Genomic DNA, 72,089 nt, shown 5'->3' with positions numbered 1-72,089 from the left:
AAACCAGATTTTTGGGGGGGGGGGGGGGGGGGGAAGAGAAACGAAACCAAATTTAAATAGGATTGATAAATATTAATAAATTCTCTTTTGGTTGCTAAGTCATCAACCGGATTTCTCAGGTGATAGAAAGCCAAGAACAACCACCCACAATCCCAAACCACAAAAGTGTAAATAGTGTGTCAAACATTACTTTAGTCTTTCTTTTTAAGGTCGAATGGAAAATAAAAATAGTTGAAATTTTTTTCAGTGATTTAAAAAGAAAAGGAAAATCACACACTGAGAGTTTGTTTGAGATCTACTTATTTTGCTGAAATTGAAATTTTTGTTGTTGAAAGTACTGTAAATAAAGGTAAAAGTTAGCTGAAATAATACAGTGAGACCTATAAATAGTACCAAAAAGTACAGTGGGGTCATGAATAGTAATAAAAAGAAGCTAAATAGTAAAATAAGTTGACAAAATATAAGTTATCCAAACGCAACCTAATAGAAAAGATCAACATGTGGAGTTCCAAAAAAGACGCAAACCTTTTCTTCGTTGAATCGCTGTGTTGAAGTGAGTGATGCTGTCTTTCTCACCACTTACTACAAGTTAGAACTATGGCCATAGAACGCCAACTTTGACTTCTTTTTGTCTCATTTTGGACTATTCGGCCGGTGCGTTGTGGGCAAGATGGCGACTGGGAGAGAGATGGGTCGGCGATGGGACTGGGATTGGCAATGGGGCTTGGGATTTTGGTCTACGATGGGGCTTGGGTTGATGAGAAGAAATGAAGATGGTTGATTGAAGAGAGAGCTTGGGTGAGGAAGAAGGAGGAATAGGAGCTGGGCTTGTGTCGGTGAGAGTGGAGAAAGAGAGGTGAGATTGTGAAGAGAATGAGAGGAACGGAGCAAAAAAAGAAATAAATATTATTTTAATGGGAGGGAGAATAAAAAAAAAATTTGCTTTTTACCTTTGAACTATAGTGCACAATCATCTTTGGCTGTGCTCTATAGCTAAGAAGCCAAAAATTTTGGTTAATCGTTAATAATTAATTTTAGCATAAAATATTATTTTTCTAAATCCATGTAAACAAAAAAAAAAAAAAAAATTTTAGATTCCACAATCATCACCATTATTTTTATTTGAAGAACGCTGGGAATCCATCTTAAAATCATTTTTCATCTCTAGACTATTGAAAAGTTAAACTATTAAAAACTCTTTACAATATTTAAGGATAAAAAATGAATTTTTTAAAATTAAGAAAAAAAAAATCTTAGTAAAGTTTAGAAACTAAAATAGTATTTTACCCTTAATTTCATGATAGCAACATAAGCATCCAAAATAAACAGGCAAGTTTCCAACATGTCACAAATGTGTTATCTATCTCAAGAACAATTAAATTTAACAATGTGGCTCATGGATTAATACAACCACTTCCAGAAGCTTGTTCATCATGTCACAAAGCCAATTTAACAGGGCATGAAGCAGCCAAATAGGTATAGAGAAAGCTCAAAAAGGGGCAACGTTGGTATTGCACGATTTGTGGTTGATTAAAAAGCTTTTACTTTCTTTTAGAAAATAAAAACAACGTAATACTAATACATGAAGCCCTTCTTTAACCTAGGCACTTTGTATCTTCATTAGCACTCTACCCTCACGGTGACTCCCTAGATTTTGGTTCAGCGTCTATTTTAGCTCTTGAATTTAAAAAGTTCTTTTTCAAATTCAAAATTTTTAAAATACACTCATTTAGTCCTTTGTGAACAAATAGTAACAAAATACCAAAGAGAAATGAAATGAGAAAAGAAAGAAGGCCAAAATACCTCAATATTCAATATTTTATTCATCACTACATCTATTCTTTCTAGTACATTGAGTAATATATATATATATATATATATATATATATATATATATATATAAAAGGGCCCTTTCTAGTACTGGCAGAAAGTTAATTCTAAAAGTTGGCAATTGGATTTGTTCCAAAGCAATTACGCAGCCTTCACTTGCAATATTAACTTTTCAAGCATGAAAAGGTACTTCCATAATCTTCTTGTTTTTGGAAAATATCTAAATCTATATTAAAAATAATTCTTTCAAGTATAGTGAACAAAAAATAGTAAGTGAAACTATTGTCTAAAAATAGTAAAAAATGACATTTCAATTATGAAAGTAATAGAGCGTACGACTTTAAATAGAATAAAATATTGAGATTCGACAATCATCACCATCAAGTTGAATTGAAGAACGCTGGGAATCCATCTTATGGCAAATACGATTATCCAAGAATGAGGAATTCGGAAATAATTGAAAAATAAAATAATGAGAAAAGAATTACAATATGAGAGAGAGAGAGAGAGAGAGAGAGAGAGAGAGAGAGAGAGAGAGAGAGAGAGAGAGAGAGAGAGAGAGAGAGAGAGAGAGAGAGAGTATTTTAGAGAGATTGCTGGGGAAAATAAATATATTGCCATAGTTCACTAGTCATAGTAAAACTAGTTTTCTCTAGCAATTTATCTTTGTTTTAATAATATCAAAGTCACCGTTTTGGTTATCTAATCAGGAAATTGCAATGTAATCATATATTAATATCTATATTTTTGTTAATACATTCCATAATTCTAAAACCATAAAATTATATATATATATATTTATATATATATATATATATTCATATACTAGTTTTCCATAAAATATATATCAAAATAAGCTTATACACTCTAAGAAAGTACATTAAGAAAAAGAAATTTTGTCAAAGAGTTAAATTCTAGCTTGAAAATAAGATTAATGATAGGAATCAATAGAAAATATATAAGTAAAGTAAGACTAACTCAAGAATCTGTCATTTGACATTTTGGGGATTTTAGTGCTTGCCATGAGGCAAGTTTGTCAAATTGCTCTAAACTGTGTGAATTTATAATTTCACATGGCAAGTCATATTTTGTACAGCTTATATGGTTTGTTTTACCTGCACATCTCTTTCTCTCTCATTCTGGGCTTTTTTTTTTTGGTTTCATTTAAACACTTTTTTAGTAACATCAGACTAGTAAAGCATCAACTTGCAAGTTATTTTTTAATCTTTGATATAATTATTTTAAAAAGCAGAAACATAAACAAGTATTTTAAACTTAATTCTAAACAGAAACATAAATATGTATTTTACCCATAAGAAAAAAATTAAATAATCTTTTATGTGCATTCTTGACGTGTTCCCTTTTGAATTACTTTACATACATAAAATAGAAAATATAGAACATTGTTATGTTGGAACCCAAGTGAGATACCATAGACTGTACAAAAATGAGAGAGTTATTGGAGTAAGTTTGAAGATTTGATATGGATGATGGAGATTTTCGTAGAAAAGGGCAAAAAATCTTGAAATAGGACAACACATGAGATATAAACATGGTCATTTTTTAATGTGAAAACATTTGTTACTTTTATGTTTTCGGCTATAACCAAGAAAAACACATTGAAAACTCACAAAAATTCCCTATATAAAAAAAAAAAAAAAAAAACTCACAAAATTTGGACGAACAAGCATAACCGAAAACTCACAAAAATGAATAATTAGTAAAAGTGTGAGAGAGTAATTCAAAAGAATATGTATTTTGAAGTGTGGGAATGAGAATGAAATTTATTAAATAACAATCAATTTTGAAAAGCATCATTCCAAAAATAAAGAGGAATATTAGCGTGGGTAAGTAAAGCAAAACTTGTTTATACTGAATGGTGATATTTATGCTAAACAACACCATTTTTTGTTTTTTTGAGAAACACACACACACATATAGGAGAAGGGAGATGAGATAAGAGAATACATTCACATGCCAACACCAAGGTAGTTAGTGTCGCGGAGATACGATTAGAAATACCACTTTATGTTTAAATTGAATTAATGCTCAACATATTCTTGAAATTGAATAAAAATGAAAAGAACATCATTTTTCCAAGTCATGTGAAAGAGTCAAGTTTATCTATTCTAATCATCCAAAAAATGAAATGAAAATATTTAAAAAAAATTTGAGAACAAAGAGGAAATGGTCCCTATACATATGTGTAAATCAACTTTAGTGGAAATATTATTTTAGTAGATGACAAGGAAAAAGGAAATTGTTTATTATAGACATGACCAAATAAAATTTTTGAAACCACCTGAGATAATTTTAAAAAACTGGATGACACCCAATTGAGAGTGTGATTGAGTGATAGTGGTGTGTTCGCCAAAGTGCGACAAGGAGGATGATGGTGGTTCAAAGTGGGAGGGAAGATGTACAGTCCATATGTTTCATAGATGTATTAGTATCCTTGTGTAATTATGTATGTGATGAACTAAATTAAATTATTGATAATGCGAAAAACGTGTTAAACATTGTGTAAGAGAAAGGAAGATGTAAAGGTAAAGAGATGGGTTGACCCAATATGTTTCGCAGATAAACCAAAACTGTTACCAATTTGGATTTGATATAAGACCGGATGTTCTTTACTTGTGTGTTTAAATTTACTATATTAAGTGGTGAGTGGTGCTACGGTTGGTGGGAGATGTGTTTGGGGAAGATGATCGAATTGGTGGTCGTGGTGGTTGTGGAGGCAAGGAAAAAAAAATATTGTAAAAAAAATAGGGCAATTATTAGATATGACACCATGAGCGAAACGAAAAATATATTGAAAAAAAAAATATATATTTGAGATATTGTTATGCCTTGCCAGAATCATGCTCAAGTCGTCGAGGCTTCTGAATTTATATTCGCTATAGTTTTGACATAAAATAGCAAATATATAAACAAGATACAGATCAACTAGATAAATGAAAGTGATTTCTCTCCTGAAAATTTTATTGAGGAAGATAGTTATACTATTGCTTCCACTAGTATATTGGAATTTAAAGCATACTTACAACTCGAACAATGGTAGTGATAACCCAAGACTCTAGGCTAATCACTTTATAACTTAGATATTGAAAGACTCATTGCCCCAAAATAGAAAAATAGAAAATCTCATATAACTTCATCTATCCCATTTGATAATTACCTACTTTGGTTTATCCACTAGTAGCCTTGCACTTGCATCATGCTCATAGATTTTACTTTTTTAAGGTACAATTTTCTAGTCATACTACAAACTCTATGATAAAATGTTAGAATTTTTATTTGAGAGAGAATAAAATGTCGGAGCATAGTTAACCTAAATGCAGATTTACTAACTTCTTAATTAATATGATTTTAAATGAAAGATAAAAATAATATGGGTCTTGAAATAATATTTGATATACCAAAATAATAGTTATGAATTTAATTATCTCATTTAAATAAATGAAAGAAAATACTAAATCCACTATCAATTTTAATACCAAAATACTTAGAAAGAAAGTAGTTGCGACTCCAATAATTTTTTTTTTTTTACAAAAGGGTCGTTAAGAAACTTAAATTAAATGAAATTAATAAAAAGAGAACTTGAATGTAATGAGTTAGTGACAAAAAAAATGCAAATACAAGAAATTTTACAATTTTCTTCTGCAAGTTTTCATATTTTGAAACCATTACATGATAGTTTATTTTCAGTTGTCATTGTCTATTATCAGTGTGGCTAGGTGTGGCTATTTTATTTTGTTAATTTTTATAACATTTTTATTTCTATGCAATTTTCATTATCTATTTGTCATTATTTTAATAAAAATATTTTAAACAAAATGACAAAATGCAACCCACACTATATTATATATTAGCTCACACAACCATACTCATCCATACATAAATATTACATTAAGTGTCTACTAAATCAATCAAATGCTTTAATATCACCAACTTTACTATTTATTTCGAATCACTAACAAAAATAATATACTAGATATCTAATTATTGTTTGGTTTTGGGCAAGATGTGGTCAGGGTGTGCAAAAATAATTTTAAGGATAAAATAAACTAGGGAAAAAAAATATTATACTTACGTGTGTGTGTACATATATATATATATATATATATATATATATATATATATATTTATATATATTGAATTCAGAGGTTCATTTTAACCCCGTAAACAACAAGTGCCACCACCCCTAGTTGCAAAAGGAAAGGAAAAGAGAGAGAGAAGAAATAAATAAACTAGAGGATCAAGCGTGGCATCACAAGAGAAAGGGTGAATTAATTAATTGTAGTTTGCATATGCTTCTATTTTTATATAACTTATAATTAATTTCAATTTATTTATGATTGTAAATTTTTTTATCAATTTTGTTGTGACCGTGTAGGCTTATTCTTAAAAAAAAAAAAAAAAAAAAAAAAAATTGAACTTACATGTGTGAAGAGCCCAGTCCAAATTTGTTATTCATAAATTTTATATGCTTTGTTTGAGCATGGAACTTGTGCTATGGATCAAAATTTTCAAATTTTTTGTGAGTGAAAATCTCTTTGAACTTACACAATCAGTGTGAAAATATAATCAAATCTACATATACTCAAACATTAAAAAATAAAAATAAAATAAGGTGCATACACTGTTTACTGCATCCAATTTTTTATTTTATTTTATTTTATTTTAGGCATCTAATTTTTTATTTTATTTTATATAAAATAAAATAATTTGGGTTGGGGCAGATCCAAGTTTGGTTATCCATGGGTAAAAAATCCAATAGGAATCAAGGACCGGCATTTATTGGGTTTTGGAGTTGGATATCCACCCAGCCTATTAACACCTGAAAATTTATAAATTAAAAAAAAATAAATAAAAAAATAAAAAAGAAGAAGAAGGCATTACAAGATTAAAGTCAACCTGCCACTGAAGAATTCTATCTTAGTCGAGATTTTGCCAGGTAGGCCGATTTTAATTTGTCTTTGGTCGTAACTCTTTTCCGAATCTGCTTAGTATTATGGAATCAGCTTGGGATACTTTTCCCACGTACACTGTTATTAGGGTAAGTTTGGTTTTAAAAGCGTGTGATATCTTTCTAAACCTTTAGAATACAATCTCTCAGACTTGACTCTCTCTACAAACCCGAACCTCCTGAGTCTCACAGGAATTTTTTCCAAGGAATGGATTCTAAGAGAGAAAAGTTCACAGTTGATGATGGTGATGTAGTAGTTGATCGTATATCTGAGTTGCCAGAAGATGTTTTGCAACACATTCTGTCCTTCCTTCCTACCAAACAAGTATTTCAATCTACTCTTTTGTCTACACGATGGAAACATGTGTGGACTACATTCCCCATTCTAAAATTCGATGAAACCTCCGTGTTGTGGAGTACAGAAAAGAAGAATAATCCGGAAGTCAAGATAAAGAGACGTAACTTTTACAAGTTCTTGAATAAATGTTTACGATTACGAAGCCGCCAAAGTCAGAGACCACATATAAAGAATTTTACATTAGAGGTTAGCGTGCAGAATCACAAATCCAAGTCTCGTGTTGACCGCTGGATAAGGTTTGCGGTTAAGAGTAATGTTGAAGAGCTGATTCTTTTCTTTGGTGGGTCTCGTATACGTTATCGCTTGCCTCATAGTGTTTTGGTTGCAAAATCTTTAACTGTGTTGACACTACACTATCTTAAGTTGGATTCAATTCGTAGTGATATAAACTTACCATCTTTGAAAAGATTGTCTTTATTAGGCGTTTATGCAGATAATCAAATTATTCAGAATCTGATTGTTGGGTGTCCTATGATAGAAGACATGGGAATTTCGTGCTGTCGGGGCATTAAGTGTTTAAAGATTTTTGGTCTCCCTAAAGTCATGAAAATTCTGGTACAAAACAATCACCTTGATATGCTTGAATTGGAGGCATCAAATCTTCGAGATCTATGTATAATCGAGGGTCGGCTATCTGAGCTCAACTTGCTTCCTTTAAAAAATCTAAAAATGTTATTTCTAAATACACCAAATGTAACGGAAAAGTGGTTTAATGATAATCTTTCTGGATTTCCACTCCTTGAGAACTTAGAGCTAGCTATAAGCTGGAAAGAATAAAGCTTTCAAGTCATCATCATCTTAAATCATTGGTATTGATGAATTGCCAAAATCTGGTTGAAGTAATGATTGATTCTTCTAATTAAATTATGTACTCTCATATTCTGGTAATACTGCTATATCTTTTTCGCTGAATGCTTTGGGTCCGTTAGATGCTGAGTACACAATGTGGACTTCCTATGGTCCTTGGGATGCTGAAAAGATTGAATTCCTCTCAAAGATGAGAAATTCAAAAGGATTCAAATTGAGTATTATTGCAATTCAGGTACTTCTGGTTTTATCTTTATTTCTTTCTTTGGATTGAAAGGGTCCATTAATTTATTTCATTTCACTTTTTATCTTGGATTTGCATTTCCGTATATAACATCTAATCAGATTTTTTTGTTTAATTTCTTTGTAAAGAATGTGATTATACCAAAAGAATTGAGAGAAACCTTACCATCATCATTATATAATGTCAAGCATTTAAAGCTATCAATACCTCTGCCATTTACAAGATGCAAAGTCAAGGAACTACTAGATGGCTTGCTTTGGATTTCTCCTCTTCCAGACATGTTAGTAATGGAATTATGCAGACAGTCAAATCCTGGTTTTGATAAAATAGCCTTTGAGCTAATACGCTTATTTATTTCTTAGAATCCTCAAACTTGCTCATTATCTTTTCATTAGTGATTAATGAGTGTGCTAAATAGTGCTTTTGTTTTTTCAAACAAACTTATTATCTTAGAAATTATTGTTGTTAAATTTTATTTTTTCGTGTGGTGCTACTTGAGGTTGCTTTTAATGTGATTGATATTTTTGTTATTACTTGTAAGTAATTTAGTAATAATATAAGATTGGAAATTCCTTATCTTTTTACTTTTTAGTATCTGGTGCCCATTGTGTTTACTACGTGCCCTCTTTATTTTATTTTTTTAAAGAAGCATCAATTACTTGAACATTTTGGTTTTTATTGGCTTCCCAATCTATTGTGTAAATCGAAATTATGCAACTATGTACTATGATCGGAGTAATAAATAACTATGTTCATAGTATTACATAAGAAGTTGATAAATTTGAATTATGTTTTAGCTGGACAAACAAATGACGTTGGTAAGTATAATCTTTTAAACTATCTTCTTTTAATTTTAGATATATACATTATTAGATATATATTTGAGTTTTTTTATAATTTATTTATATTGGACTTCTCATATTTTGCTTATCTTTGGCTATCTATCTATATATATATATAAATAAATGATTGCTGATGCGAGTTTTCTTGCTCTTTCTTTATTTACACTTTTCAAAATGAAAGGAGTCTTATATAGATCATAAATTCTATAGCAATCCATGCTTTTAGTGATCTGCTTTCTGGGTAGCATAGAATCAGATGCTATTGCTGCCATGTCATGGACAATTGCAATAAGGAAAAGGTTCCTGTACTAAATTTTCCATGATCCTAAAGCCAATCAGGAAATCTTTTTTATCACCACCTATGCTGGTGAAAACTGGAAGGGACTAACCAGTGGACTCCTAATATTTTAACTATTTTGGAGTCCACTAGATTGATGAGATCCTCAACTGAATTTTTCACACATAGTTATAGGTTTATGTAGAAGGAAAGAATTGCTTAATCTAATAGAAATTTAATTTACAAAAAACTTTGGTGCTAGGATACTTGTCCATCTCAATTCTTAAAAGGGGAGAGGACTTACCAATGGAGTCGTCATAATCTTCTTGTTGTTCCATAGGAGTAAATCCCCTCTCTTCAGCAGCTTAGGGATGTCCTTGAGAGATTTTTTCCCTTGAAAATCTCACATTGGAGGATTGTTCAGAAAGCAAGAAAGATGGATCTTGATAGCAAATACTAGAAATCTAAGTGCACCGTGAATGGAAAGTAATAATAGTTTTATGTTTCATATTGTAGAAAGTATGAAGTTCTTGGTGTTTTTTTTTTGGGTCCACCGATTGTCATCTTCAGTGGAGAAAACATGTTAATATGAGTTATTTAATAAACTTTATGCGTCTGGTTCTTTGTTTAGTCAAAGGATCGACTACATCAATAAGTTTTCTGCATTTTATAATTGCAAAGGAAAAAAAAAAAATTTTGGTTTACAAACTTTATGCTCGTTTATATCTGAAGCAAAATATGATTATAGGAATGAAAAATTCCTTTTGCTTTCTTTGGTCTTTGTTGAAAATTCTTACATTTTAATAATATCTAATTTATAGTTATTGTTATTTGATCATTGGTGGTTTCTTGTCAAGTGTGTTCAAGTGTGTACATTAAGGTGTGTTCAACAATATTTATCCTGTTATAATATTAGTACATTAATTAATGAAAATAATCACATTTGATTTTGATTAGACACTTTTTTCTCTTTTGGAATTCAAGTAATAGCTTAGGGGTAGTAGCATCTTTTGTGGTGTATGATGTAGTTTGAACTCTAACACCCCCCTCCCCTGGTATCTCTATTGACTAAAAAACACTCTTGTTTTGGGCCGATATTAGACTCATTCAAAGCCATTGAAACCTTTATGGTGCATTTGGATGATATGATTTGAGCATTTGGATTTGGGTTATTAAAATCAAAATATCTCGTTTGGAAAATCTAAAAAAGGTCAAGGATTTGGATTTGACAAATCCATCAAAGATTTTAAAGTTATAAAATTTTTGAATTTGAAATAACACCCAAGATCAATAGATTTGAAATCAAGGTATTTCAAATCTGTTTATTTAAAATCCATATCCAAATTAAAATACAAGTTTCCAAATGCAATCTTAAGTTTTGAGTCCTATTTTTTAGTTGGATGATAGAAACTAGGGAGTCTAAGTTGAATGCATTCACTACAAAAAAGTGGACCTGTTTCAACCCTTATTTTTCGAGGGTTTATTAAAATTTGTCCAAATAAACACTAAATATAACACGCGGGTGACTATTACTATGCTTACTGAGAAACCTCAAAATAAGTCAACATATAACCCTTGAAATAAGTGCTGAAAAAAATGGCAGGTGACTATTACTAGGCTTATTGATAACCTTCAAAATAAGTCAACATATAACCCTTGAAATAAGTACTGAAAAAATGGCTGGCACACCACTGTGGGTTTTCGCTCTAAAATTTGTAGATTTCCCAGTACCCCTCGAAAAAAGAATACAAAACATAAAGACTGATTTATTTCTAAGCAAGACTGAAAAGTTTTGTATGAAAATTTTAGAGTATTTAGGTCCTCCCTGTCTTATTCTCTTTCATTTATTTTTCCTCTTTTTCCTTTGATTGCTCTTTCTCTCTCTCGCGCTCGCTCTCGAAGTAGATCGCATTTTCTCTATGTGCAAAGATGAATCACCAGAATGTGAGGAATCTTTGATCGGAGGAAGAAATTTTCCGACGAGGACAGCAGCGCCGACGAGAACTGTCATACTCACTCCGTTACCACCTCCGGCGAATCTTCCGATGGTATTTTTTTTTTGTTGTAAAAATTAAGTTCGTATCTTGATCATACATAATGCAATCGTAGTGATTGAATGTTGTGCATTGCTCTGTGACTCAGTCTCTGTTTTTATTGATTGACTATGGAAATTAGGGTTCAATTTTGGTGTGTGATTTTAAACTTTGCTTTAGTAGCTGAGTATTTTTACAATTCAAATTTCAACCAGCTATAGATGGAGTACTGATGTTATTGTTACAATTCAATTCAACATTTCAATCATACATAACGCAATCGTAGTGATTGGATGTTGTGCATTGCTTTGTGACTCAGGCTTTGTTTTTATTGATTGACTATGGAAATTAGGGTTCAATTTTGGTGTGTGATTTACTGATTTAGGGTTCAATTTTGGTGTGTGATTTTAAACTTTGCTTTAGTAGTTGAGAATTTTAACAATTCAACATTTCAACCAGCTATAGATGAAGTACTGATGTTATGATTAGTAAAAATTCTAAGTCTTTTTCAATGGAACATTACCTATGCAGCTTGGAATGTTGACCTCCTTACAACAGCTGTAAGTTATATATATATATAGGCATAGTCACAATATTTTGCTTTGTAAGTTGAAAAGTAAAAACTGAAATGCCTTCCCCTTTCTGCCTTAAGAGTAATTTTCCTACTGGTATATTCATTTAGAAGTCTCTCTCTCTCTCTCTCTCTCTGTTGTTAGTTTGAAGGCCATACGTTTGAAAAAGTATCCTTTACTTTGACGAGGAAAATGCTTGTAGAGTGTGCACAAGTATGTGTGTGTATATATATATACTAAATAAATAAAATTGAACTTTAGGTTTGTATTGGATGTTTGTTCCTAACCTAGTTTATGACATATTTAGAATCAATGATCTATAAATCATTAAGATTGGATACTTAATGTTACTACAGTTATTTAGAATGCCTATTAAGTCGACTACTCAATGTTACTAACTGGAGTAATTCAAAATGCCCAGGTTAGATACTCAAGCACGCTTTGTCACTTTCTTTTGCTCTCTGCTATGTGTTACTGTGTTTTTTCTGTGTTTCTGGCTGTTCCAGCTGTGCTTCTGTAGTGTCTTTGTATTGATCTGATGTATTTCCTTGAAATAAAATTTGCATATTCATAAAAAAAGGGGGGGTTAGATACTCAAGCATGGCTTAGAACCCAGAGCAAAATTGTAAGATTTGTTTCTGGGAAGAATTTAATCTCTTAAACACACACATATGCATCCAATGAACAATCTAATTATGTTAAGCATTCTTCCCTTTGTCATGTCCTTAATAGAAACTTGTGCACGTTGTTTACACCTTGGAAAATAGGCAGAGTGCTTCCAAGACCCTCCATATTGGGGGTTACAGACATATAAATGCAATGGCCATCCTGTCATTGGCTGGTAGATGCTTTGCCATACTCATAGAGGTGGATTGTTAGTAAAGGGTCTGATACTTTTATCAAAGGTTGCAATTAGCAGTAGATCATGGACTAGTAAAATTTCCTTGTTTCTTGTGTACACCCTATGTACTAGGATAGTACTTTTATTTTTGCCCCCTTTTTTTTTTTAATGAAATTCTGTTACTTATAAAAAAAAAAAAAGAGTTCTTGTTTTTTTTTTATCAAGGATTGGTATGAGGAAGTGCATTACCATTAAAAGTTCATCATTTTTGTTCCTGCTGTCAGGGGAATGAAGATCTTATTCTTGTTCATGATGCTTATGGGGACTGCCATTTATCACTGGCTGTAAGTTGTTCTTGCAGATAGCCAACTGAAACTTACTGCTTATCTCATAAATTTTACTGTTAATAATCTTGGTATATCACCGATCATAACAATCTTGGTATATCCTTTGCCCTTTCAGATTCCCAAATATGGGATTTTTGAGAACATAAATTCTTTAAAAGAGCTAGCACAAATGCCTCAATGGACTGCTGAAAAGCCTCTGCAAGTCGCTATTGGATTCACCTACGTATGATCTATGTTTCATTTTATTATATTATGAAAATTTCAGTTTATTTTTTTTATTATTTTTGTAACAATTTCAGTTTTGGCCCTATCCTTCTGCGTAGCTAGGTCCTAAATTTATGAAAGAAAATGGACTAAAGTATGTGACTTTTTCAACTACTGATGGAGCACTGGAGGCAGCTCTTGCGGTGAGATATGCATTCTTTCTCTATGATTTGCATATTTCTTTGTTTCTTTTTGCTATTTTCATTTTCCTCTATTTAGAACTGACTTGTTGCTGTCCATTGAGATAGTTGATCTAGTCCCTTGTCATATATTAGCACAATGTAGGTTGTTCTCGGGGAAGAGGCTTACAATTTCTTTTGATCCAGAATATTGATCACCTTGCTACTCAGTTTATTTGTTATAAACATATTCTTAATATTCTTTTCCCCATTAAAGAAGATTGTTTATTTTGGTTATTTAATTATTTATATTCTCTACTGTTTTACCAGAATAATGGTTGATGAGATAAATTGTTTGATTGTCAGTTCTGTATACCGCACTAGACAATCTCTTTTCATTCCCCCCCCGCCCTTGCTTAGAGACAATTTTTTTGAGAGATGATAAGAATGGAAACCATAAATAAGTTGGTATGGATTTTTTTTTGGTGGGGGGAGGTTGGTCCAGTTCATGAAAAGGCACAACAAGAAATTGAGAGAATGAATAAAAAATGGATAGAAGCACAACTAAAATAGAAATAGAAGCTAAGATGGGTTTGAAGACTAAAATAGTTTGTGTGGTTTTGGTACAGTACTGAGAACTTCTACATCTTTTCCTCCTCCAGGATTATTCTGTATGCTATAGCAATGGCCGATTAAATCAGGACAACGTCGAGGTTTGTGAAGATGTACTTAAGACAAAAGATGGTATAGATCGTTTAGCTCTCTACAACTCATCGGTTGGTAGGTAGTTTATTTCTTCTTTGTTTTGTATCGACTTTATGTAGAACTGTTTTCTTGTTGCTACCCGCCTACTACTAGTGTAATGTTGATGATACCACTGCCGGTAACTGTGTTGCTTGTCTGGATTATGGATTGCTTGAGACTTTGTTAAAGTAAAATGGTGTGAATAGGTTCATCAAGTGAATGTAATCTTTTTCTGGATAATGGATGGTTTTGGGGCTTTAATGTCTTGACTGTATTACTAGAGCATTATGTTTCTTGTTTGCATCCTTGAATCAAGAATGTTTGGTTGGTTTTTATTTTAAGAAGCAAGGTATCACAAGTATGTGCTTTTATGTTTCTTGTCCCTCTCAGGTTTCCAAATGCACTTGGGGCTTTTAGGTATCCAATTTATGGTCACGGGGAACTACCACAGGCTTTTTGCCGTCGTGTTGCTGTCAAAGGTTGCATCCATGTAAGTTCTAGTCAAGGGATTTGTAGTTTAGTTTTCTAAAAGAATCATCATTTGATAATTCCTTACCATTTTTACATTCTGCTAAATACTTGTTAATGTCGTGTGCATTTTATTTATGAGGAAATAGGTATACGAATGTTCATACTTGTCTAATCTTATTTCAAATGTACTTCACTATTTGTATTATGCATTTTATAAGAGAGAACTTGACCTACTTGCATGATGCCTTTAAGAATTGGGAGTGAGTCAATTATTTGCTTTGATTTGGATTGAAATTGTTTGGCTAATAATTGAAAACCTAGAAACAGATTTCATAGGAAGGGATGAAACCCAAGAATAGTTAGAAAGGAAAACTTTATTTTTTTTTCAACTTCGAATAATATTTTTATTGATAAATACCATATAGATAATGTTGGCAGTACATTTTGGGTCAGGATATTTACCTGGTTGTAGAGATTTGATTATTGAACTTACATCTTGTTTTTGTCAATATGGACTTCATTGTATGACAATTTTTCAATCAAACACCTCAACCATTTAACAAGTGCATGATTAATTGGTTTGTCTATTTTCTTGCAGTTCTTAATGCAAGGGAGAGTTGGTGGCTATGCATCAGTCTTTGAGAAGTACCAGGAGAAGGCAGAATCCTTTACGTGAGACCCTTTAAACATTAGTACATCAGGTTGTTTTGCATTGAAATAAAATAATATTAAGATTAAGATTTTGATCATGCATGGTTCTTATACTGATTCATTTCTCTTCTTCTTCTTCCTTTTTTTTTTTCTCCTTTATCTAGTTAAAATACTAAGTTCCTTTATGTTAATATGAAAATGTCTACATAAACTTCAAGAATGAAGAATTTAGTAACTTGGAAAGCTAATTGAATTTTGTTTTGATATTTTTGTTTTGGTATAATATAGATTTTTTAATATGTGGTTCTTTAAAGTCTATGTGCATGGTTGTGGGTTTTTATTTATTATTATTTTTTAAAGAGAAAAACCTTATTTTGAGGGTTGGAAGACCCTCAAAAAAAGGTTTTTTTTGTTAATCCCTTTAAAATTTTTCAAAGGTTGCCAATCCTTGATAAAGATAAAACATTTGTTTCGAGGTTCATGTAGGCTGTTGAAATTTCAATTTCAAGGGTCACGAAGGCTGTAGAAATTTCCGTTTCGAGGGAATTTGTTTCAAAGGTCATCAAGGGTCAATTAAATCCTCAAAATAATATCTTTTGAGGGCTTTTAATACTTTTTTCAAGGGTTTTGACCCTCGAAAAAAATCAACTTTGTTGTAGTGATTCTGGAGTTTTTATATTGCTAAATACTCATCAAAAAACAAAATTTTCTATGTAGCTAACAGGTTGCTTGAATTTTCAATTCTCATATCGAAAACCTATTTATAAAGGGGAGAATCCTAGTTGTTGCAAGTTCCTACCTTTCCCATGTTGGCGGCATTGCTTGAAGACTGTCAAGATTTAAAGCCTTAAAGGATATGTAGATGGAGAGATTTTGTACAAGTATTTTTCTGAATATGCAAAAACTTTTGGAGAACTTCAGTTTCATGTTGGTGGCATTCCTTGAAGAGTGTCCAAATTGTGACCTTGAGAGGATATGCATGCATATACAATGATCTCTCTTAGCTACGTTTTAGAGAAGTAGAACTCTTGGAAATAGCCTCTTAGATGAATTTTGTAAAACTGAATGATTTATAAGATTACTTTAGACATCTTAAATTATTTTTAAGGAACGGATTGTCTCGTGTTTGGCACTAAAGCTATTATGATAGAGTTAAATTTGTACGTTTTTAGACCCTTTAAACACAACTGGATTAACCTAGTTATTTAGCTAAGTGATTAGCTTAGGTAAATTATGTAGATCTAGATTAACACATATAAATCATATCATTGAAACAGTGTGGAAAAATAAATAACAAAACTATATGATAACTTAGGAAAACCAAACCGGTAAAAAACCTGGGGAGGATTTAACCTAGTTATCCTCAAGGTAAATCGATTCCACTATAAAAGAATTGAAATTTACACAATAGCAACTTAGACCATTAACACCTAATTGCTATCTCGAGTAGGAAACTTACTACCATGACCACGTGACAACTCTGAGTCTATGGACTACTTCTTTCTTGGATTCCCAGCAAGCACAAACACTCTTGCTTGTATATCTTTAAGCTCTTGAATCTGCAACTGAATTGATTACCAAACTCTTGACATCAATCTAGATCTTGATAACCCTAAGTGTATGTGAAGGCAAACACCTCTAGAACTCACAAGAGATTCACACACACAGCATAAAGAGCAACCTCAAAACTTGGCTAGAGTTTTCCCTTTTATAGTTAAGACAAAACATAAAATTTTACTCGTCAAACTGGGCTTGGGCTGAGTTGAAAAATTCTGCAAAAAAATAATCTGCACGAGTTTCAATCGATCGAGTCTAATTTTCGATCGATCGAGCTAGGCAGATTTACACAGTAAATCCTGTAGTGCACTCGATTCCAACTTTACACTTAAACATACGTTGAGCAAGTCTAAAACAAGACTAAACTTTTTTATCATGGTTTTCCAATATTACAAATTGAAATTCTAATATATTTAAACCTAAAGAATTAGAACCCAACAAAATTATTTGATATTCTTAATGTAACAGAGTACTGCTTGCATGTGAGAATGAAGTACGCCCTTCCACCAAACAAGCATGAAAGAAAAAAAAAAAAAACTTTACTTATACTTTTATCCCCCTTACGCTCTCATTCTCACGTTTTTCCTTCCAATGAAAGCACTCAAAGTCTCAAAATACAAGTGTGCTCTACATTCCAGAGACTTCTATAGAATACACAATTTGAATAATGAACTGTGTAACCCAATGCAACATTCTTTCTAATTTGTTCCTCATATTAATTACTAGCCAACAAAAGAATGAATTTCTTGAGAGAGTTTGAGCGAACTAAATGATTTTCCACCATCCTACTGTTGGGAGCCTAGCTTTGATGTACTCCCATGTTTCTACGCTTGAATAGGTACCAGCCTTGTAAGGAATCCATAATGCTCTATTCGTTATGGGAATTTTCTGAAATAAGGATCTTAGACCAAGTATTGCTTGATCAATTTTGATAAATAGCTGGTCATTTTCAGATACTTAAAACTCCTGTAACAAGCTCTTTAAATCTACTGCTTTTTCTTTCATTCTTTATTTTGTTGTTTTCATCATTTGTGTTAGGGTCATATTTTCTATGTAATTGGCCAATCCTTTGACAAAAGGCACTTTACTTGTAATCGGGTAGATTAAGTTGGATTTAATATATCAAGAAGTATGTGGTTCATGTAGGGGTTTATGCCCTAAAATCCAATTTATTGGCATGTCATAAATAATTAAATTGTTTAATTATATGAGATTATCTATAAATGAACTAATGAGACATTATCTTAGTCCATGAGATGGATAGTATAGTATGTGATTTATGTGATTTAGTCACAGAAGATATAAATCGCAAGTTTTTTGTAAACTCAGAATTTTAGTTTGTAGTTGGTGATGAAATTGGGCATTTCATCTGCGAAGACTATAATATATTAACTAAGATGATTTATCTTGATCATGGAAGTGGAGACTTCTAGTTGATATGTTGATATGTTTTAAGAGTTAAGACATATTAAATTGGACCGTTGTGAGATTTATTATTCTCCTAACGACTATCAATTGAATAATAAATCTCACGACTTCTATTTACATCAACTCTAAATCCTGAGAGAATAATGGACCTAATCATGAGGTGTAAGTTGCTTTGATATATCAGGAGTGAGATCTATAAGTCACGATCAAAACCTCAGTATGTTAGGTAACCACATTTAGTGTTGATAGAACATATATTTTCAAGATGGAATTCATAATCTCTTAACGGAGATATAAAATATTCCATTGAGATATGTTTAATGAGTTTGTTTATTTAAAGTGTTGGATCCAACCACTTTCGTAAGGAGTTACTAAAGTATATATTTATGGAATTGGATTTCTTAAATATATGATGAATAACATAAATGATTAAACTGTGTACTCAAGAATTAAAATGTAGTAATCTTCAAAGTGACAGTCAAAATTCATAACTTTGTATTACCATGAACATTTTAATAAAAGGGTTGCATGTATAATAAAGTCTTGGGATATAATTTATTAATAAGGCCTAGAGTGCAATTATATTCATTTAGTGGTATTGAATATAATCAATGGTAACTTTGAACTTGTCAAGAGTTGACAGAAAAGCTTAAGGCCCATTGGAGCTAGAGTCTTATTTGTTTCCTTTTGGTCGCACTCCAAGCCGCATACTGGAGCCCAATTGGAATGACCCAAAAGACTAGCCCAATTAGATAATTAGTTATATATATAAGGAGAGAAACATACCGAATTTAATTAAGGTTTTTCATAAGAGAATTCTAACAAGAGTTTTCCTAAGGAATGAAATGGTGTATGTGAGTGTTAGACACTCTTATTCTCTCCTTAGAAACTGATTGAGAGATCACACTTCTTGGGCATTAAGTGGAATTAGAGTGAAGATTAAAAGTGTTCTCAAGTACTTTTAATATTTTGTGTTGAATTTCACCGCACCAAGGTATGCTTTCTTATTCTTAAATTCTGAAATTTACACAGTACATGTTATCAGTTGCGAATGAAGTAGATCTATTAATTTTTCGCTGCGTATGTTTTGTATATGATACAAACATGTATTTTTCCAACAGTTTAAACATATCAAATGGTATTTGTGTGTACCCAAAATATGGTTATTGGGCTTAACCTTTACTTGGGCTCACAATCTATTTGTATTAGGGGTTTTGGATTTCCTACTATGGGTGGTCCTATGCTCGGTAACCCAAATTCACTCATGTTTCTACAAATCCTTCTATTTTCCTCATAGAGTCGCTCCCTTTCTCTCTTAGAGTGATTGCTCTTTTCTCAATGTTCTCTCCAGAATTGCCAACCCCCTTTCTTTCATTCTATTCTCCTGTTTATAGCCTGAGATAAGTGGAAGTGTTATGATTATTCCTAATCATTAGTGGGAATGGGAGTCCAATTCCATCATTTCTAAGTGGGTGTTCCATCGGTAGAGGCACCAATGGTCTTGGAACTAGTTCCCACCTCCACAAGGCTGTTCGGTAGCGATATTCCCCAAGGCAATGCCAAACATTTAAGATATGGTACTCCGAGCGATCGCATTCTCATCCAAGATGCATTTGATCAGGGGAGCCAAGGTTGGCCCCCGAAGTGTGTCTAGGTCAAGATTATAGGTCTAAAGGCACTGGGTTAGCTGTTGCAGCATGTGGCTAGGGCCCTTGGCCTGGCGGTCCAAAGGGTCTAGCCCTATACAATGGGTTGAGGTTATGGGCGCACCGCAGGGTCGGGGCCCACGGCCCAAAGGGCTCGGGTACCCGGTACTGTACAGTATCTTTGAAGATATGAAGATTGATCTAAGAAACAAGTGAAGAAAAACTAATTCATTAAGTCTCAATAGAAGTTCAACAGATACTGCTATCAATGATAAATGAAAAAGCTCAACACAAGCTCGATCTATCGAGATCTACGATTTTAGAATTTCTAGATTTGAAATTATTAGGGGCATATTTTTGTAATTTGTTAATTCTTTGACAAAATGCACTTTACTTGTAATTGGGTAGATTTAGGATGGGTTCTGTACTTCAAGAAACAAGTTTTCAAGTTTAATATTGAAGTCATGCAAATCTGATCAAGAAATAAGTAAAGAATGTGCTGCTCATTAAAGCTCTACAAAAGTCTCGACAAAATACTTTCTATTGAGAATTACTGTTGAAGCTTGACAGAAGTTCGACACAAGTTGTATCTGTCAAAAATTACGAAATCAGGTTTTCCAAATCTAATTATACGCATATCCTTGAGTATTTGTGTAGGGTTTCTTTTCTCACAATCCTAGACATATATAAGGATTATTTTAAGAGCTGTCACAAGGTGATGTAAGGTGATGCAAGGTGTTGCAAAGTGATTATACATGCATATTGTGGTCGGAGACAGAAATTGCTCTAATTCATCATATTCTCTGTAGAAGCTACTGCGCCTTTACGCGAAGGGTTTTGTGACCAAGGAGTTTTCTAATTTTCATTATGGATGAACTGAAGAACTTTGCAGCTAACAATCTTTCTCAAGTTGGTGTGTTAGTCACATACTGGGATCCGTGCATCATTAGTTAGTCATGTAATGGGATTTGTGTATTGAACGAAGAGATTGCCACTACAATACAAGTCCAATTGGGTATTAAGGTCAGGGTTCAACTATAGGTTGGTATTGGTTACTAGGATTCCTTTTACTTGTAACAACTTATGATTGATAATAGTGGATTCTCGAGAGTGGTGACATTAAATTCACCAGGTGGGGTTTTGCCTCGATGGTTTTCCCCATTTGTAAACAAATAACCTGTGTCAAATTTATTTTCCACTATATTTAGTTATTTGGTGATTTATTTGTGCTACCACGATATTGCATGTTAAATTGACTTAATTAATTAACTTGGATAATTAATTAATTGATTTGCCAAAGGGGTCAATACATTTTTGGCCTATCAGAAATTTAGCCCATGATGACTTGGATGATTAGGGTTTCTTTTCTCACAACACTAGTCATATATAAGGCTTATTCTAAAAGTCATCAAGTACGAAAATAGAGACCTAGAACTCATATTCTCTGTGTGAACTACTGTATTTGTACGCCTTAGGGTTTTATAACCAAGTGATTCCTGATCTTCATTATTTATGAAATGAAGAACTTTCTAGCCAACAACAATCATTCAAGTTGCTAGAGTTAGTCACGTATTGGGATCCGTGCAAAGGAGTTGGTCATAGATTGGAGATTTATGCAACAAAGGAAAGAAGACTACTACAAGATCAAGTCCAATTGGGTATTGGAATAAAGGTTCAACTATAGGTTGGTATTTTGGGGTAAGCCGGGGTAGTGGTAAGATTCCTTATACTTGAAACTACTTGATTATTGATTAGTGAATTCTTAGGAGTGGTGACCTTAAATTCAACTAGTGGAGTTTTTGCTTTGTGAAAGGTTTTCCTCATCTATCAACAAATCACCGTATTAATTTAATTTTCGTTGCATTGAATTTATTTGGTGATTTGTTAGTGTCTCCACAATTGGCATGTAATTTGACCTCATTAATCAATTTGGGTAATTGAATTAATTAACTGGGGTCAATCTATCTTAACCCTACAATCTAAAACAATGTGCATCTTAGTTTTATATGATATTAATCTCAAACATCATAAACCATAGACCTGGAAACCTAAACCCTAGATTGTAAAGCTTAAAGCCTTAATTAAACCCTAAACTCAGCTCAAAACCCTAATTTCTTTCCTAAAATCATAAAAAAAAAACCCAAAACCTTAAATCCAAGATCATAAAGCATAAAATCTTGTTTTTGGAAGATTTGGGTTGAATTTAAGCATTTTTGAAAAACTTTAAACTCATACTCATGCATTTCATTCTTGAAATAAGTTGGTTTGAGTGGTTTATACATAAAATTTCCATTGTTTTTTAAAAATTTCACTTTTCTAGATTTTCAATTGATCGAGGCTGTTTTTCGATTGATCAAAATTGCTTTTAAAATTTTGGTTTGAATCTGCTAGGCTCGATCGGTGCTCGATCGATCAAAGCCCAATTTCGACCGATCGAAATTCGAAAGTTCAATTTTTAAAAATGGTTCTCCTCACATGCTCTTCATTATTTCAAAGCTTTTCAAAACCTTTTCTCACTTGCTCTCTTTGACCGATCCAATCTAAGGATTTTTTGTCGTTTTCTTCCACAAATTTTTCCAAGGTATTTGTCCTTAAGCATTGGTAAGCCTTTTGTATCCTTTCTTTTTCAATTTAATCACATGTTTCATGCATTTTCTTTCAAAATTTTTAACAAAAGATTTTAGGGATTTTTGATTATTTCAATTGTTTTTAATCTTTTTTGTTCAATGGGTTTTTGTTCTTAGATGCTATTAACATGATTCCCATGCATCAATTTGATTAATTTGTTGGTTTAAGAACAATTGGAAATTCTAGGGTTTGGGATTTTTGTGAATTTAGGGATTTTGTTCAATTGGGTTTAATTTGATGAAATTGACTTGTGTTATTGATAAATTAAGTCATTATATGATGTTTCCTAACTAGTATAATGCTTAATTGATCAATTTGGTTAAATTTTTTGAAATTTGGAGTTTTTGGACTAAAACTCTATGTTCAAGTCAATTGATGGTTTATAAAGTAAAATTGAACAACTTTCAAAGCATTAGAGCATGCATCATATGTGTATTCATTACATGCATCATATAGATTGTTATTTATTGAGTTTTTTATGCTCTAACCCTCTCTAATGCAGTTTGCCATTGGTTTTTTTCTTTGTTTTTTTTTATTTTTTTATTTTTTTTAAATTTTAGTTTCTTTTAAACCCTTAGCATCATGGTTAGGAAAACTAGAGCCAAGAAAACCACCACCCCATCTACTCCTAAGTTCCAGAGTGATAGGTTTAGAACCATGAAAAACCATGAAACCTATAAGAAATTGAATATCTTTAGATTGGTTTGGGCTGAGCGTAGAGTCATTTTAGATGAGGTTGATCTGAAGATACGTTGGAATTTTGAGCGTAGGGATTAGTTACCACTCTTAGAGGTAGAGCATCCTTCTCCGGCTGCTTTGATTAGTGATTTCTATTCGAACCTCTTTGTCCACTCCACTTCCTCCAACATTCAATATGTGAAGAGTTGGATAAGAGGTGAAGAGTATGCCATTACTCTTGATGTAGTGGCCTTTGCTTTTGGTGTACCTTTGGTACTGCAGCCCGTGTACCTATACACTAAGACCCTTCACCTCGATGATATTATGTCACTCATCACCACTACTTCCATTAGTTTGGGTACTGATCCTCGTGTCACTCCTCATGAGCTTATTGAGCTCAACTATTTGTTTTTCTGGATTTATTATCATTATATTTGGCCTATCTCTCATCTTCATATTATTCCCATTGAGAGAAGTGCGTTCTTGTACGCTCTCATCACTGATGCTTCTATGAGCTCTCCATATCTTTTCAATAGCTCACTTGTTGAGGTTCATAGGAGTAGTGCCAAATCCCATGGTTTATTCTTTCCAGTTTTTATTTATAAGATTCTTTTGAACTTAAGTTTAGAGGACTTTCCCGCATTCGAGCCTATCCATATCATAGCTCCTATAGGTGCCACCTTCCTTAGGCAAAGAGCAGCTTAGTTAAAAGCTAGCTCTAAGCGCCCTAGAGTCGAGTCTTCTACAGGTGATGCATCTAGGCCTCTACCATTTGGTGACCTTTCTGCTGAGACATATGTAGACCCTACAGCTACTGTGGATCCTTCACCATCTACATCGAGCGACTCTTCCTTGCATGCCATGTTGGATACTGTTATGATTGTTCAGGCAGTGCATGGACAGCTTCTGTTGGATGTGCTCAATGAGCTTCATGCTTCAATGGCGGATGCTAAAGGTTCTACTTCATAGGCTCTACCCTTTGATGAGTCTTGATTGCCCTTTGGCAATTCATCACAAAAAAGGGGGACTACATATAAATGGAGATAGGGGAGATTGGAGATTGTATGTAGGAGCTCATTTGATGTATTATGTTTTTTGGCTTTGATGTATTTCATTTCTTTTTATGGGTTGTATATGATAGGGGTAGACATTATGCTTTGTGTTTAGTATTTTTATTGTTTCTTGTTTCACATATGGTACATTTGATTATCAATTTTTATTTATGAGGTTATTCATGATATATGTCTTTTATTTTATGTTTTGTGAAATCAAGAAATTTAATTTTGGTTTACTTGTATTTTCCATACATGCGTTTATGTGTTTCTTGAGTGTTTCAGGAATTTACAAGTTAATTCAGTCGTGGCTACTGTCTACTTTAGCAACTGATCGTTAGTAGTTAGGTTCAATTGTAATTAGGGTTTTTTATTTGAATGGGCTATTTTTACTCTGAGCATTTTATATTTGTAATGTGTTTTGTCACGAATTGCTAAAGGGGGAGTTTGTTAGGTTCTAAGACTTTAGGAATTAATGTATTAGAACTTCAATTTATAATATATTGGAAAACCATGATCAAAACATAGAGTCTTGGTTTAGGCTTGCTCAAAGTGTGTTTAATTGTAAAATTGGAATCGAGTGATTGCAAAAATTATTGGACAAAATCTGCAAGCCTCGATCGATCAAAAATTAGGCTCGATCAATTGAAACTCGTGCAGATTTATTTTTCTGCAGAAATTCCAATTCAACCTAAGCTCGTTTGACGAGTAGGGTTTTGTGTTTTACTCCAAGTATAAAAGGAAAAATCCTAACTACGTTTTAGAAGTCTTTGGAGAGTTGTGTGTTGAATCTTTTGTGAGATTTAGATGTGTTTACCTTCATACACACATTTAAAGTTATCAAGGTCAAGATTCACGTCAAGAGCTTGATGATCTTTTCAGTTTCTGCATAAATAACTTTAAAGAAGATCTGAAACCTTTGAGTGGAGTCTTAAAGTCACAAGTAGGAGAACTTGTGTTTGCTGCAGATCAAGGAAAGAAGTAGTCCGTGGACTCGGAACTGTCACATGGTCGTGGTAGTAAGTTTTCTACTCGAGGGAGCAATAGGATGTTAGTGGTCTAAGTTCTATTGTAAAAACTTCAATTCTTTCTAGTGGATATGTTTTACCTTGAGGATAGCTAGGTTAAATTCTCCCCAGGTTTTTTACCGGTTAGGTTTTTCTGGGTAATCATATCATTGTGTTCTTTATATTTTTGCATTATTTACATGATATGATTTTATTGTGTTAACCTAGAACTGAATAATTTATCTAAGTAATCACTTGGCTAAATAACTAGGTTAAACAACTTGTGTTAAGGGGTCTAAAAACGAACACTATCCAACAACAAACTTAATTAAAAGTAACATTTCATACCCAAATCTAAAAAATGGATAACAAAAATTTACCAGTGCCGGTTCCAACGATTAGGGTGGTTGAGATATGGCCTAACGGTTTCTTTTTGTGCTTGCTATTCTGATGGTCTAAGTCTAGCCAGGGAACAAACAATGGTTGGCCTTGGATATTTCTCTCTTTCTCTTGGGGCCTTACGAACTTTGACTCTTTCTGTTCCAGCCGATTGATTCGATGAACAACTCTGTTAGGAACAAATGTCAATGTAGAATTGTGCATGCTTCATTTGCACTCTCAATGGATGAGAATTGTCCATGCTTCACTTGCACTCTCAATGGATAAGATTTTCTTAAACTCTTTGTTAGTCACAACACTAAAGAAGGCATTCAACACTCTATTGTTGAAATTCTCGGCTTTGATCTTGTCATCATCCTAAGATGCAGGTGGATCTCTAGGTTTGGTCCATCCAACCTCGATTGCCAACATACCTTTTCATCTAAAGACTGCAAAAAAGCTCTCATGTGTACTTTCCAGTATGCATAGTTAGTACCATCAGAAAGAAGAGGTATAATCAAAGATCGCCCATGATCCAGAACAACAGGGGTCAATGGATCACATAGCAAAGATTAAAACCTAATAAAAGTGTGCCCGCTTTGGTGCCACTTGTTGGGTTAAGATAGATTGACCATGGTTAACTAATTCAATTATTTAAGTTGATTAATTAGGCTAACTTACATGCAAATTGTGGAGGCACCAACAAATCACCAAATAGCTAATATGTAGCGGAAAATAAATTGAGACGGTGATTTGTTGACAAATGGGGAAAACCTTTCGCAAGGCAAAAACCTCACCGGGTGAATTTAAGGTTACCACTCCTAAGAATCCACTAATTAATAGTCAAGCGGTTACAAGTATAAGGAATCTTACCACTACCCTAGCCTATCCTAAAATACTAACCTATAGTTGAACCTTTGCTCCAATACCGAATTGGACTTGATCTTATAGTAGCATTTTTTCCTTTGATGCACAAACTTCCAATTTGTGACTAGCCCTTTGTACGGATTCCAGTACGTGACTAACTCTAGCAACTTGAATGATTGTTGTTGGCTACAAAGTTTTTCACTTCATCAACAATGAAGATTAGAAATCACTTAGTTACAAAACCCTATGGTGTATAAACACAGTAGTTTCACACTAAAAGAATTCAACTCTTGGTCTTTGTATCCGTGTGTGATGGCTCTTCAAAATAAGCCTTATATATGTCTACGGTTGTGAGAAAATAAACCCTAAACATAAACACCAGCTTGGGTCGAAATTCAGATCTCGAAATATGAAAAACGTAATTCTTGATAGATTGAGTTTGTGTCGAGCTATCTGTCGAACTATCTATCAACAATGAAGATCAGAAAGCACTTGGTTACAAAACCCTATGGCGTGTAAACGCAATAGTTTCACACTAAAAGAATTCAACTCTTGGTCTTTGTATCCATGTGTGATGGCTCTTTAAAATAAGCCTTATATATGTCTAGGGTTGTGAGAAAATAAACCCTAAACATAAACATCAGCTTGGGTTGAAATTCAGATCTCGAAATCTGAAAAACATAATTCTTGATAGATTGAGTTTGTGTCGAGCTATCAGTCGAACTATCTATCGAGTTTTAATGAAACAGCTTTTCTTCACTTGTTTTTTAGATCAATCTTCATGTCTTTAAGACTAACACTTGATATGTATGAACAACACATTTCTTGGTGCATCAAACCCAACTTAGATCTACCCAATTACAAGTAAAGTGCGCTTTATCAAAAGATTAGCCAATTACATATAAAATATGACCCTAACACTGAAATTTTTGTTTCCATAGATATTGCTATTGCTTGGCAGTTATTTATTTTAATTCACACGTAGACTCTGAGGGGATTGAGGTTTTTTTCATTAGAGCATTCCCATTGGGACTGCCGAATGGAAAATGTTGGGATGATTTAGCATTAAAGCCCAAAAATCACCAACATCCGGTCTTGCAAATGCTGAGTATTGCAAAAAAATTTGCAATTGTACTACAGTGCAATTTTAAATGTAGAATCGCATTGCAGCTCAATGGTAAAACAAAATACTAATATTTTATTCCTTTTTACTGTGTATTTTGTCAACTCCTCTCTCTCCCTCACCGGTCACTCTCATCTCCTTCTCTCTCTCTCTCTCTCTCTTCCCTTGAATGAAGGGTTTGATGTGGTGGCAGATGTGGCAGATCAGGGCAGTGCCAAGGTGGCCGAAAGGGAGTTTGGCAGAAACTCTTTCTTCTCTCTCTCTCTCTCGTTCTATGGGATTTTTTAATGGGGTTTTGGGGTTTGTTATGGCTGTGTGGTTTGTGTGTGGGTCAGATGGAGGGTTTAGATGTCGTGGGTCATGTGGTGGGTTTGGAGGCGTGAAGTAGGTGGTGAGTTTGGATGCCATGGATCAGGTGGTGGCTATGTGGGTCAAGTGGTCATGGATTTGGTTGTGGGTTTCTCTACATTTGCTGTTCGTGGTGGTAGAGGGTTTCCATGGTGGTGGTGGTGGTTGATGTGGGTTTGTGGTGCCGTGGTGGTGGTGGGCAGAGGGCAGTGGGCATAATGGTGGCTGATGTGGGTTTGTTTGATTATTTTTTAATGGGTTTGTAGCTGGGTTTGTGGGTGTTTTTTGGTTGGTTTGTGTCTGGATATTTGGTGTGTTTTTGGTCATGGTGGTTGCTGTGTGGTGTGGGTTTGGTGTTATGGTGGTTGTTGTGTGGTGGTGACTGGGTTTTTTGATAATTTTTTTAATGGGTTGTGGCTGGGTTTGTGGTTGGTTTTTGGTTGGTTTGCGGATTGGTATTTGATGGGATTGTGGTGGGTTTGGGGTCACGGTGGTTGGTGTGTGGAGGTGGTGTGGATGAGAGGATGGTTGTTGTGTGGAGGTGTGGTTGAGAGAGTGATTGAGAGATAGAAATTAGAAATAAGTGGTAGGTGATTTTATACTATTTTATTGTATAATTTATATTATTTTAGTATGTAGTAGTGTAAAATAAAAGTTGGGATGTTGAGAGTATTGTTAAATTGTATGGTATAATTGATAAAGTAGCTTTTTGAGATGATAAAATAGGATATGATAGGATTTTAGGATGGGGATGCTCTTAGATGGGTTAGTTGGGAATGGGCTAGTGAATCATGTAAGAGTAATTGGGCTAAATTTAAGTGTGTTAAGTTTAGGTTTGGGTCGTGTTTTGTGTGCTTTTAGTGGCTGATGAGTTTTGTTAAAAAAACAAAATCACAATTCAATAGGAGTAGGAGGGCAAAATAGTCAGCAAGTTTAGTTTCCAGGGCAAATTCGTCAATCCATTTCCTTGGCCTCCAAGCTAACCCAGTCTATAAATTAGCTTAAGTTTTCCCTAAAAGAATTCAGTCCACTAGCTAAGCTAGCTACTCTACAAATTATTCTAAAAAAACATCTCTCGACCATGTCAACCTACTCTCTCAATGTCAAAGTTGTTGGCCAATGGGTTAAGCTTGTGCAGCCCAAAGGTAGTGTGAAGAGCAGAGAATTTTTCTACAAATTTGAGGTGCAATATAGCTTTTGTAGAAGAAATCAAGTGACTTCTGTTTGCTTTGGTGGATGAATCACTATAAGAAAAAAGACTTAATACAACAAAATAAGTCGTTGCAATAACAACTAATGTCATTGTAATAGGTGTTATTACAATGATAAAAAGGTCGATGCAAGTCGTTGTAATAAACTCCGAGGCAATAGGTTTATGCAACACTAGATTTTCGTTGCAATAAGTTCTATATATTGCAATGATTTATTTTGAAAATCTCGTCGCAATAGGTGTTATTGCAATGACAAAAAAGTTGATGCAATCCGTTGAAATGAACTCTGAGACAATAGGTTTATATAACACTAGATTTTCGTTGCAATAAGTTCCACATATTGCAATAAGTTCCACATATTGTAATGATTTATTTTGAAAATCTCGTCACAATAGGTGTTATTGCAATGACAAAAAAGTCGATGCAATCCGTTGTAATAAATTCCGAGGCAATAAGTTGAAAAAATCCCATTGCAATAGGTTGATTTTTTTATCAAAAGAATTTAAAAATAAATAAATCATTTTTTAAATAATAATTTTTTCATTAAACTGTTTTGCAATTCAAAAATCATATCTAGGAACTATACTGACAATATAGTTTGACGTGAAATGAAAGATTACATATTGCAACAACATATCTTTTTTTTTTTTTTTGTTGAGAAATTGCAACATATCTTAATGCATAATAAGAGTTACATATTACAACAACACATTTCGATGTAATATAATAATTATTGCTACAATCTCATATTGATGTAATAAATTTAAGTTACTATTACAACAAAAAACAGTCTAGAGATGCAATAGTATATATATTACCTCTATTATTTTTTTCGTTGCAATAATACTTGTTGTGTTATGTCTTTTTTCTTGTAGTGAATGAAAGGCTTTAAGAAATTTAAGGTACAACAAATCATATTTATATATATATATATATATATATATTTTAATTGTGCAATAAGACTTAAGAATAATGTTCACTGTTCTTTATTGTCTTTAGTGTGTAGGATGTCACACAAAGTGCAGTGTTGAGCTAATTCCGGGATATGGACGTGCAATTAGTGGAGTTGAAGGTCGTCGTGGGCAGCTGCCCGTACCGTTGGTGAATTTAAAATGCAACCGTTTGTTTTGTTTTGTTTTTTTGTTTTTTTTTTTGACTTAGATCAACACAAATGTTGATGCGTCCAGATCAACGACAACAGTTCCGTCGCAACTGAGGTATTCGTCGTTCTCATTAAAATCAAAATCTTCAAAGTTGTCATCATTGAGATTGATTTTGTACTCCCAATTTGCACATGGAACAAACCTTTGAGGAGTCAAAGGTTTGTTCCAGGTGCAAATTGGGAGTACAAAGTCAATCTCAGTGATGACAACTTTGGATTTTTTGATTTTAATGAGAACGAAAAATACCTCAGTCCCGACGGAACTGTTGTCGTGGATCTGGTTGAATCAACATTTGTGTTGATCTAAGTAAAAAAAAAATTGTGTTGATCTAGACCTAGTTCGATTAAGTGGTCTTAATTATCTATTTAGATTTTATTATATAACCCAATATCATGTATATAACTTTTCATTTCTAAGTATAATGTGGGATTTTGAGTTTCATTTTGTTTGTACTAGATCAGTGTTTTTCAATTTTTAGTTTGGTTTGGATTCCAATGTTTTGCCATCTTATTTAATTCACTTCAATAACTTCATTTTCAGATTTATGTTTGAACCCGACCAATGCTTTCCTTTTTCACTCTTCTTTGCCAAATAAAAAATAACGAAACACACACAAACAAATACATGTTCTTCACGTATCATGAAAAAAAAAATGATTGATACTTATGTAAAATAAATATTCTTTTCGTTGGGTTATTAAAAATGATTAATAACTAGGAAATTAGTTTTGGCATTTCTTGACAAAGTTGATAGTCTTTTTATAGATATAAAGTGAGAATTAAAGAATATGTTTCTAAACGCGGATGTAAGTTCTGTGGATCTAAAGAGGGAAATGATTAACAGTAGAAAGAAGGCAAAAAGATTGTGATTCTGCATGTAATAATGTGATTTTTACTTTAAGGACCACAGCATGCAATAAGGGTCAAGTAACATGGGGTTAATATCAATGAGTTATACGAGGCAGACCTGGGGTTAAATACATAATTTTTTGTTACTTGTAAAATTGTCGTGGCAATCAAACATGCATGAGTCTCATACTAATACATATTGTTTACTGAATACTGAATTCATATTGTTTACTAATTTTCAACTATAACACATATTGTATAATAATAACTTTACGCTCAAATCCATTAATACAGTAAATTAACATTATAGTTAATATATATATACAAAGTAATAGGAAAAGAAAGATAGTCATATATATATATATATAAGCACATGATTCTTCTGACAATAACCATAGCATCATAATTCTAACAATAACCACATATATCATCATTTCTTTGATACACTTTTCTTGTTTGTTTGTTCAGTCCCCCAAATTTCTTTACAGGTCCACATGTTACTATAAATTTATAAAAGCTAAACCCAAAAAGAAAGACATAAAGGGTACCAACATACAATTCGAATGGAAAAAAGTAACATAGTACTAGATGCCCAAAATGGAAAAGGCAAATTAAGTCTCAACGAAAGCCTCAAAACTAATTGTCATCCATCACAATTTGAAACAGAAAATAGAAGGAATAGAGTGAGCTTGACTACTCAATAAATAACCAATTTCCTAACAATCTGTATTAAACATATAAGAAAATGTAAAATAAAATAAAAATTATGCATTGTAAAAATCATAGACTTTGCAACATCATTTCAATAAAATCAATAGTTTCAATGAAGAAATAAATAGCTTTTCTTTTTTCTTTTAGATTCAAAATTCTTACATATGCTAAATTCATATACTAACAATCTATACCATTATAGTTGAAAAAAGAAATCTTAGTATGGACTAAATTGCAATTATTTAATTAAGCAACTGAAAATTATTAAATCAAATTTTGCAAGAAAGAGTAACAATTTTTATAAATAAAATATTTATTTCTAACTTTTATCCTAATTACAGAAAAGCTCACTAGCCACATATGATGCATAATTTTATCCTAATTACATAAAATTTCACTTACCACGTATGATCGATGTATACTCAAATACTAAAAAATCTAGTGTCATACCAATTATACACAACTTCTTTGTGTGATACAACAAAGTGTGAGTGATGAATAAAAAATTATAGGTTCATATATAAGTGATAGAAAACCATTCACAATTTTCCACATTAGAGTTATGGCAAAAAATTGTAGTTTGTGGTCCTAGAACCACTCAAATTTCCTTTAAAAAAAAAAAAACAGCACTTCTCAAATGCTTATTTGAAACTTCTTTGGCTTACAGGTACTATGCACCAAACAAGTTGAATGAAAAAAGTGATGTTTTTAGCTTTGGGGTTGTTCTATTGGAAATAATCGCAAGCCGTCCTGCAATAACTAAAAATTCTAAGAAAGTTCATATAATTAAATAGGTTAGTTCTATGCTTGAAAAAGGGGATGTTGAGAATATTGTGGATCCGAGGTTAGGAGGCCTTGACGTTAATTCTGCTTGGAAAGTAATAGAAGCGGCAATGGCTTGTGTATCTCCCACTTCAATTGAAAGGCCAACCATGACTCATGTAGTGATGGAGTTAAAGCGATGTTTAGCAATGGAATTGGCTCGAAGGCATGGAGGGTTTGAGTCTGATTCAGACCAAATTAGTGGAATTGACCATAAGGAACAGACTCCCTTGGCAAGATAGTAATTGTCAAACAAAAAAGGTTGCACCAATTGCCTGTTATCACATTGCCCCCCTTTGTGTGGTTTGGATTCAGGGTTGGATCCCTTCAATTTATGCTTATTAAATAAAAGGAAGTTGCTGGAGGAGATGGGGCAATATCATGGTCTAGGTAAAACCCTTTTGGGGTATTTTTGACAAAATAAAAATTGATTATTATTGTTACAAGGCATTATTTATGTGTAACTTTTTTTTATTTTTAACTCTATGTATGCATTACAAAGTGAAAGTGGAATAAAATAGCTGTCTATGTGTGCTGTATAAAGATTCCATCTTTCATATTTCGCATATATCCGAAGTTTGTAATAAATTTTGTCTAAATTTGTATGATAAAAAAAATATTTTATAAATGTTACAAAAATGTTAGCTATAATGCATTTGTACGAAATGTGATATATTGAAAGTTTGAAACTACATGTATTACATTGTTTGTTAGTATTGTTAGTATCCGTTTTAGAACAACTTATTTAACTGAAACTAAAAACTTGTTACTGAAAGTACTATAGATAAAACTAAAAACTAGCTGAAATAGTACAGTGAGAACCATAAATAATACCAAAAAGTGCAATAAGACCTATGAATAGTAGCCAAAAAAAAAACCTGCATTTTTCAGCCAATGCCAAACACAACTTTAGTGAGTTAGTTACTGAACAATTAGTTAGTTAGCTGGCCAGAAAGTGCTAAGAAGGAATTTTGTATAAGCTGCCATGAGATGAATAAAATATCTATCCAGAAAATTAACCAAACTCTTCTCCTCTATGCTTAGGAGGCTGATTGCCCTCTAAGTAATCCCTGCTATGTTCTTCCTTAAATTGTCTAAATTACCAAGTGCATAACAATAAAATTGCCTACATTTGTGATTGTCCTAACCATTTTCTCTACTATGCAAGAAGTGTTTACACTCTTATTAAGATATAATCAACCTTAGCGTAAATTCTATTATCTGAAGTTTACTCTATTTAAAACTATATTACCAATAGTTTACTCTACATAAAACTATATTACTTAAGTTTCAAAAAAATTAAAACTCTATTCCAACTAAATCTCTATTACCAAAAATTTCAAGAAATTTAAAATAAAATTTTATATTTTAATCATGTATCATGATTTTGAATTTTAATATTATAAAACTTGCACGCTATATACACTATATGCTTCAAGTGGCTCAATATATGTATGTACTAAGAATTTATAGGGGCCAAATGGAAAGAGACCAAGTTGTAATGGTTATAGGGCAGCGGATGAAAAAACTGCTCGATGGATTCCGGATGTAGGTTGCAAAGCACACAGTCTAGATCAACTTGAGGCCATCTTTTATTCTAGGCTAATTTGGTAGATAAGATATCCTATGCTATTTTCCAAAGCAACAGTTTGAACCTTTCATGAATTTTGAGTTTTCACAATTGTTTCCAATCTTGCTTGGATAAAGGACTTGGAAGGTCAAAGTGCTCCATATTTGACCCTGAAGTTTCCTTGGCTATTTGGTACCTATCTTGAGAATCAGATAATTGGAGTATATGGGTGATGGTATTGATATCAAATAATTAAGAACGTAAGTTAAAGGCTCTAGTTGAATTTAATTGTCTTTTATTTGAGGAACCTAATTTATATCATCAGGCCGGGACAACTCTTATTTGGGAAGGACTACATTATATTTGGGAAGGAATCCAAGGATCCTCCCAAATGTTAGTATCTGGAACAGAATTTATTTGATAGCAAGCACATTTCTCTAAGAGAGGTTTGGTTTCCCACATCCCTTTCCATAGCCAACAACTTTGTTTGCACAAAGGAGCTTTGAGAAAAATTTTCACATTTCAAGTATTTAATACCAAATTACCAATCCCTCACAATCGTTTGGCCGGCATACTTTGGACCAATATTTTGGGAAATATATGTTAAGGGTCATTTGGTTTTCCCCAACTGAATATTCTGAGTGTAGAATCAATTTGGAGCAAACTACTTTTGATATGTAAAGGGTGGACGTGTATGCGGGGATGACTACCGAACTAATTTCAATAGGGTACGTGCTTCTAAAAGCTTGAGATAAATACTTTACTTTCCAAGCTTGGGCCTAGAGGTAATTTTTGCTCATAGCCTAATTAAACATTTGTTTTTTGACCATGATATTTTGAGGAGGGGAATAATTTTTTATGCCCACTTTCTAAGCGTACAATGGATCTCTTTTGGCTTTCATTTACATTTCTACTAAGTTGATGATTTGGTGGGATTGTTTATAGAAGATGGAAGGTAAAGAAGGAGATTATTTTACCAACATGAGGTGAGAAACAGGTCGACATCTTTTATTTAACTTGAAACTATTGAGAGTTCCTAGATTTTCAACTTAAATCATTGATTAATATTTGCCTCTAAATTAATGCCACCCCTATACTATTTAGCCGTCGAAATTAAAATTTGTGCAAAGTCACATCTCAAAAAATTTCATAAATACCAGTGGGATGTTTCCAAAAGTTACCCACATTTCACACACAAAATTTTCTACATTCTTATTAACTTTAACCTTTTATTTCTTTAAATATTTTTTATTTAATGGATGAGAATGAAAGTTGTTTTTTCCAACTTTTAATCCAAACCATTCATTATAATTACCTAGGGTATATCCCTTATCTCAATCTGTGATTGTGAGCCACCAGTGAGGGAATGATTGACTTGCTGCCAAGGGACGGCGCTGTGGTGTTGACCACCTTGAAAAAAAAGATTATGTACCCTAAACAATAATTTTAAATTTACATGGGTTGCAACCCTAAAAAAAAAAAATATTGAGTCCAATAGAAAAAAAAATTGACTACTTTGAAATCTTGGCACGTTAAGGTTGAACCAAAAAATTGCCCAAACAAATATGAATCACCTAAAGGCCCAAACAAAAACAACACAAATCAGCCCCAAAAATAAAATAAAATATATCTCCCCAAATTCATGCCAATTTGAAGCAAATATCATGTTTTAGAGATATTTTCACAACACTTTCGTAACAAATCCTGAGTAGCAAGTTGTTATTGACCTTTATTAGTGGTTAAAAAATTAATTTATATAATAGGTTCAAATTAGAACCAATAACAACTTCCCACATAGAATTTGTTTTGAAAATGTTGTAAAAATATTGTGGACGTAGCGGTTCTTTACTTTTTAGAATGTTAATTCCTTAAAATACCCTCAAAGAAGTGATTACAGAAAAATTATACATAAACTTTTGGTATCCCTTATTAGTTTCTCTGCAAATTGTGGATAACATCATCAATATAAAAAGTTTGCTAGTGGCCAACAGGTTAACCACCATGCCTGGATCGCCCTAGACTGATAGACCCTCTGCCCTAGTTCAATCGTTGCTCTCAGGTGTCTCTGCCCAATCTTCCTCTACCACTTGCTTGTTGATTTGGTATCTTAATACTTAACAGTTAGTTCTCTCTCTCTCTCTCTCTCTGAACAAACTGAAACTAAAGCCAAAAGTATTTAGTAAATAACGAGTAATGCTAGGGACAGACACGTTCTCACACCCTACTTGTGTGTCAAGTCTTGATTGAATTTAACTACTTTTACATGGCCCCCCGAAGCGGAATTTGCTGACAAACTAGAGAATGTACCACATATTTTTTTATTTTCGTTCTCTTTATTTTATTCTATATATATTTTTTAAGTAATGAAAGCAAATGCCAGATAAACGAGGTTTATTATATTAAAGGAAAAAGATGGGATCTTTATTTGTTTTACAGAAATTGTCCCTTCATGATCGGATATTTGCTTGAAATGATTTTGTTTTCTCTCTTTCCTTTTTTCTTTACGACTTCCTTTGGGTATTAGGAATTTCTTTAGGATTTAAAATAAAGACAACTACGCTTAGGATTAGAATTCACACTTGGAGCCTTGGAGCACTGGAGCCCATAATAAATAATAATAATAAAAATAATAGAGAGAGAAATTTAAAGAGCATGTTAGTAAGATACGGATATAATGAACTGATCGGTAAGCGTGCAGTTTGACGCTTTTACAAATTTACCCATCTTGAGTTGTAAACCACCGCCTATATGTATGTATATATAAACATATGCCTGACACACGTACTGCCTCTTCAAGTTTCAACCTGACACAGAGAGTGCCTCTTCAAGTTTCAACCTTTACTCAAAAGGTAATATTTTTGGTTACTTCTTTTCTGTTTTTAGTTATTATTTTTTGTTGTTGTTGTTGTTTTAAGTTTGCAATAATTCTCTTTGTTGGCTTATAGATTCAGACTTATTTTGATGAAAACTATGTTGAGCGTTCATAAATAATGTTGTTTCATAAGCCTCTGTTATGATAATTCAAAAAGTTGATCTTGTCTTCTTAGAGTTTTATAGGAAAACAGGTTAAGTTTTTGTATTTTTGAGGTAAAAGAAGAAGGTTAATTATTGATGAACTTTTCATGCTGAAGGTAGGGAAAAAAGATTTGATTTTGTATTTTAAAGAAAAGAGTGATTTTTTGTGGGAGAAAAAAAGGATTAATTGTTGATCTATCTGCTTGTGAACAATTAGTCAGTCTTGTTTTGATGGGAGAACGGAGAGCCAAATATTCTAGCCCATGAAAACGTGTTAGTTTCTTTTCATTAAATTAAATTTAGTACTCAACAAAACCGAAACCAAAACTAAGTTTTTTTTTTTTTTTTTTTCGTAAAAATTACAATATTTTATTGGTAATGTTGAAACAATTGTAAAAAATATTATCAGTAAAATTCTGGAAGCCCTAAATAAATTGAAAAATAATCTTGTCCTTTTATGTAATTAATAATTGCTATATTGCATGTTTGAATATTGTTATCTTTTTGTTGTATTATTGCATTATCTACCAACTTGTTTATGAATTTCTTGTTCATTTATAAGATTTTCATATTAATTTTTTGTTGTTTAAAAAAAAAATTGTCTAATAACAAATATATCAAGACACCCTACAATTGAGTTCGTTGGCCTTTAAATTTTTATTTATTTTGCAAGTAGAATTAATAATTTGTGTTTCTTTTTCGAATCCTTTGTTTTAGATTAACTATCTACTTTTTGCTTAGATTTGTACCATTGGGTTTCTTATAATTAATTAATTATATGTGTAAATATATATTTTAATGTTTTGGCAAATATCATGATACAAAAGCAGAAGGTAGAAAATTGATGAGCGTAGAGAGGCACGTGATGGATGAAAAAATTTATACTGTGGATCGGATATCGGATTTACCAGACTTTATCCTGCATCACATCTTATCCCTCCTTTCCCGAAAAGAGGCAGCTAAAACTGGTCTCTTGTCCAAGAAATGGAATTGTGTATGGTCCTCATTCCCCATTTTAGATTTTAATCAAAGGCATTACCTTAACCTTCATTCACCTCCCCTGCCAGATACGCGTCCAGAGACTCAGAAAAGAGTTGAAAAGTTCATGAATGATGTGGATAAATCTATAAGTAGGTTTCACAAGCATCAGTTGCCGATGCAGAAGTTTATACTTAACATGACCCTTGTTGACTTCAAGTTGGCTTCATTGGTTCATAAATGGATAGGTATGGCCTTGGAACACGGTGTCAAAGAGATAGATCTTCGGGTTCGAACCAAAAGGAACACGTGGTATTGCTTGCCTGGGACAATATTTTTTGCAAAATCAACTAATAATTGCAAGTTAGAGCAACCATTTTCTTGGAGTGCTTTGAATTATTATTCCCTACAAAAGTTGTGGCTTAGTAAAATTTGTGTGAACGAAGAGGTTATCCAAGCTATTTTCCGTAGTTGCCCTTTTATCACCGATTTTGGTATAACAGGATGTCACGGATGGAAAACTCTAGACATCTCCAAACTTCCTAAACTTTGTAGAGTTGATGTGCTGCCCCTCGACCAAAAAGTTGAGATTGTCAGAGTTGAAGCAACAAATCTTGAATATTTCAGATTTAGTTATTCAGGTGAATGTCTACTAGACATCACTGCATGTCAAAATTTGACAGAATTATACTTACAAGATTTGTGGATTACAGACCAGTGGCTTCAATCCAATATTTCTAGATTTTCCCACCTTGAAGTTTTGGAAGTTTGTAACTGCAAAATGTTGGAAAGAGTTAAGATTTCTGTGCAGTCGCTTAGGTATTTAATAATTATGTCATGCCAAAAGCTGCTGGAGGTTGATATTGATAGTCCGAATCTATCATCATTCCAATTTCACAGCCTCAGGAATGTTATTCCTATGATATCTTCTAGGAATGCTCCCTGTCCTTTTAACCTTACTTTTACATTACTCGAAGACGATCATATTGACACTCTATGGTTGCATAAGTTGAGGGAATTTCTAGTAATGTCAAATCAAAGAAAAGTTTTGACCCTAAGAATCTTGTGTCAAGAGGTATGCCCACTAATGCAAGTTTATCTACTTTCAACCAATTTTTCTTCAGCGTGGTTTTATATTTTCAATTTCACCTTTTGTTTTCTGAAACCTTTTTACTTTGCATTGATTATAAAGGTTGCATTTAGTCTTGAAGAACTGAAAGGAATTACAATTCCTCCATCATTTGAACTGGAACACATGACGATAGATCTACGAATGACACCACCGTTCATAGATACAATAGATCATGGAAGTCTTATAGATGGCTTGCTTTGGAGTTGTTATCCAAAAAAACTGTCATTGCGAACAGGTTTGAAGTCCCGGGAGAATTGCATAAAGGTATGATTTTTCTTCTACTAGATTTTAGAGTGCCTCTATTTTACTAAGTTGCACTTAACAAGTTGATTAGATTAAGGTGGGTTTTCATCTGTTGCATGTTAGTGATTAACATATACAATTATTCAGATGTTAAAATATAAGGGAAAAGTGGTGTCTGATTTTAAATACCTATCCTTCCTGATGTCAAACTATTAAGATTCAGAAAAAGCATTTTCTATGAAGTAATAATGTAGTTTGGTTAATTTTTGTTCTGTTTTTTAAACTAGTGTTAATTCTCGTCGAGTAACAAAGTTGCTGAAGTTAGTGCTTGGTAATAAATTTACATATTATTATTATTATTATTATAAATGATTTTTATGATGAACCTTGCCTCGTTTGCCACAAGCCATAGCCCCTGGGGATTTGGGACTTAAAACCCCTTAATAGGTCTGTCTAAAAAAAATTCCATTCAAGAGACATCAACTTTGAGACTGTTGGTGTCCATTCAAAATGTGCTTGCTATTATGTTTCTAATAACATATTTTCAAAAGTGAAAAAAAATAAATTCAATTTGAGTGTTTGGTATGAGTATGTATTTTAAAGAAAAAGTTTTTTTTATTTGTTGTTAACACCCTATGGGTTCATGGTTATCAAAATAATTACAACAATGTCACTTAAAGCTGTGACTTAAAAGCTGAAAACTACTCTTGAGGTGTTCTCAAAACACAGTGCTTAAACACTAAAATGTGAACTGTGACTCACACCGTCTTTGTTAAAATTTCCTAATATGTTGAAATAGGCCCATAATTTGCAGTATTTAAATATTGAAAATTGTTGTTTTAAATCTCTAACCAAACAGGCAGTTCCCTCTATAAACAGAATTCAAGCAACACTCATGCTACAAACACTTGACCTAGTTAGTAGTTCCACTTACTTCCCTGAAGACAGTAATAAATATCCTCCATTTTGTGCCCAAGACTCTGTTTTAAATATTCTCACTATGTTTTGTTTATATTACTAAAAGAGAACGTAGTTTCTTGATGCCAGCTGCGAATATGTGGGCTGTGGCTAGGATGCAATTATTTAGATTATGAAAAGCAATGAAGATTAGGAATAATTCTAATTTGTCTCAGAATTATTACTCTTGCTGGAGCTAACTACTTGAACTCTAATTTACATAAAACACTAGGTTCTATGTGAGAAAGTATTAAATAGAGAAGATCTAGACTATTGCTGTTCTTGTCATCCGAAATGTTGGCGACATCATTTAAAAGGAGCAAAGATCATCAGTATTCCTGGGATTGAAGATGAGAGGCTTCTTAATTGCAAGACATTGTTTGATATATTGCCTACCCTTGACAGAAATCATGCGATTCAATTTAGATTGGATTGGGATCACCATTTGCATGGAGAGGCGACTTAAGCTATTACAAGATTAGAATCTAAAGCAATAATTTATCGTGGAATAATTGCTTGCCCACATTGGATAATGTGAACTATTTTTTATGTTTAATGCTCTAAACACCGTGAATTGAAGATAATAGAACTTTGGAATTCTTTATATTTCAATGGCCATTGGGATTTAGAAAACCAAAAAGTAGGTTTCTGCATAACATTCTTGATAGCTTTATCTTCTGTGCTGAGCTATAGGTTTGCTTTTGAAAGGACTGGGACAAGGAAAAGTTTAGATTTTGTACTTGGTAAAGCAAAATGAAGGAGCTGTAAAACAGTGGACGTTATAATTACGTGGTTATACTTACTGTATCCTTAAAACCTCCTTTAATTATTTAGGATTTACTCTTTCAAACCTTTCTATATCTTTTTTTTTTTTTTTTAATTTCTATTTTCAATTAATGATTGGAAACTTAGGGGTTTCTTTGGTACTTATGGTCAAGACTCTGTACAGAGTGAAGATAGTGATATAATTGATCATTGATATATTTGTAGTGATTCTGATTGTTGTTAGCTATACATTCCACTTATTTTTATGAAACTATGTTGGCATTTTTCATAAACAATAATGTTTCATGCATTCCAGTTCAAAAAGTACTACTGCATATCATATGCGGTTAAAAAAAAAAACTGTAAAAAACTATTCTGAGACTTTTTGGCTTCCTAATGCCAGGCAAAGGAGTTAAATAACATCACAATATTAGGAGCTTGCCTTGCTGCCATAGCAGCTAGGTTCCTACTTTTAATTAACATAACATTAAAAGCTCTCAAAATAGCTTCAGTCTGTATCTATAAGCCAACATAGAGTTTTCTTTTAAAATATTATATATAATAATTATGTATCATCTAAAATAGCTTCAGTCCACCAAGTCCGGCCAGTGATAATGAAAGATGTCATATTGCAATACTTACTACATGTAATGAGGTCAACTCTTTCAACCATCCATCACTTCAAAATATCCCCTTAAGCCAGTCACTTGAGGTTGCTGTGTGGTCATATTTTGGGCAACGTTGAATCGAGGGGACACACCAGCAGTAAATTCAAATTCATCAGATAGATTGCCATTTTTCTGCAAAAAGAAATCATTAGAATGCATTTATACTCAAAATATAATCAAAGAAGTAATTTTAATGTCTTACGTCATAGGCCTGCCACTGAAAATCGAAGGCTACATCAACTGGTTCCATTTTCTTACATTCCAATTTCATGATCCTAATATGTCCATTTTTTGTTAGGTGCCCATGCAACAAGCTGACAATCTGGACAGTTCCAACGTTCTTGCACCGACACTAAAAACACAGTGAACGTATATTAGCGCATTAGCTTATGCTACCTAGCTCTCCTTTAAAGGCATCTAATTCTTAATTTAGCCTATCCACTAGCTCTTGGTTATGTATTAAATTCAATATCTAGGATAAAACATAAACAATTAAAAAAATAAGGAGTTTCTCAAAAAACAAAAAAACAAAAAAAACAACAACAACAACAGCAAGAAGAAGAAGGAATAAAAACTACGTACCTTGTGAATAATGTGAGCATTGCAGCTAGGAGATTTGGTGACTTTTTCCATACAAAGTGGGAGGAATTTTGTATCATCCTTGCAATTTCCACATTTGAGCTTAATTCTAAAAGTGTTGTTGGAGCTCCACCCACCAGCTGGTTCCATACATGAAATTTCTTCAATTTCTGGCGAAATACGCAATTCAAAGAGTTGAGACATCCTGCACAGGAAAAGTTATATAAGAAAGTCAAGAACTAAGGTTTCACAGATATGATGCTTTTAATTGATGAAACATTATGCTCCCAAATCATATCAAGGCAATGTCATATGGGATGGAAGGAATCAATTTGGAAGAAGACATCAACCGTTGCTCAAATTGGTATCAATGAAAATTATGACACTAAACTCCCACCCCCAAAAAAGAGCCTCATCACCCACACTTGTGATGAGACTAATATATATATTAGTTAATCCTTTTTTGTACTTCAAAAATGTTAATCCTTTTTTTTACAATTCAAAATCGCCACATACAAGTATAAAGAGTGAAAGGTAAAAGCCGGCTTCAAATCTTTAAGAGAAAATTATACACACATCTATATTTAGATTAAATTAAAGTAGAATTTCTATCTTATTAAAAAAAAAAAAAACCACCACATACATCATACATACAACATACAAGTGCTTATTAAATAGCATATGATCTTGATTGGGCTAAATAGTATATACACATTACACAGTTCTTGAAAATTTTCGGGCATGAATTCGATTTTCATCTCCATTCAAAAGTTTCAATTTTGTCTGTGAAAAATTTGAATAACCCCACCAAGTCACGAAGCAAGTAGAGTTCTAAGTAATATTCAAGAGAAAATATAATATAAGATAAATTTCAGTTAAATAATAAAATTAATAAAAATATCCTCTTTTCTCAGGGAAAAAATAAATAGAATATAAATATTAACCTCTGTATTTTTACCAAGAGAAATAAAAGAAAGAGGAACTAAATAAATAAATACATATTTCCCACTACTTTATCTCAGATAAAATGAAGAACCCAGGACAGCCAAGAACTCTGCACTTGCACTAGATTCCCTGATAAGTAACATTTGAAGAGTACTTCTTTGAGTTAAATTCCTTCATTTCTTGTCCTCTCTTTTCATATTTCAGGGGAACCAAAGTAATAAAGGATTTAAAATTTCCTTCATTCCTTTTCTTTTGCGTTCCTTATTTTTCCACAACCCAGAGAAAGAATTTTGGACATTAACACAGTTTCTAATTGGTACTGAAATTATTTTCCCTACTTTCACACAAATGAAAAATGGGAAACATTCAAGATGAAAACACGTTTTAGTTCTTGAAGCAAGTAGAGTTCAGTAAACTAGAAAAGCTATGTAGAAGAATTACCTAAGTTCCACTGGCAGAGGCACCTCAAAGATGAAGACCCGTCTCACCTTTCCTTGTTTCCCAAGAAAATGATCTCACTATTCCCTTTGTTCTTTGTTAGACAAGAAAGTTGGAACAAACTTTCACAACATTTTCACAATATATATATATAATATAAAGGGTAAACTTTACCAAATTTTTTAACCATAAACTCTTGAACTTTACCAATTTTTTTTTGTCCTTTAACTTTAAAATATTTGTTTTTTTAACCATAAACTCTTGAAAGTTTATTTTTCGTCCTTAGAGGCTTAAACTATTGAAAATATTTTACTTTATATCTTTAAACTTTTAAAAATAATTTTTTTAAAATTAATTTTGAAAAAAAAGCTAACGGTAGGGGGCAAACTCCTTACAACCAATAGTTAGACATGACTCAATTCTAAAGTTTAAGGAGAGACTATAGTTGCACTACTAATTATAAGAGTACTTTAGTGATTTAGATGCTTAAATGGGTTGGAGTTGGATTCATTTAGCATGAAAAGTTTTATGCTGGAAATGGTTTCACTTGAGAATATCTTTTAGGGAAGAAGGTTTATCTTTTGGTATTTGGTTGTGTTCCTAAAAATTCAGTGGATGAGTTCAAGTTTAAGCAATATAATCTCACTTAATATTTTTTTTCTTGTATACAATACACTTATGTGATTGTAATTGTATAAAATTATTTTAAGTGTGTCATGTGCAAAAAAAAAAAAAATTCTATCTTGTATCAAAAAAGTGAGTCATGTGCAATTATTATATGCATTGCACATAACTTTATTTTTTTTTTTTATCAAAAAAAAAAAGAAAAAAAAAAGAGAAGAAGAGTCATGTGCAATGCATGTAATAGTGATGCATGCCATTTTCTAATTTTGTAGCCAAAGTTTATTTATTTTGACCTATTTAGCCAAAGATCAATTTCTTGTATACAATACACTTATGTGATTGTAATTGTATACAATTATTTTAAGTGTGTCATGTGCAAAAAAGTAAAAATTCTATTTTGTATCAAAAAAGTGAGTCATGTGCAATTATTATATGCATTGCACATAACTTTTTTTTTTTTTTCATAAAAAAAAAAAGAGTCATGCGCAATGCATGTAATAGTGATGCAAGTCATTTTCTAATTTTGTAGTCAAAGTTTATTTATTTTGACCTATTTAGCCAAAGATCAATTTTACTTAAATCCTATTGCTATTGTTAAAATTAGAGAATGTTTAGAAGTATGATTAATGGATTTAGGCTATATATATATATATATATATATATATATATATATATATATATATATATATATATATATATATATCTTATTGATCAATAAACCGTGAAATTGAGGACCCAAATTGAAGATTTAATCCTTAACTTGATCAAAACAGTGGCTAATAAACAAATTAGGATTAGCGTTTTGTTACTTTTTTTGGGGGGGGGGGGGGGGGTGGGTTGATTTGTGTTCCAAATATCAATCCACTCAATTGATTGCCCAAGAATGTAAATGAGGGCCCCAATTAAAGATTTAAACTCTCATTTTGATCAAGGTTTGACTGCAATGAAGAGATGCAACAAAATATGAGTTTTTGCGTATTATGTTTACTAGAGAAAATAGGGGTTTTCAATCCGGTATGGAATTAATCAAATTGAATGAAATGATATGTAATTGGGACATCTAATGCGAGTTCGGTAATACCAATTGAGTAAAAACATTATATGTTTTGGATAGATCAAAGAATTAAAATTGTTAAGGTTAGGACCTACGACAAATTTGAGGCTTTTGATGTTTTTTAATGTCTTTTATGTCGAATGATAGGTGCACTTATCAAATTTAGATATACAATTACAGTTTGAATCCTTAATTAGATTAGGTGACCCTAGGTTAGGTTTAACTCAACCACATGTTAGGGTTGTGATTTGAAGCAATGGCAGGGAGGTGTTTTGACTCTTTTTTTTTTTTTCCTAACATTATGCTTCCCCAATCTTTTATTGGACACTGTATTTATTTCCGAAGAACCCCAGATCCTTCATACCATGCACATCTAAAAAGTTCCTAAGTTCACCTAGATGGCTTATTTACTGGCTTGTAATGTTGGTTTTGGGTTGTGAGTTTGATATCCACATCAATTTTCCAACCAAAACAGACTTCCTGGCATGAACCAAAATATTCTTAATAAAATCAAAGTTTTTTGGTATTATAGTAGAGGGGGGTATTTTGAAGAACATCATTGACAGATTTAGAATCACCTTCAAACACAACACAATTTAGATTATGTAGGAAAGCAAGTTTCAGAGCCAAGAGAGCAGCATGTACTTCCCCAATATGAAGATCAACTGGAGGCATAAGAGAAGCTTGTGTAAAGATGATATCTTGCAAACTGGAGCTATGAAGGAGAATTGAGGGCTTAGAACGATTAATGGAAACCTAAGAGCATACTAAGTAAGCATCAGATAATCAAAATTTTAAAGTAACAATAGCTTGTAGGGTCTGGGGTAAGGCCATTAATTATAACTTGGTTTCTAACTCTCCTCCATAGATTATCAATTAGCACAGAGGTTCTTCTCAAAAAAATATAAATAAATAAATTAAGACAAAGGCAAACAATGTAAGTTTCTAGTTCTCATCCATTGAAGTTTGCAACCAATTTGAAGGAAACATGGTGCATTTCACAATATCACTAGCTGAAAGAGCCTAAAACGTGGATATATTTATAGCAAGGAAGTCAATACCGTACCGGAGGCTGTATCGGTTTGGCCACCGGTACGATATATTTCAGATATCAGTCAATACCGGTGTACCGTTTCGGGTTTATTGCTATTTTATATACACACACACACACACACACACACACACACACACACACACCAAAATCTTTAGAACCATGTTTATAAATATATAATATTTCACTTATATTATAGTAAATATAAAAGTTTATTATAAAACATTACCTCAATTCAGAACAAATTATTCATAGTTTTAGACTTTAGTATCAAATAAAAGAAAAAAAAAACACAATATAAAAAATAGAAAGCTTAGTTGTTCATTGCATACTAAGAAAACAAATAATACTAAGAAGTTAATGTAAATAAGTTACCATTATGCCTTTACAAAAATTCAAAAATTACAAAACTAAAATAAAAAAAAAAAGCTTTTTTCTGTACCGGCCAGTACGCCCGGTACCGGCCAGTACGCCCGGTACCGGCCGGTATTGCCCGAAATTGGCCGGTATGGCCGGTACGGCCCGTATTTTTTCTGGTACAATATAGAAGTATACCGGTACCGGTGCACTGGCCGGTACAGTATGTACTGGCTGGTACGGCCAGTACCGGTACGGTATCGGCCACACTGAAATTAACAGAAGGCACGTTAAGAGGTAGCTAGTGTGGCAAATCATTTAAATGCAAAGTGATAGCAAATGCAGTTGGGAAGAGCATCGATCATGTATATATTTCCGAAAGAAAAAAGAGACCTCTATTTTGACAGGACTTCTTCCTATACCAACCTAGTCATATTACGTTCTAATCCAGATGGATTTAAAATTGCAACAATTTTGTGGTAAGTTATTGTACCATACAAAGGAAAGACCTCTTTTATGAAATGATCTGATTCCATTGTTTTGACTAAATAATAATAATAATAATAATAATAATAATAATAATAATAATAATAATAATAATAATAATAAACGTTTAGTCTAGCTATAAACTTGAAATAACTCATGAGGACCGCTCTTTAATATGCTTAGAGCATTCTTATCCAATCCTTTGAGTCACATTATTCTCTAATTTTACACCCCGAAAACCTACCCAACATATATCCTCCGAAGTCCGAACAACAAAACAACTGGAATTGCATTAAAAAAGAAGCAATCATTGGCCTCTCTGTGTCATAAAATTATGGACTTAGTGTTTGGTTCTCATGGGCATGATGGATTTGCTAAAAACACAAGTGGGGCAAATTTGTTTACATTAAATCCCTTATTTATCCCTAGGCTCTCTACTTCTCCTCCTCTTCCCTTTGAACCAATTACACACACTGCTAGAATCACTACTGACAACCTATCATAACCAAAAAACACCCTTAAAAGAAAATAACTCTTTCATCAATTACAAAGCTCTTGCTTTTGGACCCCTCACAAATGAACATAACTAACGTGAATTTTTTGGGAAGTTTCTTGGGCTTTAAGGCTTCAATCTCAGAAGAATTTTTATAATTTTTTCATAGCAATAGCCAAAAATGGAAGATTGGGAGGATAAAATAAATTAATAATTATGTGTTTGTCACTTTGTCATTGTCAATTACAAATAAGAACCGAAACCGACCCCCACCTCCCAGTGGGAATTGCAGATTTCATGTGAAAAGCTATGTTCAATACCATCACCTAAATATTTTTGTTCAAAATATGTCACACCACTGATGCACTTATCTTTATAATATGATTAATTTTGTTAATATAATTTTTAAATTTATGCACGATGAATGGTATGAATTTTGTTCTATGTGTAATTGGTTTCCTTGAAATCAATAATGAGTTCAAATAACTGCTGCGGACTAAAAAGAAACGAACAAAAACTCCTATAAAGAGCCTAAAGGATGTACAACTGTTGCTACACCACCTAAAGTACAAGGCTCTGGCTTTTAGTTTTTAGTTTTGAGCTTCGCCATTATGTCTGGTTTAGTAAAGCATTCGCATTTGGGGTTAATAAAAAACATTTATTTTACACATTCAAAACTTACTTTATCTATTTTACTATTTTATTTTATAACTCATTAAAATAATATAAATTACACAATCAAATAATATAAAAAATTATGTTTACAACCCATGAGAGTGAGACAAAATAAAATGCCTATATTTATGTTTACAATCCATGAATAGTAGAATTGTATATATATAATCTTATTGTTCACAAATGCTAAAATATTTTAGATACCCATGCTCGGGTAAAGCTATGTTTTTATAACTTGGTTGGTAAAATAGCAATTGTAGGGTTTTTACTCCCACAATGCTAATGCAATACCAATTTTTAATTGCACAGCCACTGTGTAATATTTGTTAGAAATTTTCTAATGCACTTTATCGTACTTGCTTAAATAATATAAAAAAGTCAAAGAAAGATCAAACTTTGTAATATTAAACATAATTGTTATAATTGTACGATAAGCAATACGTGTTGTATCATTTATAAAAAGTTACATATTGTAAGGGTGCATTTTCAAGAATCGTACGATATATAGCTGCATATCGTAAGATACATAAATAAGTAGAAATGATTTTTTTTTAGTTAAAATTTGTGCTATTATTGGACTACTTAATTGAACTTAATAAAAAACCATGCCCATGAGGTGTTCACCCCCCCCCCCCCCAAACCAAATTTGAACTATTCACTTGACACATCACTTTCATATTTCCAAATTTCTTTTCTATACTATGAATAAGGTATTAAATAACAATATACAAGTTATAATAGTTATAAGTGTAAGAAGCTAGAATGTTCAGAAGAAATATATATATAATTATTAAAATAACAAACAATAAGAGGTATATAATAAAAGCTGATAATGATGTAAAAAATGTCAATGAAAGAAATAATTTAGGAAGATGAACATGATTATAATATTGACCTAGAAAGAGTTTATTAAAATTTCTATTGAGAACTGAGGCACGGGGTTTGGCTAGTGAGAAAATTAATGCTTTCTCATTGAATGAATAAAATACATAAGCTTTGTGTATTTATATACTAGAACAGATGCGTGAAAAAAGAGAGGAAAAATTATAACAAACTTCTAACAAGCTATTCCATCAATTTGACAAAAAAACTAAGCTTATTAAAAGGTAATTTGGGAATGGGATTTTACTTTTCAATTTTTGGAGAGAAGAAGAAAATAGGGATGGGGAGGGCCGAAAGGGGTGAGAGTACATTTCTCTTTTTAGGTTTAGATTGCCCAATGCGTAAGTGTTTATTTATGTTTACTTATTGTACAATAAGTGATACGTATCGTATTGTGTGTAAAAAAATTACTTATTGTACGGGTGTATTTTCATGAATTATACGATATATATGTGCGTAACATATGCCTCGTATAATATATAGACATGTGGGTTAAAAATGGGTATTTTTGTTTAAAATTTGTACTTTTTATTTGAATCCAACAAGTTATTAGACTTGTTTTCAACTCAAAATTATTGAGTTACTTAATTGAGCTTAATAAATTCCACACTTTTACATAATACATCTCTATTAACTCAATATAAATTCATAAGGATTATAAATTCATAAGGATTAATAGGATACAAATTGGATAGAATAGTCTAAGTAAGTTTACATAGTTGAAGAAATTCAAACAAAAAATATGGACATTGCTTCAGCCCCTTTTTGTGCCATATTAATAACAGTTTCTATTATTCAAAATTAGATAACCAATTCTAAATGTTGGAATATTTCATCCCAAATTAGAGAATACAAAAGAACCAACAAGCATGGTTATATTAACTAACTTGAGAAAACAGAATGCTTACATAATCTAACACAATAACTATCATGACCCAAACCTGACATCCGGATTTGTAACCATGACCAACATGCTAATATAAAGCTTGAACTTGATATTAACAAAAACCAACTAAACTTTTAAACAAAAGCTTTCCTCTTTCTTTGCATTCTTATTTCTTTACTTTCTTGATATAAATTTTTTCACTTGACATTCAAAGCATCTACACTGTATTCAAGGAATAACACAATCCACCACTCGTTCAAATTTCACACTTTTACATAATACATCTCTAATTACACTAAAATATACAACTCCCATTAGAAGATCCTAAAATACACAATCCTACAGATCTAAACATCAAACTTCCAAAATAGGGGCTATACTTTTGCTATAGAGCCAAAAAGAGGCAGTCCCAAGAGTGGGGGTGCCTTGGATGCTCGATTGGTTGTGCATTTCGCTATAACATTCGCTAGTCATTATTATTTGATTATTAATAATAAGGTATGTTTATACCTAAGTCAATTATAGCTTTTAGTTTTCAAGTTTGTTTATGGCTAAAAGAATACTAAATGAATGCTGATCCACATGCCAGGTCGAATGATTGCCTAACATTTTCCTGACTCTCAATTCCTTCCCTTTTGTCTTGACCAGAAGGCTTGATATGTATTTTTAAGCCCGTGCTTGGTTGTCCAGAAAAGAGCTCAGTCACGTGGGCCGTGACATTTCAATGTCCGAGAACCTGAAAATGGGCGCATACACTGGGCTCTTTATTCTTAGGAGTAGGGACTGATGGCATTAAAATGTGCCTAAAGATCAATTCACGTTAATGGTCATAGTCATGATTAACTCAATCTAGAAGCTTCGAATTGAATTAAGGGCAGAGTGTTCAAGTAGGGGCAGTTGAATAGAATCGGTTTGCAGCTAAAGATCCTTTAGCCTTTAGGCTTTTAGCAGCATAATGGGATTTGATGGGTTTCAGCTTCAAAACAAAAGTAAAAAGCTTCTCCACGCTTAATTAGGCTAAACTCCTAGAATGATTCGTTTAAGTGAATTATGAATTTATGATGCCACTGTTGAACAAATTATGAATATTTTTTTAATTTGGCTGAATAATAATGAATTTTTTTGATATTTCCTTTGTTGGGTGATTAGGGAGGCTACCTATGTTGCTCATTTTTGTGGCAAAAACAAAATGGAGTTTAAAATATAGTTTGGTTCAGTCTCAGATTAATAAATAAAAAAAAACAAAAAAAAAAACTTGGCTTAGATTTGTCTATTTAGCAAACGAGTCCAACTCAAGCCTAAATTTAGACTCAACTATTTAAATGAGCCAAGCTCAAAACAATGATGTGTTTGTGAACATGTGGCTCGGCTTAGGTGTTGTTCCTAAGATATTATATCTAAGTTTTGACAAAATTTTAAGAAATGTATCTAAGAAACATATCTAAGGTATTGTATCTAAGTTTAACTAATTAAGAATATTAAAGGAATGGTAATGGCATTAAATAATGTGTCAAGGAAGAATTCTTGTAAGGTATTAAAGCAATCAATTCTTTCATTGAGTAGAAAAAGGATTTTTTTTTTTTTTTTAAATCCCATGAGATTCTTTAGAAACCTAACTATGTACCCAATCGGATTCTGATCTGTTTCTTACACGTTACCATATGAGAGATTGAGAAATAGTCATTTCCTCTACAAAGAAAAAGAAAATCATGGATGTGATTAAACTCTGGAAGTAATTTGGATGTGAAGTGTTCACGATTTGAACTGGGAAGAACCTGAAAAGTTTGTACGCATTATGAATTTGCAAGGAAGTAACAGGCAATATGAATTTTCAAGGATGTAATCCTTGGTGTAGAAGTTGACAAATTGAACCTGCATCTTTTATTTTTTTTGAGAAAGAAATTGAACTTGCATTTGGCTTTATTCTTTCTGTTTGTATTTTTCAGTTAAACTAGATACCATTAACTTCTTCGCTATCACATGTATTGAGAAAAATGGGATGTGCTGCTGATATGCTTGTCAAGAGGGGCCAGGCCGGCTCAAGGCCTTGTGAGGTCTAAGGCCATTAATTTAAGTGGAGCCTATTCTTATATTTTGAATAAAAAAGTCTAGGACCACAAATATTTTCACAATTTCTTGCCACTACTATGACGTGGCAGAATGTGATTGGAGAAGAAGAAAGAAATTCCATGTGTAAATGATATATAATTCATTGTCAGCCATATCAAAGTTGTGACAAAAAATTTGTAGAATAATTTTTTATCCTAGAATCACTCATTTTGAATATTAATAAAAGATTTATTTAAATTTTGATTTTTTTGTTATTTAAAATATATTTTTTAGATATTAAATTATAAATTAAAACAAATCCATTGTATTTCTCAATAACAGAACAAGTAAAATAAACATTATTTATTGAGTGAAGCAACCAAATACTAAAAAATTTTATTTAAAAATTATATATTTGATACCTCTAAATTAAATTTGAGTACTGGACTTCCTCATCCATTACGATTGGTTGATAGTACCTCTGAGGCAAAGTCGTTCTCTACTGAAAGAACTAGGGTGAACACAAATAACAATCACAAGTTAACGTCTAGCAAATGAAGAGTGATGATAAGGTGTTTTTTTTTTTGATAGTTTGGAAAATAATTTTTAGTAATTAATTGGAATTTTTAAAAATTTTAAAAAAAAAACCTAGGACCCCAACTTTCTGACACTCATGTCATACTCAAGTTAGAAAACCACAACATTCAATCTAGTCCTCTAAGTTTGACCACATAAGTATATTTTGTAGCTAAAATTTTGCGTTTGGCAAAATAGTTCTCAATATTCTCTTTTATGTGCATAGCATTGTACAAAAACACGAGCACATATGTAATAAATTTTAAAAGTTATTTAATTTCTTTCATATGTTTAAACTTCAAGTTTATGTTAGGTACAACTTTATGTTACAAAATGTTTGTTAAATTCATTAGGGAAAAAATCACTTTCCCCCTCCTATGTTTAGTTCAAAATTTACCTCCTTATGTTTAAAACTAACTAATTTTCCATTCTATGTTTCCAAAATGTGCAAATATCTACATTTTGTAACTTTCTTAGTGAAATCCAATTGAATCCGTTATTTTAGCTTAAGTTGGTATTACTATTTGAGTCCTTAAATTTAATTTAGCAATATTTTAATAAGCTCAAATTTAGCTTTTGACATATAGAATTTTATTCCAAGTTGGATCTAATTGGTTCCTAGACATTAGGATTTCCTCAAATCAAATCCAAATTTATTATTCCTTGTTTAATTTTTGTTCATTTGAAGCAACCAAATTCTATCTTCTTTTCTCTAAATATTCATTTATATTCTTCCAAAAACTGTGCACGTTTCACAACAAGATACATGTAATACGTGTTTCTCAAAAAAAGAAAAAAGGATACGTGTAATACGTGAGTCTGATATTTTATGTTTTATTTTTTCTGGTCATTACATGAGATATTTTGTTCTCAGATTTGTTAACTAGCCCAAAGAAGAGAGTTATCTTTAAAGCCCTAAAAGCTGGTGTATCTATTATCTATTAAATTTTTTTTTTAAAAAAAAACAAAAAAACAAAACAAAAACAAAAACAAATTAGGAACCAATTATTGATATTTGCGTGGCCCAGCATCATGGAGAAAGCAGGTTTTCCCAGGATGGCATATGGTTCCGTTGTATTGGGTTTGAACCTTTTTTATTTCGTTGCCTTTAACATCTGGTTTTCTGATTTACTGCACTGTCCAAAAAAAAAAAATTTTCCAATCATGATTACCAGCATTATATTCCTGAATTCAGGTTAAATTTACATGTTTGTTTAAAAAATTTATTTACTAGTGAGAAATCAATGAGTTCTTTCAGCATTTGTGTGGAGGAGATTAAATGAGTTTTATACTCTAAAATAGACAAAAAAGAACAAGCACTGCCACATCCAATGAAAAGATTTTCCTTTAACCAATTTTTCTACATTTTAATTATTGGAGAATATTTGGAGCTTAATCAATACAACCATTGGTACAATATATATATATATATATATATATTCTTGATAATTGTATGATTTTACTTTATTTTTGGAAATAAAATAAAATAAAATAAATATTTCAATGGGAATTGCATTTTAACTCATATCTTTAAGCCACTTATTTTTTAATCAATAACAATGTATTTTTTAATAAATGATTAAATTTTAATTTGGCAAAATTATAAATTATACCCTCTAACTTTGATCAAAATTCAATTAAAGCCTCTAAATTTCAAGTTTATTTAATTAAGACTGCCATGCCCTTTCTCATTCTCAATCCTCTAACTTTGACCACATAAGTATATTTTGTAATTTTTGTGTGAGTGTGAGAAAGTTTGACCACATTAGTATATTTTGTAGCTAATATTTTGGTTTGAGATAAAAGTTCTTAATATTCTCTTTTATGTGTTTAGCATCATACAAAACACAAGCACATATGGATCAAACTTTAAAAGTTATTTAATTTCATTTATATGTTTAAAATTCAAGTATATGTGTAAGTACAAATATATGTTAAAAAAATGTTTATTAAATTCACTAGACGAAAAATTACTTCCCCCCCCCCTCGACCTCGCCCCGCCCCACCCCGCCCCCTCTCTCTATGTTTAGAGTAGTTCATAATTCTCTTGAAACTAACAAATTTCCCGTTTTATATTTTCAAAATGAGCAAATTACTCCACCAATTCAGTCCAACGAAATCTTTTGAATTCTAGAATCTCACAACTAAAAAATTAATTGTCAAAATTACCCCAAATAATCTAACCCATGTAAATTAAACCCCCAGTAAACTAAAATCTTTGGATAGGTAATTTGCAGTAATCAATGAGAATTTTCTATTACACCCATAATATCAAATTCTAAATTATATTGGTCATTGACAGTTGTTGGGTTCAATTTAGTTTCTTATTTGTATTTTTCATAGCTCTTTCACTTTCTCTACACCTTATGTCCCTCATATATTCAATTTATTTCAATTCCTAATTTAATTTTGTCCTTTCACAATGGCTTTCTCTCTTCAGTTCAGAATTAGGTATTTTTCTCTTTACTTTATTTATTTTGACCATGAAGTTATTGTTTTAGGGCCATTGCTTGTACCCAAAGCAACACAACGAACATGACAAGCATCACAACTGGTTGTTGAATGTTGAGTTTCATAAAGAATATAATTTTATTTATTTCTTTTCCAGAAATTATTTTTTTTAATAATTGGATTTTTTTTTTAAATTTAAACAATAATAGAAAAATTAGGACGCCATGATAAGGATCCCCTCGCTCTATTACAATAATATTGCTGATGCAAATTTTCTTTGTTTACACTTTCCAAAGTGAAAGGAGTCTTATATAGATCATAAAGTTTATAGCAAATCCATGCCTTTTGATTTGAAGGTTTTCACTTAAATCTTACTGATTATGTTGTAATGGAAATTATAACAATGATAAAAAGTTGTACACTTGTATGCCATTAAGCACTTAGAACTGCCCGGAATATTGATAAGCCTAGGATAAGCAAACTTGCTATCACCACCTCTGTGGGTGAAAAGGGGAAGGGACTAACCAGCGGACCCCTATTATTTTTACTATTTTGGGGTAATGCACTTTCTCAGGTTTATTTAGTTTATAGTTATATAAGTGGTAGAGTAATGCATTTCCTCAACAGGTCATTATCCTCAATTGTGTCTTTCATCCACAGTTAAAGGTTTGTATAGAAGGAAAGAATTGCTTAATTCAACAAAAATTTAATTTCCAAACAAACTTTGGTACTAGAAAACTTTTTTATGTCCATCTCAATTGGAAAGAGGGGAGGAGAGGGCTTACCAATGGAGTCCTCATAAGCATTTTTTTCCCCTTGCTAAATCTCACATTGGAGGATTGTTCAGAAAGTAAGAAAGATGGATCTTGATAGCAAATACTAGAAATCTAATTTCACCATTAAAGGAAACTAATAATAGTCTATGACTTTATGTTCATATTAAAGGGAAGTAGGTGAGTTTTTGTTTTATGTCTAATAATTGTTATTCTTAGTGGAGAAAATTTGTCAACGTGATTTGCCTAATGAATTTTTGTGGCTTGTTCTTTGTTTAGTCAAAGGATCAACCATATTAAATATGAAGTAATCTGTGTTTTATTATTGTAGAGAAAAATATGTAATTTAGATTACAAACTTTATGCTAGTTTATATCCGAAGCAAAATATGATTGTAAGAACAAAACTTCAATTATTACTCTTTCTTTAGTGGTTGAACATGTCACATTCATTTGTGATTGTGTAACCACTTTGATATTCTAAACTTTCCTTCTCTTTCTTTATTTCACTATTTTCAAAAGGAAAGAAGAACTATCAAAATCTTATATGGATCACAATGCTTCTAGTAATTGATGCTTTAAATATGAAGATTGTAACTTATATCTTCCTGATTACATTCTAATTAAAATTGAACAAGTTCTAAAAGTTAGATGAAAGCTTACCCCTCCTTCTTTCCACTTTTCAAGCTAGTTGTCATATATATCATGTTCCAGTTCCAACCCTATCTATCATAGTGATTTTTACATTATAGGTCTCAAAGAATCAGATGCTACTGTTGGCATGACATGAGCAATAGCATTAAGAAGAGGTTCCTCCATTAAACTTCAACTACCTACCTTGATCATGAAATCTTCATGATTCTCAAGCCAAATAGGTTGACTTTGTGAAAGTTATTAAGGTTCTGTTTTTTTTTTTTTTTTTGGTCTGAAAAGCAATAGAGAGTAATTCCCTTCTTTAGTAGTTGATGAGATCCTCAATTAAGTTTTTACCATGGTTGGATCATTGTTAAAGGTTTGTACAGTATGGAAGAATTTCTTATTCTAATAGAAAAATAATTTCCAAACAAACAGTGGTATTAAGAAAATTCTCCATCTGCACCTCTATTGTGAAGAGGGGAGGGGACTTACAAATGTAGTGTTCATAATCTTCATGTTGCTACATAGGAGTAAATCTCCCAATTCAGTAGCTGAGTAATGTTCTTGAGAGAGTTGTGCCTTTGCTAAATCTCTCATCAGTGGATTCTACAAAGAGCAAAAGGATGGAACTCGACAACAAATACTAGAAACATAATTGCATTGCTAGAGTCAAACCATTACCTTTTAATGTTGATAATCATATTAAAGGAATAAGGGATGTGTTTTTTTGTTTGGTCCAATACTTGTAATTCTTTTGGAGAATTTTCTCAATGGGATTAATTTTTTAACAAATTTTGAGCGCCCTGATTTTGTTTAATCAAAGGATCAACTATATCAAGTAAGAAGTGCTTGGAATTTATTATCCCAAACCAAAAAATAAAATAAAAAATCTTCTTTATGAAATATCTACTAGCTTATATCTGAAGCAAAATATAATTGTAGGACTTTGACTTCAGTAATTTTATTTACTTTCTTGAATGGCTTTACATTTCACATTTTATCTACTATTGTGTAACTGCTTCTGTAGTTTTTGAGAATTATAGTATTTCAATGATATCTAATTTCAATGACACCTTACTAATTTGTAAGAATAAGGTGATGTGATATTATTGGTTTAAGACCTACCACTCTACTGGCGGGTGTAACATACCAAGCTAGAGCAGGGAAGACAATTCCGTACCGTACCAGCCGGTACGGCCGAAAATTACCATTCTAGCAAGTCAAACGGTACAGACATACTACTATTTCATACCGCCCAAAATACCAGAGTATTTCGACAGTTCCGGCGAATTCTAGTGTGTTTTTCTGGTAAACTTGTTCCGGGCCCGTTCAAGATGAATGAGTTTTTTTTTTCCTTGAGTATTTTTGGTACTTACATATCTTTATCTTCAGACTGTTAAATGACCAATGGTAGTCCAAATTTTAGCTTGCTAGATCATCCCTCACTTCTTCTTCCTCCCTTCAGGTGGACTATCCTTTCTCTTCTTGTTTTCATTTCAGCGAGCAAACTTCCTATTTTCTCCACATCCTTGAAAGACAAGAGTCCCATTTTATTTTAAAATGAGACAAGTTTTTATTTTTCGGTCCAAAGGCTAAACGTGTTGGGACATGCACCTCAACGTTGAGCATGCTTTTTGTTTTTCTTCAAGGCATTTACTGGGTCATGTGCATTTACAGTGCACCATCAAGTTTTGACACTTGATGTGGTACTTGTGAAGTTGTATTAATATAATTATTAATATTTTTTTTTCTTTGTATGCAATAAGCAACTTTCTGTTTTTTATATTGTGTTTTTTTAGTTGATGCTAAAGTTTAAAATTAAGAATAATTTGTTTTAAATTGAGGTAATGTTTTATGATAAATAGTGATTTTTGTGTGTGTGTGTGTGTGTGTCTGTATATATATTAAATATATAAAATAGCGATAAATCTGAAACGGTACACCCAATGGCCGAGCCAGAATTTAAGTTCAGGGAGGGCAAAATTAAAAGACAGTATTAAAAATGCAATTAATTTGAAAATTTTAATTAGTATTAGTAACAAAATAAAACAATTTTACTTAGTGAGAAGGGTATAAAGGTAAATAGGTCAACATAAAAATCAAAGAGATATGTTATCAATAGTGTCAAGGAGTGTTTTGTTGCCTTTTATTTTGTACTGAACTTTGTAGTTGTTAGTGTGGACGTGGAGTGTTTTGTCTTTTTCTATTTCAGGTGGGACAAAGAAGCAAACTTTTGGCATGATATAAGTAGAGTGAAAAAACTTTTAGAGGAGGTATGGGCTACAGTTTCATGGTCCATATGGAATGCCAGAAATAGGTACCTCTTTGACAAAAAACAAACTCAACCGTGCGTTATCTTGCGAGGTGCGATGTCCCTGCTACAAGACTACCAACGCCTCTGTCAATGACTGGGTACAAAAAAGGAAGAACACTAAAGAAGAGGTTTGGTGCCAGGGATTAGTGCATTATGTATAATATGGGTTGCTGGGGTTGCAAGGGACCATGTTGTAGGTGCAATAGGTGGGGGACATGCAGTTGCATGCATTGACCCACGTACTTCCCAGTAATGTACTCTTGTGGAGGATTATGTAATATCTATATTGATTGTTCGAATAAAATTTTATCTTTTACGTCCAAAAAAAAAAAAAAACTTTTAGAGGAGTCAGGGGGTCAATTGCCCCTTCTCGACCCCTCCGACTCCGCCCCTGGGTATACCGGTATTAACCGGTATCGAAATATACCGTTTCGCTAATTAAATCGGTACAATTTTCGGTACGAGATTGACTCCCTTGAGTGAGAGAGAGAGAACTTTTGTTAGTTCCATATATAGCCTTGATTGATGCTAAAAGTTACGATTAATGAAATTTTTTTTTGCAAAACACAATGATTGCTACTACTGCAATAATTTGATTTTGATTTAATAACTTTTTCTCTTTTCGGACTTGAGTAGACTGATTCCTTGCTATTTATTCCCTTAATTTTTGGGTCTTATTTTTTTATGAGATAATTAGGAGGCGAAGATGGTGTGTTTACTGAGATTTTCATGTTGCTAACGGGTTTCTTCTATTTCAGCAACCATATGAGAAGCCTATTTATAAAGGGGAGAATCCAAGTTGTTGCAAATTTCTACCATTTCCATGTTGGCGGCATTGCTTGAAGACTGTCAAGATTGATAGCCTTAAAGGATACGGAGATGAAGAGCTTCTATACAAGTATTTTTCTGAAAATGCAAAAACCTTGGAGGACTTCCAGTTCCATGTTGGTGGTATTGCTTGAAAGTTATCCAAATTTTGAACTTGAGATGATATGCACATACAAGGATCTTATTAGAGAGGTATCTTTCAGAGAATGCAGAAATCTTGAAAGGTCTCATAGATGTGACTCTTAAATTGTAGAATCTTTCAGTTAATGAATTCTGCAAAAGTGAATGTTTTGTAAGTTTACTTTGAACATTTACCAACCAGCAATATTTTGTAGTTTCCTTTTTTCACTAGATAATTGTGGTTTGTCTTCGAATTTATTTTTAAGGGATGGATTGTTTCGTGTCTGTCAGTAAAGCTATTATGATAGTGTTAAATTATTTGATATTCTTAAGGTAACAGCCTACTGCTTTTGGCATTTGAGAATGAAGTATGCCCTTCTACCAAACAAACAAGAAGGAAAACATCCTCCCTACTAAATAGAGCCTTAGAAATTTTCCTTCCACTGGTTTTTCATCTTAATTAATAATCTCTTCCCACACAAACAAATTCATTATTTCCAAAGTCTTCTAATGAAAGAGCACTCCAGTGTGCTCTACATTCTAGAATTTTTTTTTTTTTTGTAGAATACACAATTTGAATGATCAGTTGTATAACCCCAATTCAGCATATATACAGTCTGGATTGCCTAATTTGTTCCTCATTAATTGCCAACACAAGAATGAATGTCTCAGGATAGCTTGAGAATTTTCCACCATCCGATTGTTGGGAGCTTAGCTTTGATGTACTCTCATGTTTCCGCACTTGAATAGGTACGAGATTTGGAAGGAATCCATGTTGCTCTATTATGAGTGTTCTTTGTTTTAGGTGATATATTATTACCCAACGAATATATATATGCACACGTGTTTGTGTGACTAGGAAATGCAACCAAGAGTTTTTGGGGTGTAAAGTTTGATAGGTCTTCTTTGTGATATCTAAGAAGACCAAAAGGTATGTTGGTGAACTGGATTCTATGCTTAAGTTGGTGAAAATGTTAAATTTAGCTTTCGTAACTTAGTTACGGTTTGTGGGGATCATATGGGTGCTAAAGGAGATGCAAGAAGAACAAATGGGTAGGGGGTGTTGAGACTAATTCTAGGTCTTAGCCTAATACATGATAATACATGATAATTTGGCTGATATGTGGGTCTAATTCGTGAATGTTTGGCTGTCTGGTTGTTTTGCAGTACGATGACTCTAGACATGTAGCAACTTGTATGGTGTTCTAAGCTTGTTGGTTCTGATTAATTGAGATGGATTAGTCATGTTCTTAAACCAATCTTTTATTTATTTCTTGGTAAATTACCATGTTCTCAATCCAATTTTCCACTGATTTTGGCTTATGAATGGAAGTATACCATTTATTTCCATGCCTAGAGTACTCAGCCTGGCTTGAGGTTGTAAAAAGTAACGCTTCTCATCCCGCTTGATTAAAAGAAACTAGTGTTCAAGAGTAGTTAATCTTCCAATAAACGTAAGTTGTGCACTGGAAAGTTCTGTAAATGAGTTGTTTCAATCGAAACCTATTTGCTCACTAAAGGCGTGCATTCACACAGAAATCAGCAGCCATTTTGCTTGTCAGGTAGAAATCAGGAGGTGGGGTTGAACAAGATAGATGTTTATCTATATCTATATATTATAAAAGTTGAAATGTTGCGTTTAATACTGCTATACTCACGTTGAGCCACGTCAGTGTACACATCATTATCTTTTTTCTTTCTATTTTATTATTATTTTTTTTAATATTTTTTTATTTCATATTTACACTTCTCCAACCTCTCTCTCTCTCCCTTACCTTTTCATCTCTCCACTACTTCTCCAATCTTTCTTCTTTCCTCATCTTCTCATCTCCCACTACCCTCTACATTAATATCGTTATTCATCAATCTCTTTATCTTCCTCTATTTTTGTCTCTTCTTATTCACACCTTCATACAATAAATTTGTTACTATCTCTTTTATTCTATGCATAGTTTTCTCTTACAAAAAAACAAAGACTCTCTCTCTCTCTCTCTCTCTCTCTCTCTCTCTCTCTCTCTCTCTCTCTCAATTTTTGGGTGGATTTTTATTTTTTATTTTTCTTGCATCTTCGCTTTAGGTTAATAATTTTTTTATATTCTTCAATTTACTTTAGGTTAATACGATTCAGTTTTTTTTTTAATTGTTGTGTTTTTTTTTCTCTCTTTGATTGTTAAATGTTATCCTATTGTGTTATAAATGATTAATTATAGCTTATAAAAATATAATATTATTCTACTACATAGCATGATTTGGATAATTTAATTTGGTAATTATTGTAATTTGATAGCATGATTTTTATAGTACTCAATTTAAATGTTAAACTATGAGACTTTAATATTTTTATTTATTTTTTAATCATTTGTGGTGGACAAAGTACTCTTAATAATTGTATTAGAAGTACACTATAATGCCATTTATTTAGAGAAAAGCAAAGATTGACTAAACAAAAATTATTGGATGAGAAACAAATTTTATTTTTCGCAATTTTACTTTAATTATTATTATTTTATAACAATGCATATATAGAAATTTAATTCTTAAATTTTACTAATAATTGTTTATTTGATAATCTGTTTTGAGTGGACAAAATTACAATTTCTACAAAGAAAATAACCTCAGTAGATTATAAACAACAAATTGTTTTCCTAATTGGTCCAATTAATCATAGTTAAGTTTTATTAATTTTTTTAGTTACTTTTTTTCAGTGTTTTGGATTGTAGGCAGAAAAAATAATTTTGAGAAAGTTTGTTTAAAACTAAAAGAATAATTTTCAAATTTTATATTCTTTTTAATGATTCACAAAATGTTATAAATAACTTTTATTAAAAAATAAATATTTTCGTTAACTTGCCTTTTGAATTTCTAAGAAAAATTGTATTTTTTTCATTTTAGTATAACAAAAATTATTGAATTTATGATTTATGATTTTTCCTATATTACATTTATGACTATTCTTATAATAAATAAAAATATAATTACAAAATGCATTACTCTTTATTAAATTAGTTTAAATTGTATAAAAAAATTTAATAAAATCACCATAAAAATAATTATCATGCGCAACGCGCAAGTTCGTGACTAAGTCAATTACAAATTGAGTCCCTCTTCTCGGAATTTAAAAAATAAAAATAAAAATACAAATAATAAAAGAAGAAGAAGAAGAAGAAGAAGAAGAAGAAGAAGGTCCCAAATGAAAAATTTTCATATAAGCCTGTCATATACAATATCTCTCTCACTAACATGTAAGTTCCACGTGACAGTGAGAGATGTTGTATTGGATAGACCCATGAGATACTTTCTTTCTAAATATGGTTGTTGGACTTAAATTCAAAATCTTTGTGTCACTTACAATTAGATATCAAAAGATCAATGAAAAAAAATGCATTATTAAATATACAAATTTCCTTTTTAGAGCTTTTAATATGTTCTAATTAAAATTAAATGTTGATTTTTTTTTTTTGAGAGTTTCAAACTATGACGTCCGTTCCTGATGATAGCTTTTTATTATCAGACCAAGACACCAATCAGTTTTTGGCGTAGGCGGAGATTAAACCCCAGATCTCTTATACAATCATCAAAGATTTACCAGTTAAGCTAATTGGAACTCACAAATGCTGATCTTCAATCATTAGTATTTCGTAGAGCTTAGTCGCTTAGGGTCAAGGAAGTCAATACTGTACTGAAAGCTATACCGGTTTGACCAACGGTACGATATATTTCGAATACCGGTATACCGTTTCGGGTTTACCACTATTTTATATATTTAATATATATATATATATTTTTTTTTTGTTTTCGGCTGAGAATCCAAATACTATTACTAAAAATAATAGTCAAAATAATAATATAAATATATAAATAAATTTGTTTTGAGGCGATGGCATATCAATGACATCATGTCACTGAGAAATAGTACTCAATAGCCATGACTAATGGTACTAAAATTTGATATTGGAAGTAACTTTCACGTGGGCTTGGCAGAAGACACAAAAAACAAAGAGGAAAAATGAAAAAGTATTAGAAAAGTTAATATAAAGTTGACTAAAAGACAGCATCGGGGTGAGAGAGCCAAGAAAAAAGAAAATGAAGAAGAAGAAGTAGAAGAAGAAGAAGCAGAGAGGAGGAGCTCGCCAAAACCTGAGCTAACTGGCAACATGAAGGCAAAATGGAGGTGGCAACGTCAACGTGAGCAACAGTAAGTTACTGTGGGAGGAGAGAGAGTAATTTTTAGTTTTTATATTTAAATCTAATTCTGTAATTTTTGGTTTTGTTTCGGTCCGGTACATATTTTTCGGCTAGAATCCGATATTTTCTCCGGAATAAACGAAACAATTCGGTATGTCCGGTATTCAAACCGGTACGAAACAAAGGTGTTTCTGTACCGGCAAAGGTGGCGGAACGGAAAATACCGGCCGTACCGGCCGGTACGGTACGGTACGGTATCAACTCCCTTGCTTAGGGTACCTACAAGGGATATGAGTTCTTCACACGCATATTTCATAATGGGGTAAAAATAGAGTGTGTTTTGTCCCTTACTGTGGTGCTCCTCTCTTGAGTCTATGATCTCATCGATCTCATTAACCAATCTGCCATAAGCACACAAGGACAACATTAGCACAACCAACTTTTATAAGCACATAAAATACAATTGTTGACACAATGGTCTCTATAGGAAAGAGCATTGGATTAGGACTCTCCTTTTGATAACCAAAATCAATTGCTGCTTTGAAGGACTCTTTAGGAAGTCTAGTTTTATAGCTTTCCTAGTACTCTTTTTTGATGAATTATAGCTTTCATACAAGTTGTGTGGCCCAAGCCCAAAGGTAAAATCTTTTCCATTAATGTCTATAGTCACGAATAAAGTTCGAAAGAACATAATTTTAAATTAACCCATGATTGACCAACTCTGTTTGCTGATTGCTGCACACCCTTTAAAATCTTCATCATGCAAATGATTTTAATTTCAAGATCTCTATGAACTATGATAACTGAACATTACTTGGCTGCTCTAAATATTGAGGGGGTAGGGGAACATTGTCCTAAAACATTGTTCTATGTTGCTTTCAGATGATTTTTTGGTTACACTAAAAAAAAAAAATTTCTTTGTATATACAATGGAGTGTTAGTATGTGGTTAAATAATTAAGTTTACTATATCCTAATTACTTAAAGAATAATCAGCCATTTAAAATAGTATTAGAGCACAATCGTTAATTTAGCATAAAGAACTATTTTATTATGCTAAGAATCTATTTACATTTCTCTATAAAAAAAAAATGATTCTATTTTATAACCATAGGCTGGGTTCAATCCATTATATCTACACATAACCCAACTTGATTGGGATCTCAAGTTGGTGATAATAGATAAAATGATAGTTATTTTGTCCTGGATAATAACTTGTTATCCATGGTAATGATACACTACGTGAGTCGTGAGGAGGACAATTGTTGATAAACCATAATAGGAAAGTTTTGACATAATTTTTATGTGAAATATAAAAAGTTGTTAATAAAATTAATTGCTTTATTATTTTACTATAAAATGTTTCTAAAAAAAATTCTCAAATTCATTCATTTAGGACATTCGTTAATATTTTCCATAATAAATTAATGAAAATGCTAAGTGTTTGATACAATAGGATGTAACCGTTAGCTTCCATAATAAATTAATGAAAATGCTAAGTGTTTGATACAATAGGATGTAACCTTTAGCTTAAGAATATAACATATAATATAGTTCACACTACCATAAAGAGCTATTAATGCTACACCAACATTTTAAGTCAAAGCTCTGATTTCACCATCCTTGGTGGCTGAAGATTTTGAAGCAGTGCTTGTGAGCTTTCTAAGACTTTTCTGAACCCTTTGGAAGAGTTTTGTTGTTTGGACACGAGATAAACGAAACCCAATTGCATCTAGGTACCAACCACTTCTTCCATTGAAGCCCACAATTAAGCCTCCATCCATTGAGAAAGTAAATGGGGTTCCTTCTTCGATTCCAAATGGCCCAAAGGTCCTTTTATTGCTCCTGAATGTGAGTGATCGAATAACTGGACTGCCACCATGCACTACAGGACAATAGTGGCCACTCACAGAGACTAGGAACTCCTCTGGGTATTGCAGCTTAATCTGGAATAAATTTAAAAAAAAAAAATAGTATTGTTTTTGAAATAGGAAAATATGTTTCCTTACTTTCTTTTCTATTATTTGTTTGGTGGTTGACGAATAAAATATAAATGGTCGTAGAATCATATGTTACAAATGTTGAAAAATATACGTAGGTTGTAATATTAGAAATTGAAAGTGATTAAGAATCCAATTGTTGAAGTGAGGGAAATCAAATTTGCATAATTCGTTTGAGCAAAGATTTGATTTTTGCCCAAGCTAAATAATCGTTCAAGCGAAAAAGAAGTGAGAGTTAGGCGAAAATCTCAATTTAAAAGTTGGACTATTCATTGATAAATAAATAATTTAGATTTTTCCATGTTATTGACATTTAAACAAATTATTGATCATATGACAAAATTTATACCACTCATTATCAAAAATTTTTTTTAAAAATCTATGGAAGAATTACTCAGAAACTTTGAAGAATATAATCCATTAGTTGAATACTTGAATCAGGCTCATTTATAGATCAATAGCTAATTTCCAAATTTTTTTTTAAAAAAAATCCATCATCATGGGATCTAAGAAAAGTTTCTAATTTTAGGGGAAAAACTAAAATAGGGAAATGAATTTAAGTGGGGGCAGAATAGAAAACTAAAAATTGCGCTAACCTCAGCCGTTCGATTGCCTCCAAGACCTCTATGCTTTTCTGCTGGGATCAAGGAAGTCAATACCGTACCGGAGGCTGTACCGGTTTGGCCACCGGTACGATATATTTCGGATACCGGTCAATACCGGTGTACCGTTTCGGGTTTACCGCTATTTTATATATATATATATATACACACACACACACACACACACACACACACATACCAAAATCTCTAGAACCATGTTTATAAATATATAATATTTCACTTATATTATAGTAAATATAAAAGTTTATTATAAAACATTACCTCAATTCAAAACAAATTATTCATAGTTTTAGACTTTAGTATCAAATAAAAGAAAAAAAAAAACACAATATAAAAAATAGAAAACTTAGTTGTTCATTGCATACTAAGAAAACAAATAATACTAAGAAGTTAATGTAAATAAGTTATCATTATGCCTTTACAAAAATTCAAAAATTACAAAACTAAAAAAAAAAAAAAAAGCGTTTTTCAGACTGCCGACGCCGACCGGCGGTGATTGCCGAAATTGGCCGGTATGGCCGGTACGCGGCCGGTACGGCCGGTATTTTTTCCGGTACAATATAAAAGTGTACCGGTACCGGTGCACTGGCCGGTACGGTACGTACCGGCCGGTACGGCCGGTACCGGTACGGTATCGGCCACACTGGCTGGGATTGATTTGCCATTCTTATCATACACTACACGAATTGAGTCAATGCAACGGTCATACACAATTGTGATTTCTCTCATCCCATGATGGGTCCCATCATCCCAATTGGTCCCACCATTTCCACCCCACGGTCCCAGCAATATTATACTTTTCTTTTTTCCATTTGAACGATCTATCCCACCTTCCTATATTCAAAAACATGAAATTCATATTATACAACATTTAATCCACACACGTCCAAATATTTAATGTTTGAAGGATATAAACATAAAGGAAAAATTGGACTAGGATCTTGTAGTTTTAATTTTAGATATCATATTCATCTATTATGAAACAGATGGAGTAGTATCAAAATTTAAACAAATACTTGTTTCAAAATGAAGGGGTAAAATTTTAGGAATTCCATAATAGAGTAATCCTCAAAAAATCTATAAGATCTTGGATAGAAGAAATCAATACTTGGCTCATCTTTTATTTGAAATATATGCATCTTGAATTTTGTTTTAGTAGTATGGGAAATAAACTTATTTAGGTATTTTTATTTTCATGGAATTTGACTTTTATTGTAATAAAATATGGGTTTTGAGCAAAATTTAGGATAGGGAAGAACTAATTTTACATATGAGAAGGATGTAATTGATTTAGATGGGATTGAAAAAAAGAAAAGAAAAAAAGATTGAGGTTATCAATTAAGCATTCTTTTAGAAAGGGGTTCAAATTCTTGTAAAATAATATTAAATAAAAAACAAAGCGATGAGTAAATGGTCAAAGAAAAGAAATTATATCCTGGCTGCTATGGCTGAAAAGGGACACCAGATAACATTGGGTTCAATCTTACCTTCAAACAACTCATAAATGAGAAAAAAGAAAGTAAAAGAAATGAAGGGTTTTTGAGTCACTGAAACTTATGTGAGTCAAAATTCATCAAAAAAAAAAAAAAAACCGGGATGGTAATAAGTATCGGATTCAAAAATCATAGAAAAATGGATTTCTTACCATATAATATAAGTTGATATGGCTGGAAAGAGGAGATACTGAGTATAGAGCGTAATAGAAGCATAGTGCTATGAGAGAATGGTTGTGGTTTGTGGTAGAATGAGACGCTAAATATAGAGACTAAACTGTACATCCCTTGCAGTATCTGATTCCATTTCCAGCACTATTTAAAGACTAGCAATTATCCTTTTGCTTTACGCAGTTAACCATATTGGTTCCAACTTCCAACTTCCAAGTTGACAGGGCTAAAAAATCCATACCTTCTTGAGGATTGAACTTATATAAGGGCAGACAATAGCCCCAATTAGATTACTCAAACCATACAATTGGAACCGTTATAAAGATACCGCCAGTTAGCACACAACTGGCTTAGAGAAGGGAAAAGGAAAGGAGATAAAATCATAGAATATCATTCTTATTCACAGTGAGTAACATTCATTTTATGATATAGGAGATAAAATACCCTTCTACTTCAAAGCTGAAATAGCATTTCATTATGTAATATGATTGTGGGTATTGTTGCCAGTCATGGTTCCCTATTATTGCAGATAGCAGAAAACTACTTAATGCAATCATGTATGCATATACAATGCATGGCAATGAGATGCCTTATGCTCAAATGCATGTGCTTGTGTCAAACAGTTTTGGCAATGGCAAGAACATATTCCTGCTACTGAAAATCAATCATAATAAGATTCAAAGCATAATCCATTATGGATAAACAAAAGCAGATACCAATCATAAAAAACATCTTACTAATGTGTTCCAAACTATATTTTAACCTTTTAACCAAAAAAAAAAAAAAACGGAGTCTAAATGTTGAAGTCTGGTTTCAGATGATTTTTCTCTTTTATGGGTAAAAAAGACTTGGACTGTTGGACACCTATATAGGATTGAACCAACGAAATCACCCTCTGTTTCTCAATTACATTGGAAAGAAAGGCCAGTTGATTAACATAAAATGGGCTTTGGTTTCCTACCACATTTATCAGATTACCAAGATAACCGATAACTAGTTGTCTGGTGCTGCAAAGTCGGAGATGACTTCAACCAAGAAATCCAGTCAGATGTACTTTTACCAGAAGCTGCTTCAAAGTTCTCAATCTTGATGCCCTTCAGAGAGTGCCGCCAACATTTATTTTGAGTGTTGTATGGGCAGCAGTTTGGGTTCTCTCCTCTGTGCATCATCTTTTCATATACCAGCTATACATCATATAAGAAAAAAAAAAGAAAGGAATACAGTTACAATACGTCTCCAGGAGGCACAAATCATAAGTTTATGCTTCCCTAGTACACATTACAACTACGAGAAAGGTCATAACATGATGCATAGAGGGAAAAAAACACCACACAGACAGCACATGTGCACAACCCAGTACCCACACACATTTACATACAAAGGGAATCTACACATAAAGCATTGTGGACAGTATTTGTGAGATCCTATCATACCTTGGGGAATTCACTGCTGGAGGATGATACTATTGAAAGAATCTCTGGGTGACATGTCCTCAACAAATTATCTAATAAATCTTCAAAGCATGTTAATGGTTTGATTATTTCAAGCTTGAGATCAGATTGTGGGGGAAGTAAGACTTCTTCCAATTCTTCATGTATAATGACATTCTAAATCAACACAGCAAGTAGATATTTTGTCAGATGTAGAAAGTTGATTAAGGTTCAAAAATTTTCAGAAAGTCAAAAAGCAATTACCTTTTTGGAGCGGACAATCAATTTTAAGCCACTGGAGTGTTTTAACTTCTCAAGAAGTTCTCTCAATCTAAAAAACCAGAGAGGATCTGCATCTCCAAGGTGGAATTCATGGCTATCTATCTGTACTGGTTCAAAAGAAAATTTGGCTGCCTTCAAAGATGAAGGATTTGAAAATGAGAAAGGCATCTTATCACCTTTATACTCAAATGAAAAAAGATTTGGAGCATCTATGTCAGCTTCCATTAGATTTTTGCATCCTCTCAAGACAAGTTTTTTTAGTTGTGTACTCGAAATCGTTAAATTCTTCAAGTTGTTACATTTGCTTAGGTCCAATATCTCAAGGAAAGGAAATCTAGCAAACTGATCTTGAAACATTTCATCTGTCATGTTGGCATCCTCCAATGTCAATCTTTTTAAAAATACACAAGCAACCAAGTCAATTTTGCACGGTAAGGATTTCTTCCCACAATACCAAAATGTTTGAAGCTTTGGGGCATTGACTTTGATCTCTTTCGGTCCATGGCAATGGTGTACCTCAACCCTATCAAGTTTGAGAAGACTTGAAACCTGCAGATTCTGCAACCCTGTGCAGTGTACGAATCTCAAATCCTCAATTAAAGGGCAGCTGGAGATCAGATTGTCAACTATCTGTTGATCAACATGGACTTTGTGGAGATACAATTTTTGCAGTTGCGGAAGCTTTATATTGCTGCGAAATTTCAACTTACACCCATGTAACCTTAATCCAGTGATTGTATTTGAAGCAAAAACAGTCTGAGGCAAATAATAATATCTACTTTTCTTGACAACAACATGCAGATCTAGCTCTTTCATGTTGTTTTCAATTGCAATATTGATCCAATGGTCCATGTGAGGGGCCAGTTCTAAATCATATGAGGTAATATGTAGCACTAATTTCTGTATGCTTAATTTTCGCTTGAGGTGGTTATTCAGAGAGTTGGCAACAAAGTCTTTAAATGTCTTAGTCTTGTTCCTCATTTCTAGACATCCCTCTTGTTCTTGAATCTTTTGTTGGTCAAATTTCAAAATGGAGAATGAAGTCCATATCTGCCTCCACTTTCTTGACAAAATACTGGTTCGAGCTGCATCTTTTGTATCACGAAGGAGAGAAAGGATGTGATGGATGATGTGTTCAGGCAATTGGGAGATTATATCCCTGAACTCAACTCTATGGTCCAACTCACTTAAATCTTCTCCACTTAGTTTCTTTCTTTGCCCAACAGTCTCATCAACGGTGTTTAAATCTTCTCCACTTAGCTTCTTTCTGTCCCTAGTAGACAATTTGTTCCTTGAACTTTTGTGATGGACGCCTTTCATCCTACTTTCTTATCCAATTCTAGCTCCTGTTGGCAGTAGTATTATATTACATTAGGCTAAATTTTCCCTTGTGATAATATTATTCATGAAAGGAGAAAAGTATATTACAAAATGGTTGAAATAATAAACAATCAAAATCAAAATCAAACACCCTCAGCAGGCAGGGGTTGGCAAACAGAAAAACAAAACAGTTAGGAAAGATGTTT

The 72,089-nt window shown here is 32.4% G+C and overlaps 5 protein-coding genes across 5 annotated transcripts in view; 2 read left to right on the top strand and 3 right to left on the bottom strand.

Moving 5' to 3' along the window:
- Positions 1–7,007: 7,007 nt before the first annotated feature.
- Positions 7,008–7,934, top strand: LOC142634748 (F-box/FBD/LRR-repeat protein At5g56420-like). The gene has a single exon (XM_075809014.1). It carries the CDS (start codon positions 7,008–7,010, stop codon positions 7,932–7,934), a length of 927 nt encoding a protein of 308 aa, XP_075665129.1.
- A 30,352-nt stretch (positions 7,935–38,286) lies between these two features.
- On the top strand, positions 38,287–41,197 carry LOC142634747 (F-box/LRR-repeat protein At5g02910-like). The gene is made up of 3 exons (XM_075809013.1): positions 38,287–39,474; positions 39,592–39,795; positions 40,964–41,197. Exons 1-3 carry the CDS (start codon positions 38,287–38,289, stop codon positions 41,195–41,197), a joined length of 1,626 nt encoding a protein of 541 aa, XP_075665128.1.
- Positions 41,198–42,161: 964 nt separating this feature from the next.
- Positions 42,162–42,947, bottom strand: LOC142634746 (uncharacterized). Its single transcript, XM_075809012.1, has 3 exons — positions 42,747–42,947; positions 42,367–42,516; positions 42,162–42,296 (listed from the first exon to the last, which is right to left on the bottom strand). Exons 1-3 carry the CDS (start codon positions 42,945–42,947, stop codon positions 42,162–42,164), a joined length of 486 nt encoding a protein of 161 aa, XP_075665127.1.
- A 23,115-nt stretch (positions 42,948–66,062) lies between these two features.
- LOC142634745 (jacalin-related lectin 19) lies at positions 66,063–68,987 on the bottom strand. Its single transcript, XM_075809011.1, has 4 exons — positions 68,964–68,987; positions 67,832–68,021; positions 67,161–67,198; positions 66,063–66,510 (listed from the first exon to the last, which is right to left on the bottom strand). Exons 1-4 carry the CDS (start codon positions 68,985–68,987, stop codon positions 66,160–66,162), a joined length of 603 nt encoding a protein of 200 aa, XP_075665126.1. The 3' UTR covers positions 66,063–66,159.
- Positions 68,988–69,506: 519 nt separating this feature from the next.
- LOC142633873 (putative F-box protein At1g49610) overlaps positions 69,507–72,089 on the bottom strand; it is a 6,193-nt gene continuing 3,610 nt past the window's right edge. The window contains exons 2-4 of the mRNA XM_075808127.1: positions 70,546–71,909; positions 70,285–70,458; positions 69,507–70,035 (exon numbers count right to left, since the gene is read on the bottom strand). Of these exons, the coding sequence (XP_075664242.1) occupies positions 69,826–70,035; positions 70,285–70,458; positions 70,546–71,883 (1,722 nt within the window). The 5' untranslated portion in view covers positions 71,884–71,909 and the 3' untranslated portion in view covers positions 69,507–69,825. The remainder of the gene's footprint in view (positions 70,036–70,284; positions 70,459–70,545; positions 71,910–72,089) is intronic.

The sequence above is a fragment of the Castanea sativa genome, chromosome 5 (genome assembly GCF_040712315.1).
Source record: "Castanea sativa cultivar Marrone di Chiusa Pesio chromosome 5, ASM4071231v1".
Classification (NCBI taxonomy): domain Eukaryota; kingdom Viridiplantae; phylum Streptophyta; class Magnoliopsida; order Fagales; family Fagaceae; genus Castanea; species Castanea sativa.
This window is presented reverse-complemented; position numbering and strand designations above follow the sequence as displayed.

Excerpts from the sequence above, each read along its gene's own strand:
- LOC142634745 (XM_075809011.1), bottom strand. The coding sequence starts at position 68,987 with ATGGAATCAGATACTGCAAGGGAT. Across the intron at positions 67,199-67,831 it reads TGGCAAATCAATCCCAGCCA|AAAAGCATAGAGGTCTTGGA; the intron begins GTGTGGCCGATA and ends TGATCCCAGCAG. Across the intron at positions 66,511-67,160 it reads GAGGCAATCGAACGGCTGAG|ATTAAGCTGCAATACCCAGA; the intron begins GTTAGCGCAATT and ends AATTTATTCCAG.
- LOC142634748 (XM_075809014.1), top strand. The coding sequence starts at position 7,008 with ATGGATTCTAAGAGAGAAAAGTTCACAGTTGATGATGGTGATGTAGTA.
- LOC142634746 (XM_075809012.1), bottom strand. The coding sequence starts at position 42,947 with ATGTCTCAACTCTTTGAATTGCGTATTTCGCCAGAAATTGAAGAAATT. Across the intron at positions 42,517-42,746 it reads ATGCTCACATTATTCACAAG|TGTCGGTGCAAGAACGTTGG; the intron begins GTACGTAGTTTT and ends CTGTGTTTTTAG. Across the intron at positions 42,297-42,366 it reads TTCAGTGGCAGGCCTATGAC|AAAAATGGCAATCTATCTGA; the intron begins GTAAGACATTAA and ends TTCTTTTTGCAG.
- LOC142634747 (XM_075809013.1), top strand. The coding sequence starts at position 38,287 with ATGGATGAAAAAATTTATACTGTGGATCGGATATCGGATTTACCAGAC. Across the intron at positions 39,475-39,591 it reads TAAGAATCTTGTGTCAAGAG|GTTGCATTTAGTCTTGAAGA; the intron begins GTATGCCCACTA and ends TTGATTATAAAG. Across the intron at positions 39,796-40,963 it reads CCCGGGAGAATTGCATAAAG|GTTCTATGTGAGAAAGTATT; the intron begins GTATGATTTTTC and ends ATAAAACACTAG.